At 41.1% G+C, this 60,948-nt stretch overlaps 1 protein-coding gene and 2 long non-coding RNA genes across 4 annotated transcripts; all 3 read left to right on the top strand.

The window, feature by feature from the left end:
• The first annotated feature begins 555 nt into the window (after positions 1–555).
• Positions 556–2,229, top strand: LOC311253949. Its single transcript, XR_014622083.1, has 3 exons — positions 556–726; positions 855–971; positions 2,058–2,229. It is a non-coding gene; the product is annotated as an uncharacterized lncRNA (long non-coding RNA).
• Positions 2,230–2,424: 195 nt separating this feature from the next.
• LOC311253952 (uncharacterized protein) lies at positions 2,425–8,332 on the top strand (the record flags this gene model as incomplete). Its single annotated transcript, XM_084384394.1, has 11 exons — positions 2,425–2,501; positions 2,589–3,225; positions 5,854–5,972; positions 6,108–6,266; positions 6,447–6,491; positions 6,601–6,693; positions 6,790–6,864; positions 7,589–7,653; positions 7,752–7,854; positions 7,977–8,093; positions 8,198–8,332. Exons 2-11 carry the CDS (start codon positions 2,829–2,831, stop codon positions 8,330–8,332), a joined length of 1,308 nt encoding a protein of 435 aa, XP_084240520.1. The 5' UTR covers positions 2,425–2,501; positions 2,589–2,828.
• Positions 8,330–13,603, top strand: LOC311253948. Of its 2 annotated transcripts, XR_014622081.1 has the most exons (9): positions 8,330–8,627; positions 8,755–8,882; positions 9,027–9,122; positions 9,249–9,346; positions 10,596–10,671; positions 10,882–11,036; positions 11,268–11,378; positions 11,516–11,630; positions 12,617–13,603. It is a non-coding gene; the product is annotated as an uncharacterized lncRNA (long non-coding RNA). The 2 variants fall into 2 exon arrangements; XR_014622082.1 differs by having other exon boundaries at positions 9,027–9,346.
• The last annotated feature ends 47,345 nt before the right edge of the window (positions 13,604–60,948 follow it).

The raw sequence follows: 60,948 nt of genomic DNA, 5'->3' as shown, positions 1-60,948 counted from the left end.
TCTGTCTGTCTGTCTGTCAGTCATTATGTTACACATACTGTACATATTAAGTCTTCATCTGTGTTTGTTTGTCATCTTGTTTTCATTTGACCCTAAATGATCTACAGGTATCTCCGTGGCCATCAAGCAGTGTCCCATATGCAAGAACCATGTGCGTTTTCAGGACTACAAGTCTGGGTTCCACAATTTCAATGACCGTGTCTTCCTGACCCTCCCGTTATGTGAACTTCTGCTTTCTGCAAAGTGTTAATGTTTAGAGTGAAAATCTTTATTGAACGTCATCTGTCATGCAAATAATGATGAACTACTGCCAGGGGCCTTTGGTCTTTATTTTAAGCTACTTTTCATTGAAATTAGACACTATATAATGCTTTACGTGTTATGACATCATTAAATGTACTTACTCTCTATTTTAAGTTGTCGTTGAGGTTATTGGTAACAGAAAAGTTATGTCTCAGGACTGTTGTGTGTGACAACAGCAATTGGATGTATTTTTTTGACTCAGGTTTTTATGCATTTCTCAGAACAAAACCGCTCCTGGTCGCATGCCGTCAACCCTGTCATTCTTCAATGACAACCGTTTCCACCACCAAACGGTTCGAAGAGCTTTACACCACTTTCTGTCATTGACAGACTTCAGATTCATGTTCAGTTGTTACCAGTGTGGGGACTGCCCTCCAGTTATTATCGCAGATGCAAACTGGAAGGTAGCCTTTGACATACCAGGTGAGCCTGCAGTGTATACATGAACATCTAACTAAACTTAGTGTTGTTTGCAATTATGCTAATTATCAAGAACAGCTATTGTTTATATCATTCTACACTGCTGTTGCTAATATGATGACTTTTTGCAGTCTCTACATTTAAGAGGCCTGATCCAGAGGTTCTCACAGAAGAAGACCTCAGCATCAACATCAACAGCGCATGGGAACAGCTAGACAAGGAAATGATCGCCGAGGGGTTTATATCAGGTTAGTTTATTGCATTAGACATTTAAAGTTCCTATCCTAGGCCCCATAACCACATTTACATGACAAGACAAAAATGGCTCAAGGAAAGGGGATGGGTTCGTCAAACAGAAACTGTTAACATTTGATTTACATTGTTCTTGTACGGAAAATTGAAAACACTTTTGGCATAACTTTGATTTGTTTTTATAAGCTCCAAGTGAACTTTTGTGAGGTAATTATTAGCTTATCTGTGTACCTTCATATCAATCAATTGCCTATTCTGAAACGAAAACTGGAAAAAAGAGTGTTCTTTTAATTATGGTTTGTCGTCTAATTTGAAAAAGGGAGATATCCTCGCGTTTTCACAAAATACAACATAGATTTTGTAGAATAAGACTCAATTTTTTTTATCACTCACAACCCTCATTTTTCTTCTAAGTATGCATCCAAAAGAATTGAATGGCCTGTACAGAAAATTCACACTGTCATCTCATCACTTGCCTGTGGCCAAAATTATAATCAAAGCTAGACAGGACTATACATACCTGTTATAAAAGTTTACCACATTGTTGCTCGCTTATGCCACAAGAGGGAGTATACCCTTAAGTGAGTTCTGTCCAGAGTAAACTGTTATTCACATAATTCATTTGATATAAAAAGTGCATACAGATCACAGCCATCAGTCCACAACAACGATCATGAATGCTTCCAGTACACTTTTTGCTAGAAATGCTCATTTAAAATCAGCCCAATTTCATATTTTGTAGTAATGAATATAGGACTTTTCTGTTGGCTTACTGCACATGTACTGATTTACATTTTATTTTTGGGACCAAGGTGCTGTCTTCTGTGTTGTTATTTCTTTGAGGGGATTTGTATGTTTTCCCTCATTTAAAGTCACTTATTGTGCATTTTAAGTTTTGTCAAGGTAGCCAGGACTGTGAGTGAGCTAAAGAAAAAACACGTTATTCAGAGTAACCGGAAAACAGTACAATTGGATTGATTTTACATATCACACGCAGTACACAGGCCTGCATATCTGTAAATTACATAGAGTATGTTGTTAATGTTAATGAAAGTTATTTTTATCATTTAAAAATATCCCAGGTACATCAACTAGAAACCCATATGAGACCAAGACATCATACTCAACATTGGCTCCTTGGATGGGGGAGGATGTTAGAAAGGGGGACATGCTGCCAAAAACAGAGGCAAAGAAAGGCATGAAAAAAAGAAAAGAAGATTCAAAAGTGCCAGCAAAGCAGTTGGATGAAGACACGATTCTGTCCCTGCTTGAATTGAAGAAGGTGTGTTATATTGAAAATGTCAGTAGTTATTTTCGTCATTTATATTGTCTAAACAATGTAATACAAAAAAACTACTACTGTCCAAAACACCCACAGCCTCTAAAGAAAGACCTGCAGGGGGCCTGTAATGCACTTGGTGTCAGTGATGAGGGATCTGTCACTGACCTCGTGAACAGGTTGGAGGAGCTCGTCAACTTCAAGGATGTGTACCCGAAGCTTTTCTTGAAGCTGCAAAAGACTGGAGGTTAGACTTCAAAATGAGATGTCTTTAAAATGATTATGTGTCGTTGGTCTTTTTTTCTATGTTTATGCTTTCTTTTATTATTTACAGGTGGAGTACTGCATTTCTCTTGCCCTCATGGACTGGTCTACTATTTGAACTTTTTGTTCTGGACTGAGTCCGCTAGGGACCATGTTGATGGTTTGCTTAGTTTTAAAGCATTCCCAACATGCTATATCTCAGATGTGTCTGGCCAAGTTGCCAGACACATGAACAATCGAAGCAGGGCAATTGTGTCCACCAACCACAGACAATTTGGCAAGTGCAGCAGAAAAGAAACTCCAAATTGAAATGGCCTGGGTAAAAAACCTCAGTACACATTCCCCCTTACAACCACCAACAAAAAACGATGACCGATGGATACTGCCCCATCCAGTTACCAAAACCACTGAGAGGTACGAATTGTACGACCGTTTCCACCAGAAGAGACCAGAGGAAAGTTTAAGGAGTTTGAACTTGTGCCCCAATTTACGCTCCAAATCTGTAGCAGAACAGCTGAATCGCGAGTTAGCAGCTACCAGGTACTCGCTCACCCAAATGAACGAGGTACATTTCAAGCAGACAGTGAGGATTTTGTTGGAGATGCACAACTGCTGCATTAACAACAAATTCCTTGATGACATCAGAAAACTGTCATCCGTGCCCCTGACATTGGGTCCGCTGGGCACACTGGTCTTCAGGTCTTCAGGTTTGTTTACATGTTTTCAACAGTGGTCAAATCAAATCAAATCAAATTTTATTTGTATAGCCCAAATTCACAAATCACAGTTTGCCTCAGAGGGCTTTACAATCTGTACAGAGACGACACCCTCTGTCCTTCGACCCTCGATTCGAGTGAGGAAAAACTTGCCCCCAAAAAAAGCCTTTTTAACAGGGGAAAAAAAAAATGCGGAAGAAACCTCAGGAAGAGCCACAGAGGAGGGATCCCTCTCCCAGGACGGACAGACGTGCAATAGATGTCGCATGTACAGAGCAGATCAACGAGATCACAATGTATACAATTATAATGGATGGTTGACAGGAATGAAAGCACATAAACAGGCATCACAGCAACAACAATGAAATGCACATGGAAATGTGATTACTAGTGATAACAGTAGTAGTGGTTAACGGTAAGGATAGTATGTAGTAATGCATTACAATAATAGTAGTGGAACGTATTAAATGCGGACTCCTAAATATCAGATCCCTGTCATCGAAAGCTGTATTAGTAAATGACTTAATTTCAGACTGTAATATTGATTTATTCTGTCTTACTGAAACTTGGCTGCATCCTGAAGAATATGTCAGCCTGAATGAATCGACTCCACCCAGTCATATTAATACTCACATTCCTCGAGGCTCCGGCCGAGGAGGTGGTGTTGCAGCTATTTATGACTTAAGTCTGTCAATCATTCCTAAACCTAAATTAAATTATAACTCATTTGAAAGCCTTGTTCTGAGTCTTTCACATCCAACGTGGAACACTTTACAGCCAGTTCTATTTGTTGTAGTGTATCGAGCACCTGGTCCTTACTCAGAATTTTTATCTGAATTCTCTGAGTTTTTATCAAGTCTAGTCCTCAAATCAGATAAAGTAATTATTGTAGGTGATTTTAATATTCATGTGGATGTCGTTAATGATAGCCTTAGTACTGCATTTATCTCATTATTAGACTCTATTGGCTTCTCTCAGTGTGTACATAAACCAACTCACTGTTTTGACCACACCCTTGATCTTGTTCTAGCTTATGGTATCGAGATTGAAAATCTAACAGTTTCTCCACAGAATCCTCTTTTATCAGACCATCACTTAATAACTTTTGAAGTTCTATTACTGGACTACACACCATTAGGCAAAAACTCCTTCACTAGATGTCTATCTGATAGTGCTGTAGCTAAATTTAAGGAAATTATACCGCTGGCACTAAATTCAATGCCATGTCTTAATATAATAGAGGCTGTAATACATCTTTATGTACTTTCACTCCTGTCAACCATCGCTTATAATTGAATACATTGTGATCTCGTTGATCTGCTCTGTACATGCGACATCTATTGCACGTCTGTCCGTCCTGGGAGAGGGATCCCTCCTCTGTGGCTCTCCCTGAGGTTTCTTCCGCATTTTTTTCCCTGTTAAAAGGGCCTTTTTTTTGGGGCAAGTTTTTCCTCACTCGAATCGAGGGTCGAAGGACAGAGGGTGTCGTCTCTGTACAGATTGTAAAGCCCTCTGAGGCAAACTGTGATTTGTGAATTTGGGCTATACAAATAAAATTTGATTTGATTTGATTTGATTTGATTTATGTAACAGAGATATGACTAATATTAGCGACAGTAGTGGTGGGTGTCAGGCAGGGCCATGGCAGTAGGCGCATCCATGATCAGGCAGGGCCATAGCAGTAGGCGCATCCACGATCCACGACCCAGGCGCGGCCAGGATCCATGGGAGCCTGTAGGACTAGAGAGCACAAGGACTCCGGGGAAGAAGTGAAGTCAGTGACATGCAGAGATGGGGCATGTATACAGGCATAATGTATACAGATGGAGAGGAGAGGAGGAGAGAGAAGCTCAGTGTGTCATTTGTCCCCCGGACTAGGCCTATAGCAGCATAACTAAGAGCTGGTCCAAGACAGGCCTGGGCCAGCCCTAACTTTAAGCTCTATCGAAAAGGAAGGTCTGAAGTCTACTCTTAAAGGTAGAGAGGGTGTCTGCCTCCCGGACCAAAACAGGAAGATGGTTCCACAGAAGAGGAGCTTGATAACTGAAGGCTCTGGCTCCCATTCTGCTTTTGGAGACTTTAGGAACTACAAGTAAGCCTGCGTTCTGGGAGCGTAATGCTCTAGTTGGGTAATAGGGTAGTATGAGCTCCTGGAGATATGATGGTGCCTGACCATTAACAGCTTTGTAAGTGAGGAGAAGGATTTTAAACTCTATTCTTGATTTTACAGGGAGCCAGTGCAGAGAGGCCAATACAGGAGTAATATGATCTCTTTTCTTAGTTCCTGTCAGTACACGTGCTGCAGCATTCTGGACCAGCTGGAGACTCAAGTGGTGTGTTTAGTATATGGGAGTAGAAATATAGGAGTTGTATTATAAAAAACATTGTGACACTATGAACCACCCGCACAACTATGACAGTGAAAAACTAAAAGTATCTGTATTTCTGTGATCACAGCACACAGGATGCAACCTATTGCATTGCTCTTCCATTATTTAACAACCGAGGACATGCAATACACCCTTACATTATAAATAACACCGCTGTTAAGGAATAGTGCCTTTATACATGTGTAAAGACCAAATAATAATATATGCCTTTCAATATGTATATTTTCAGTGAAAACATCTGGCAGTGGGACACTGCCACTTCCACCGCCACCTATTGCTGTTCCAGCAGACAAGGTCCAAGACATCACTTTTCAGGCCAGCAACTACTGCATATCTGAAGAGGACAAGGTTAGTAGCTGCATCTGATGTTTTTCACATAAAAACTGTTTGAAAATCGTACAATGTGAACATAACTTTTCTCATTTTGTACTTCCATAATGATGATGAATTGTATAAGCTAATAGAAAACACTGCTGTTTGTAGAGCACTTTGAAAAGTCTTCTAACTGGATCTCGGGACGAAAATCAAGTTTTGACTAAAATCGGGAGAAAGTTCCAGATTTCAATAAAAGACATTAAGAGTGTTTGCCCTCTGGATTTACTGGACGACACCTCATGGACGATGCCGTGGCTGACAGATGATGTGAGTATGACAGTACTGTTAACATTATTAAATCTATTAAGACGTATATGTTTACAGTCAGACATGCAGTCTGACTAAAGATAAATGCTGTGGCTCATGTCAGTGTGCACTCAAGTGTGTGGTGACAATTTTTATGTGCTAAATCCTGCAAAAACTGATATCACCATCTTTTTTATTCAGGCTGTCAATTTCAGAGTGGCACAGATTACACGGGCCTTCAGTAAGGTAATATGAAGTACTTGTGTGTATGCTTTTGTCAATTCTGAACAAACACAACATCCTCAGTAAAGGTAGGAGACAGTAACACTTATAAATCTTTATCCCCACTGCACAGTCTGTGAGTTTGGCTCACTTTGACAACATTCTGTGGAGTCGGGACTGGATAAGAAATGGCCATGTCCAGGACAAAACTGTCAAACACTTAAAGGTGGGTTTGCCATTCTTGAAAGATGTATGTCTTTACAATCTGTCTTTTTAACATGGACATTTAATACTGAAATCGCTATTGTCTCCACTGCACTAGACTGCAGACCGAATAATTCTGCCAAGGTTTGTGGGTCACAGCACTCCTGAGACTGGAAACCACTTCATCCTTTGGGTAGGCCAACATGACAGCACATCAACCATGTCATAAAAATGATGTTAAACACATGTATATCACTATAATTATTCAAAAGAGATGCTTGGACCATGTTTGCTGCAGCACAGTGTTAGCAACATGTTAAATTTGTGTGTAATTTTACTTCAAGAATTAAAGTGAACAGCAGGTAAACAGTAGCCAAAGTAGTATAAAAGTTATCACCCAAACATGCATTCAGAATGAAGAATGCAATAAACATATGATGCTATATTTGAAATACTATGCAAGAAATTTTGAACACTAATATTAATAAATAACACAAATAATAAGTGTAATGTGAGACATTTCATCAGTTACTAAAGGGGAGTTTTGCATTCCCCCATGGTAGTTGAGCTCATATTTGACATGTAAATATGCATTTTTATCTTTTAAGAAGACAATCATATTTACTCAAGTCCAGCATAGAAATATAGGTCTCACACAGTGGACATGCTGCAATAAAAAAGTCATAGAACATTAGGTTTAATTTGTAATGATGTACTGTATAATTGATATGTTATTTTGTATAGCCTTAATGGTGTGATAAGACAGAGACTGATGGACAATATATAAATGTATAAATGCACCGATAACTTGGTTAGAAGTTATCACTGTGGCTATCAAAAGCATTACTTTTTCTCTGTTAGACAAAACAAAAGATGTAACTGCAGATATATGTGCTTCTGGTATCTTTATGACTTAGGTACTAGACTTCTCAAACAAAGAATTGAGATTGTACGATTCTTTGAGGATTCAAACAACAATGAGGTGAGAAGTGAAGACACAAAATTCAGAGGGTGGTTCAAAAATTTAGGCAAGGGAATTACTGTCATAGAAATGTGACCCCTTATGTTTTGTTATCAAAGTAATGTCTTCAGAAACCACGGAGGGCTCAAGGGATGGAAGGTCACATTCCCAAAGCAGTGGAGGCAGAGAGACCATGATAACTGTGGGATCTTTGTGTGCTCGGTAAGTAAACTGTTTCAGCTTTGTTAGGAGCTGTCATCATTTGTAAAACACACAAACAGGATGACAACAAGAAATAACTGTCTTGTATGCCATTTGTGACTATGTTTTTATCCCAAAAAAAGGCAGCTGAGAATGAGGTCCAAAACAGAGATGTCAGCAATGACGATCTCTCCCTCAACCAGTGTCGAACTCTAAGAAGACACAATGCGGCTGAGATGATAAAAGGCCTGAGTGTTCAGGTCAGATATATTAAACTTTTCGCTTAAAGCCAATGTTTACTCAAAGAGAATTCAGAGTAATGTTATTTATGTTTTTATTTTTTTATTTTTTGTCATTCACACAGACTTTCCCACTCACCAAAGAAGACCTGGAAAAAATAAAATTTGAGGAGGACAGGATTCAGCAACATGTTCCATTAAATAACCTAAAAAAATTTTTTAAAAAAAACTTAGAAAATATCTCAAATAATTTGCTGTAATTTTATCGTTCTGTCATTACTGTATGAAATATGACCATAATTTGTTGAACAGTGATGTTTTTAAATTGTGCTAGTAGTACGGTACTTTAGCAAGCTGACTTTCAAAGAAATTACAATGTTTTTAAGTGTTGTCCTCCAGCTCAAAAGTCAATTAGGAACATTTTCTCAAATACATGTCTTTGCTATATGGCAATTACAAGCCGACCTCATAGTTCATGCTTTTACTTCTTGCAGGGATAAAGATATTGTGGAATCCACCCAGGCAGACAGCATTTTGACTGACAAAGAGATCAAGGTATTACTGACAGATTTCCCTTTTTGGGTTTGGGGTTTGGTTTGAAAGAATAATGACATCCTTTTTCAAACCTGACATGTTGCTTTTTAAAGGTATTTGGACTGATTAAACTATTTTGTATTCTCAGTGTTTGGAGATAGATCTTCTGTCAGGTCGCATTCTGTCAAACAGAATGTACCTGTTCAGGAACACAGGATACGACCCAACACTGAAAGCATTCTATGTGACCACCTGTCTGTTTTTGACGACATAAAGGTAAAGATTATACATGCATGTAATGCTAATATATTAATAAACACCTTACAAATGAAAAAAATTGTTCATGGTGTCTCTACGTATGAAACGCATACAATATGAAAATAAAGGCAAATATTAATGTTGTCATTATCAATATTTCAGACAGGAGAACTCATTGTCAGGTTAGAAGGGCTTGTTGCCAAACAAGTGGCTGTTGCTGAAAGAGATGCCTACTTAAATGAGGTCATTTTGCCAGAGGTAAGTACAACATATACTTTTGTGTCCAAGTTAGACAAATAAAAAGTTAATTATTTCTTGCCCGGGGGATTAAATGAATTGTGACAATAAAACCACAATGACAAATAAAAAAAAAAATTGTTCCAGGTAGTCATCGAGTGGCTGACACAGCGGTTCAGTATCTGCCGGTATGAAGCAGAATGTATTCTGCTAAGTACCACCTTTTTGTGGAACAAGATGGAATGGTAATGTATTAACATTAAGAAATAGTATTTGCAAGTAAGTGAAACAAAGATTGTAGTGAGTGGTAAAGCATAGGGCAATATTTCAAGTCTGTCTTCTATTTATATAGCGTTACCCATCCAAATTTGTCAAATCAAGTGGATATTTGATAACAGTAGTCCATTTTTGTATAAAAACATTTACTGTGTAAAAGTGTCAATATATTTTTTTAAAACAATAGAACGTCTAAAAATGGCACAAAAATACACATCTCAAAATAAAAAACATTTTGAATTTCTAACAGAAGCCCCCAGAGCAATTTTGAAGAAAATAAAGTCTATGTCATTTTCTAATACATTAAGCAATGACATTATTGCAGCATCACAAATGTCACAAATTAGTATAGTGATCAACAATCATCCCGTACCACGAGGTCTCGCGATATAAAATCGTTAAGCTATTTTTCGTGGAGGTTAAAAGCTGTCTTGCGATATGAGTAGCTACAGAACAAATGCAGAGCGGCAGCTCGTATAACAGAGTCTGACGTTCAACTGGCAACATTTAGAGTGCTTGGTGGAAGCAATAAGCGGCACACGGTGACAGACAAGACGGGAACAACATGTAAGCACTATTATAAGCACTAATACTACAAAATAGTGCCGTACACTGCGGCTAACATGAGCACTATGCAAAGACACCCACAGATAGCATAGCCGAAGTTTTACAAGCATCTGCGAGTGACTGCGAGCTTTAGATGCTAAACCATGGTGTTGCTACTGTGACCGACAATTTACGCGAATTGTCGTTGTAGTTGTAGCCAGCTGTCTTTATCACGCTTGAACAAAAAATTTGTCAGTCTATGTTTGCACTTTAAGTATTGAGAGACTATTATTATTATTATTATTATTATTATTATTATCTATTAATTTCTCATTTGAATTTATGGAAAGGAGTTCAGTAACAAGGTCACACGTTAGAACTGAAATGACGTTCATTACAAGATAAGAACTATTTAAAACATTTCACGATGGATCAGCATTGTTTTGCATTTTGTGCAAACACTATTTTTTAGTATTATTCAAAGTTGTCTTTGCAAATAGTGTTCAAAAAACGTCTCATTCTCGTGAACCCAAAATCATGTAGTGTCTCTGTCATGAGCTGGGTGTATCATCACACCACTGTTTTTCAACTAATCACGAAAGAGTTCAAGTGCTGCAGTTACATATTCAAGCTTCCACAAATAAACTTAATGCCTTTTCCATGACTTGGCAGGTTGGAAAGTGGAACTGCCCCAGGTGCCAAATGTGTGCAGACAACAGGAGGGCCTCACACAACGCACTTTGAGGAGGTACTTTATTATTCAATGATAACTACAATTTTTACTTGCATAGTAATTACCAGTCATAAGCGATCATCATCATTCACTGACATTTTGTGCAACCCAACACATCCACATATATGCCAAAAGGTACAAAGTACATCAGTGTTCTAATTTGGATAAATACTCAAGTAAAGTTTTGGTGCAGTAATTTTTAAAATTTTATTTTTGTCTGCACAGCTTTCTGATGAACTTCTTGTGGAGGTGTTTCTGGAAGTCGTCCTCATGGAAGGAGACATGGCCATCGCAAAGATTGCACTTGTATGCAAGAGGTTTAGGGACATTGTATCAAAGTAAATGGTTCCGGAAGAGAGCACATTACAGATGGCTACAAAGTAATTAACAATAACGTAAGCAAATGTATATACAGTGCCTATAAAAAGTATTCCCATAAGCTTTGGCTGGTCAAGAACCCGGGCAACAGTTGTTGTACACAGAGTCTCTCCCATTTCAGCTGCTGAAGCTTTTAACTCCTTCAGAGTAGTCATAGGTGTCTTGGTGGCCTCCCTCACTAGCCTCCTTCTGTGTTTTAATTATGTATTAATGTCTTGTTTTTTTCTCAATAGGTGTTGTGAATCTTCAAAAGTTTTCTTCTGCTTTTCAAGAAGAACTCAAAAGCATGTACACTATTGAACCTTGCACTGCCTGTGGATTGCTATACAAATCCTTCCCTGGAGGTATAAATGCCAGTTTTCTGATTCATAACAGTGCGCTCGGTTGCAGTTTTTTGGCTTTGTTGAGCTACATTTCATATCAGCAAACACTTGTGTTGTAATGTCAACCTAAACTGTTCATATCTCTCTTCTTCTTCAAGGATATATTGGGCAAGGGAGGAGAGGAGAGAGTCGTGGGTACTACAGTGAGCCACCTCACCCAGCGTTCTGTAGCCATACCTGCGCTCCGACAGAGGAACCAGGCGATTAAAACGGGTAGGAAACATTTGTGCACAACTGGACACAACCTGTTCAAACTCCTCCCCTCTGGTAAGCGCTATGAGCTCTGTACGAGAAACCCAGTGGTAGAAAGAGTACTGAAAATCTGTGTTAAAGTATGAATACAGTTACATTACTAAAATATTACTCAATTACAACTTCTGGTCTTAAAATCAGAATCAGAATGAGAAAGAAGTTTATTGCCAAGTAGGTTTTCACATACAAGGAATTTGTTTTGGTCTCGAAGCTACATGTGCCAAACAATAAACAATAAATAGACAACATGATAACGAGACAGACAGAACCATAAGTGATAACAAAGTGAAAGAGATATGGTGTCAGTGGGGGTCAAGCAAGAGGTAAGAGTCATTTTCAGTGTCAGCGTCAGTGGGGGACCCGGGCATTGTTTGTGAGGCCAACTGCAGTCTGCAGCCAACTGCAAAAAAATCATACTTAAGTAAAAATACTAAGCATTCTTCTCAAACGCTACTCAGTATGAGTTGCCTTTTTAGCGGTTGATGTTTCACACATTATCTATAGCATGCACGCTGTTCAGCCCAGTGGTCATGGTCACCTCTCCAAACCTGTGCCTGCAGCAGAATTTTTGTTTGTCCACATAGGGTTTTCATTGGCCCAAAACTTCCCACAGGCCATGACTGTGATTAATAGTTAGATCAGTCACAGTGTCAATAACCCTCTAACACCAAAACAACCATTTCTAGACTATATTTTTGTAGTTTGAAGTCACTGTTTTTAATATGCCTCACACCTGTTACCATTATCCTTTCAGTGTGTCATTGTCAGGCTTAATGAATCTCTCATCCCTAGTGTAGTACTAACGGTTCATTTGTGTTCTGCCAAGAAGAAAGCAACGAACTAGACTTTTTTGTAAATTTTCTTCAAGCTTTTCTGCAAGCTCTGTTTTTTTCTGCCCCACTCACTCTCTCTCATTTCTCTCCTCTTCCTCCTCCTACTTTCACCAGGTCTCTCTGCTGAACCATTCACCCTCCAGCAACTAATCGTTCCTGACCTGTTCAACAATGGTTATCTGTTTGTGTTATGGAGAGTTTTTGACAATAAAAAATGACTACACCCTCTAATGTTTGTTATGTATTTTACCCCCGTCCAATTAGCCTAAAATACTCATAGAAACACATTTCATATACTAGTAAGTCTATGTAACTAAATCTTCACTCTCAAGCAAATGTTTGAATTAACAGTAATATGTGGTGTAAACAATACATATGTGGATTGTCATTTCAGACTATCTGAAGGTGGATCATAGAAAATACCCCAATACATTAATTTCCAACAGTTGTTTGATACAATGATTCAGACTGAATTTTTTATACGAAGTAATGTATTGTTGTGTTCTCCTAGTAAAGGAAGCCTGTCAGTAAGTATTGTTTAGTTGGTTGGCTCAAAGTTTCTGCTATCGATTAGTCAGACTGGCTACGGTGGCTGGGCTAACAGTAGCCATGTTAGCTAAGGCTATCGCTTTCATTAGCTTTAAGTAGTGTATCGGCCCAAATTTAGACATATTACTTTGCTATCATATTGCAAGAATCCCACGTGTAATTACTGTCTATATGCCTACATCCCACCAACATAACATCCAAAAGAAACACATAGCCTACGTTCCTTTATTTACGGCAATGTGTTAAGTTAGCATTGTCAAAAAAGACTACAACAATGTATACATTTACGGCAGCACTTGTCGTAAAACCAGCCCAGTGGCATTACATTTGCATATCCATCAGGGGGCGGTACCCATCCAACAGTCTCTCAGGAGCATAACGCTCTCTAGCGGCACACACCGTCATGTGTCGGTGGAATATCAGCGGCATAACAGCGGCACACCACTCCGAGGAACGGTAAGAGTCTGGGGATCGGTATAAGCCGCTGAGCAGCAATCGACATAAATTTGGCCACCTCTCCGAGGAACGGCATAAGGCTAGGCATCGGTATAAGCCGCTGAGCAGCAATCGACATAAATTTGGCCACCTCTCCGAGGAACGGCATAAGGCTAGGCATCGGTATAAGCCGCTGAGCAGCAATTGACATAACTTTGGCCACCTCTCCGAGGAACGGCATAAGACTCTAGGCATCGGTATAATGCAAAAGTTTTGCGTCTACAAATTTTTATTGTTGACATAATCGATTACGTCGACTAATCGTTGCAGCCCTATCCAACACAGGTTTGTACAATCACGAGGGCCAGAGGACGTGGTTTCAAAGAAATATACTTTAACAAAATGGCTTAAAATGACCTTAAAATAAAGGAGGGTTGCAGGGTTAGCTGACCCAAGGGGGAATATGCAGATAGAGCCACCACACTGGCAAAAGAAACAATGGTGAGCTGGGGCTCACCATGGCGGCAGGGAACTCAAAAAGGGACAAAATCCAAACTATAAACCAACAGTGCACTGCAACCAAAAGACTGTGTCAAACACCACCACCAGGGGAGGACTGCCACTCGCTTGGGCCTCAGCACCTGTTGTAAAACAAGAAAAACACAAAATTAACACAAGGCACAGTGTGGGGACCTCTGGGGGAATCTACGGTTTAAAAAGCAAGAAAAGGAAACCAAATACACAATTAATAAATTAATTAATACCAAAGAAACCCAAAGAAAATATCAGAACAAAATAGAAATATTTTATATATCACAAAAAAAAAGGAAATAACAAATTCAGTTTACAACTAAGGAATTTAAGAAAATTAACACCACAATATAAACCAACTTAGGTTTGGATCAAATATTAAACAAAGAAAGAAAATAATATTTTAACCCAAAATCAGCTTAATGCAATAAAGACAATCTAAACCATTAGCAAACAAATAATAAACTAAGTGCAACCTAAATTAAATCCACAAAACAATCTTTGATATTTAAATCAATAAAGGAAAATAATGTGTTAAATCAAGAGAAGACAGGTGAGCCAACTCTGCTGGACTCGGACTGGATTTCGTGGTGTGGGCACAATAATGGCGTGACGCCTTCGAACTGGGCCTGAGGCTGTAACCACATACAGTGACCTGAGACAGTTTGACACATCTCAGTCCACCCGGAGCCGAGCCAGGACAGCAGCAACCCTTATCATGGTGGCCGATGACCGGAACGCACCAGGACGCCAAATGGATAGATGCAGAACTAGGAGAATGGGGGACCGCTGGTTACGGCAGCCTCGCTGCACAGCAAAAGAGAATGTGTCACAACTAGGGCAATAAGTGAAAAACTGCAGCAGCAGACAAATACGAGCAGCATACCTCTGAGCTCTACTGCACCCAACCTGCTCGCGCCCGCCGGCTCACTGTCGCTCCCAGCACTGCAGCGGGAGGATGAAGCCCAAGAGCCAAATAAATTTGCGATGAAACAGCAGATAATAAAGGGTACCTACCTTAATAACACGACAGGGAGACACGGACATGCACGCCGACCAACACGCCAGACTCACCGCACAGCAGAAGCAGATCGGGAGAGCGGCGACCAACACACCTGGTTTTAATCACCCGCAGCGCTGCCCCACATTAACCTGCACAGGCTGGCACAGCGCCATGCAGTGACCAGGGGAGAGATGGCTCACCCGGCCACATCACCCTGTTGCCGAACATGAGGGAGATGATGGACGAAATGCGCTCGGACATCCTCAGTAAGTATGATACCACCATCTCGGCAGCAGTTAAGAGAGATCGTGGCGGCTTTGGAGCCCTTTAAGAACAGACTTGCTTTATATGGCGAATCGATCACGGACCTCGAGCGCTCAGACAATGCTCACGACATGGAGCTATCCGACCTCCGAGCTAACGTTAGCAAGCCAACCGCCACTGTTGACTCCCTGTCAAAGAAATGCGAGGACCTGGAGGGTCTTTCAAGATGGAATAATGTTCGTTTAGTTGGCCTGCCTGAGGGCACAGAAGGTCCTCCTCCTACCGAGTTTGCTGCCCAGCTCCTACAAGACATACTTGGTCTTGATAACAAACCTATGCTGGACCGGGCCCATCGCACTCTACGCTTTACATCACAGCACTCCTGACGCTATTTAGCATGTTAACTTGCTATTGGGCTGCTACTGTTACTGGTCCTGAGGACTACACTTGCCATTCATCCTGGATGTCATGTTTTCTTAATGTGTTCAGTGAACTACAGTTCTGATATGACACCAATTTTTTTATTTATTTATTTTTCTTGTTTACTCCTGCCAGTCTTGATTTTCTTCAACAAGGCTCATGGTGACCACTAGGGCTGGGCGATGTGGACCAAAAGTCATATCCCGATATATTTAGGCTGAATATCGATATACAATATATATCCCGATATTTTTTCCGCAAAGTGAGAGCAAATGTTCAGTCAAAGCCAAATATGACATGTCACAAGTAGTTTTATTGAAACCGGCTATTTCAGTAAACAGTTGCAAAATCAAATGAAAAAATAATAAACGGGTTTCTTCACCTGGTTCATGAATAAATGCTCAGCTGTTCAAATACCAATAAAATGTAAACATACTGTATAACAACAGGAGTACCTTTTTTTAAATCAAAGCTCCGTAAGGTGCACATTTAAATAAAATATCTTAAATGAAAATAGCCTATAAAATAAAACAGGCCAATCTTTTTCTGAAATAAATATATTTATATGAGTAAAGTACAATATCAAAATTTTTTTAGTTTGACAACTATAAAAGGCTTATTAAAATCAAATTACAGATTTTCTTCTCTCTAACAAATCCACAGACGCAAATAACGAACATTACAAAAGAACAAAATATGACAAACACTAGTAAGGGCAGCATTTAAACTCACCGGCCACTTTATTAGGTACACCTTGCTAGTACCGGGCCTTCAGAACTGCTTTAATCCTACGTGGCATAGATTCAACAAGGTACTGGAAACATTCCTCAGAGAGTTTGGTCCATATTGACATGATAGCATCACGCAGTTGCTGCAGATTTGTCGGCTGCACATCCATGATGCGACTCTCCCGTTCCACCACATCCCAAAGGTGCTCTATTGGATTGAGATCTAGTGACTGTGGAGGCCATTTGAGTACAGTGAACTCATTGTCATGTTCAAGAAACCAGTCTGAGATGATTCGCGCTTTATGACATGGCGCGTTATCCTGCTGGAAGTAGCCATCAGAAGATGGGTACACTGTGGTCATAAAGGGATGGACATGGTCAGCAACAATACTCAGGCTGTGGCGTTGACACGATGCTCAATTGGTACTAATGGGCCAAAGTGTGCCAAGAAAATATCCCCCACACCATTACACCACCACCACCAGCCTGAACCGTTGATACAAGGCAGGATGGATCCATGCTGTCATGTTGTTGACGCCAAATTCTGACCCTACCATCCGAATGTCGCAGCAGAAATCGAGACTCATCAGACCAGGCAACGTTTTTCCAATCTTCTATTGTCCAATTTTGGTGAGCCTGTGCGAATTGTAGCCTCAGTTTCCTGTTCTTAGCTGACAGGAGTGGCACCCGGTGTGGTCTTCTGCTGCTGTAGCCCATCCGCCTCAAGGTTCGACGTGTTGAGCGTTCAGAGATGCTCTTCTGCATACCTCGGTTGTAACGAGTGGTTATTTGAGTTACTGTTGCCTTTCTATCAGCTCGAACCAGTCTGGCCATTCTCCTCTGACCTCTGGCATCAACAAGGCATTTGCGCCCACAGAACTGCCGCTCACTGGATATTTTCTCTTTTTCGGACCATTCTCTGTAAACCCTAGAGATGGTTGTGCGTGAAAATCCCAGTAGATCAGCAGTTTCTGAAATACTCAGACCAGCCCGTCTGGCACCAACAACCATGCCACGTTCAAAGTCACTTAAATCACCTTTCTTCCCCATTCTGATGCTCGGTTTGAACTGCAGCAGATCGTCTTGACCATGTCTACATGCCTAAATGCATTGAGTTGCTGCCATGTGATTGGCTGATTAGAAATTTGCATTAACGAGCAGTTGGACAGGTGTACCTAATAAAGTAGCCGGTGAGTGTATATATATTGGGCGCTGCTCTTGTGGCGACCGGCAGAAGGCGTTGGCGTGTGTGTTTTTAGTTGTTTATTAACTCAACAGTGTTTACTAACTTCCAAACCAGTGGCATCCTGTCTTTAACGCTCTTAGGCGCACTTTTCAGATAGTTTTGTAGCGCTTGAGTCGAAGATGGTAGATAGTATTTTTACTTTTCCTGACGGCCACGCTGAATCTCACACTGGGACTGGTTGTCAATCCTCCTCACACAAGTAGGATTCAATACAGTCGTGACATCCTTTTCGGATTTCAATCCCATGGTCTCCCAGTGGATCTAACTGTGGACTTTTCCCCTTCCAGTGACGAATATGTTTTTAACTGCAACAATGACTTTATGCGCACCTCTACAAACACTTGGAGTGAGACGAGGAGGAGGAAGAGGGGAAAGAAAGGCGGTGTCCGACAGCGGCTAAGGAAGTTGACCCGGGCTAATCGTCTCCCCTTACCGTCTATAGTCCTGTCAAATGTCCAGTCTTTAAAAACACAAGTCTGATGAACTACAAGTCTACGTGTCTTTCATACACAAGTTTAGGGATGTGTGTGCTCCGCAGACGTTGTTGCTTCCTCCATGTTTGTTGAAGAGTGCCGGAGTGTGTGTTCCTGCCCCTCCCCCCTCTGTGGTGAAAAAGGAGGGGCGGGGGGAGCAGTGCAGAGAGCTCCGGGTCAGCAGCTTGCCTGGAGCAAGGATCACAGCGCAAATTTGAACTATATCGATATATGCGATATGGTCTAATTCCATATCACATTTAAAAATATATCGATATATTTTTCATATCGATATATCGCCCAGCCCTAGTGACCACTTGAATGCAGGAATACCTCAGGCAAAAACTGTAGCACTATAGGTGCCTTACTGTTATGACACAATTGATTGTGAGATGCTGCAAGTGTTCTTTATTGCTTAATGTTCGTATTATTGTTCAATAGGATTGTTTAATGTATTGATTTATTAGTCAGCTTTAGTTACCTGGCTTGGTTATAAGTACATTTATTACAGTGTAATTTCATTGACTTTACCCCATGTTACAGTTCCAATGCCTAATTAGTTGTAGTTCTTCAGTTGTTTATTATAGGCTCTCTTCAAGAGGTGTGACGGATTGGGGGGATGCTTCTGCTAAAGTCCATGTGGGTGGAGGGACGGGTGGGAGGGGAAAGGTACGGAAAGGTTTATTCTTTTTCTGTTTCTGTCTCTTTTTGTTTTGTTTCTTCTTGTCTTACATCAGTCAAGTTTTCACTTCCAGCTTTGCCTCAGATCATCATAATATCTCTTACATAATACTCCTGTTAGCTGGCTATGACCCCATCTAATGCAACTTCAGCCAGTGAGTGTGCCATTAGATTCACTAGTTTCAACTGTAAAGGGCTCAATAATCCTATAAAACTAAGTAAGATACTGCACCATCTTTACCATCTTGGTGCCGTTGTAATTTTTTTGCAAGAGACCCACCTCAGAGACTCGGACCATTCTAAATTGAAGAGGGGATGGGTAGGTCAGACTTATCATTTCTCATTTCAAGGCAAATCTCGGGGTGCAGCCATCTTGTTACATAAATCTGTTCCCTTTGTGCGTTCCATTACCATCTCTGACCCTAATAGGCAGATTTATCATAGTTGCTGGCAAGATTCCACAACACCCGGGTGGTTTTGGCTTACATTTATGCTCCCAATTGTGACAACGATGCTTTCTGTAAAAGCCTTTTTCTAAATCGCTCTGATTTGTCGTCACATCACTTAATATTTAGGGGTGTTCCAACAAGGGTACCTCACGATTCGTTTCGATTTCGATTATGGGAGCTTCGATTCGATTATTGGCCACGATTCTTCGATTATTGCAATTTTTTATGCTTTTTTCCATACAAGATTGATTTTGTCTTCATCTGTGGCTATATTTGTAAATAAATAGCCTATCAATTAACTCAGTCTCCTAAAACTACACTCATAAAGTAAATAACAAGGTTTTTTGAACATTTGACTTGTATTTTTCAAAGACACAAAATATTTTATTTTATGACTATGTAAACATTTGCACTTTGACCTACTTAACTTTGACCAGGGAAAGCTCCACTTGCAGGAGAGCCCCCTCTATTGGCGGAAAACACTGAAAACAGTCAAGCCCTGGATTTAATGAGGCGTAAACATGTGACGTGACGTGGCGTGAAGCACAAAGTTGGGCAGTGATCAGTGACAACAAAGTTGTCTTCAAAATAAGAGCTTTACATTGCACCCCATTGGATTTTAGAACTGGGTTCTTAGCGGGGGGCTTTTAATTTGAAAGTAGCGACCGTTCGTAACTTGCCGCTACACAACAGCTGACAGTCAGCAGCTACTAGCTGTTTGGTTGTGTCCGCTAGCTGTCAGCTACAGAGACCGAGGAGACGGTAGCATCTCCCGGATCTCAGCGGCTTTCCAGTTGCTCATCTTGACATCCGCGGATGAAGTGATGAACTGACTGCTGTGATCAGCTGTTTCCTGGTTTTAAAACTCCCGGCTGCGGGTCGCACAACAGTGCACGTTATCGACACCACGGCATCAGCTTCCATAGTTACGCTGATGATACACAACTGTACATTGTTGTCTCCTGATGACACAGGGCAAATTGATGCCCTTTTTAACTGCATTGTAGACATCAAGTCATGGATGGCAGTGAATTTCCTACAGCTCAACCAGGACAAAACTGAGGTTTTAGTTATAGGTCCTGAAGGCCAGAGCGAGAAACTTTTTTACCAAAACTACAAGATCTTAATCCAACACAGTCAGTAAAAAGTCTGGGTGTGATTTTTGATTCTGAGCTGAATTTTATTCCACATATAAAAAATATGACGAGAATAGGTTTTTATCATCTAAAGAACATAGCCAGAGTCCGCCCGTTTCTCTCCCAGGCCAGTACGGAGGTGCTAATGCATGCTTTTATTTCCTGTCGCTTAGATTACTGTAATGCCCTGTTCTCTGGTCTTCCCAAAAAGAGTATTTTAAATCTCCAACTATTACAAAACTCAGCCGCACGCGTGCTGACGAGGACCAGAGGGCGGAAGCACATTACACCGATTTTAGAGTCGCTGCATTGGCTCCCCGTCCACTTCAGGATTGATTTTAAGGTTCTTTTACTGTTTTTTAAATGTCTTAATGGCCTTGCGCCCTGCTACTTATCTGACCTGCTTTTACCATATCAACCCTTGCGGAAACTGAGGTCCTCTGGCACCGGCCTTTTATCCATACCAAAACCAAGAACTAAAACCCATGGTAAGGTGGCATTTAGCCACTATGGCCCCCACCTGTGGAACAGCCAAAAAATTGTATTTGTTTTATTTATCTGCGGTATTACTTTATTTTATTCATTATCTTATGTATTTTTATCCTTTAACTGTTCACTCTATTTACTTATCTTTTGTCTGGGTTTTTATCCTATCTTATGTTTTTAGTCTTTAAGGTTTAACTCCAGTGTTTCCCCAGGGGGTCCTCCACAGGGTTAGGGTTAGGGTTAGTTGTGTCTGGGCTGCTGCTGGGGGTGCTGTCCTTGGGTCCCTTCGGCCCAGCCTCGGGTCTGTTGGGGTCGGGGGGCCTGAGCACTGGTGCCCCCTGTGGCACAGCCTGTGACTCCTCCCAATATGGACGACCCCAAAGGTGGCGCTTCCTCAATCCTCAGTGCCTTGCCATGTCTCCCAATTGTCAGTTGTGTGTGTGTGTGTGTGTGTGTGTGTGTGTGTGTGTGCAGTATGGAGGGTGGGAGGGAGGCGCTTTCTTTATTATTGTTTTATCTTTCATGTGTAAAGCACTTTGTGCTGCACGCCCGTGTATGAAAAGTGCTATATAAATAGTTTGATTTGATATGAATATATGCTTTAAGAACTTTAATTCTACGCATGCACCATGGCGTCTCAATACACGCTTATTTTCAAATGATAATTTTGTTAACTTAGGGTTAGTTTGTTGTCTCACAACAAATTGATTTTTTTGTGAGTTTTAATAAAACACCCGATGTATCTGCCTCGGTACTATGGGAGGCCTTAAAGGCATACATCGGGGGAGATAATCTCCTACACAGGTTATGAGAAGAAACTTAGAAAGAAAAAATTAACTAAGCTGACACAACTTATATCTAAACTTGACAGGTTGTATGCTACTTGCAAACCTCCAGAGCTATATAAATAGCGCCTCTGTTTACAGGCAGAATTCGATGTTCTGACGACACGACGTACTACTGAACTTCTCCTACAAACAAAGTCCCAGTTCTATGAGCATGGAGATAAGGCCAGCAAATGGTTAGAGCACCAATTACGTCAGGCATCAGCATCTCACCTTATCCCACAAATTCAGACTAACTCATGTAACACCACTGAACGCATGGAAATTAACAATGTGTTTAAGGAATTTTACACGTCTCTCTATTCATCTGATCAAGATGTCACTCCTGATTTTGACATTTAAAAAAAAAAAAATTTGGTCGTACCCTCGCTTGAGCAAGCAGCTGCGGAAGAGTTAGAGAGGCCAATCACTATTACTGAACTTAATACAGCTGCTTCATCTCTGCAAAATGGGAAGAGTCCTGGGCCAGATGGCTTTCCCTCCAAATTTTTCAAAAAGTTTTGGCAAAAGTTTTTGCCCCTTTGTTATTTGATATGTTCAATGAATCATCTGAATCGGGCCGCCTTCCTCAAACTCTCAATCAAGCCTCCATTTCCCTTCTCCTTAAAAAAGGCAAGGACCCGTTAGACTGCACCTCTTATCGTCCATTAAGTTTATCGAATGCTGATTTTAAATTGTTATCCAAACTATTAGCCCTACGCCTGGAATCCTTCCTCCCTTCCTCCCTTCTATCATTTCCTTGGACCAAACGGGGTTCATTCGAAATAGGCACTCTTTCTCAAACCTTAGACGTTTGTGTACTTTACAACGTCCTGAAGCCATAATTTCGTTAAATGCCGAAAAGGTATTCGATAGGGTTCAGTGGGATTACCTCTTCTATGCCTTGGAGAACTATTTCATGGATTAAGTTGCTCTATTCAGCCCCACAAGCTTCAGTCAGGACAAATAATATCCAATCAGAATATTTTCGCCTTTATCGCTCTACTAGACAGGACTGTCCTTTGAACCCCTTATTATTCGCAATCGCCAATGAACCTCTCTCGATAGCCCTTGGTCTAATCCCCTTATTACAGGCATATTTAGCAACCATACTCAGCTGAGAGTTTCCCTTTATGCAGATGACCTACTTTTATATGTTTCTGACCTGCCTGTCTCAGTTCCCGTTGCTCTTGCCACCCTTCATTCATTTGGTCAAATATCTGGTTACGAGTTAAATCTGAACAAAAGTGAGATATTTCCCATTAACCCCGCTGCTAAGATGTATCCCCTGGAAAATTTCCCCTTTAAAGTTGCCCATTATAGTTTTGTATATCTTGTAGTCCATGTTACACATACATTTGAAGACCTCTACAAAGCTAACTTTGCCCCCCTATTGACCCGAATCCAGAAAGACTTTGAATGATGGTCTCTGCTTAATCTTTCTTTGATTGCATGTGTCAACTCCGTTAAAATGAATATACTCCCTATACTCCCAAGACTCTCCTACCTGTTCCAGTGCTTACCAATCTTCCTCCCTCAGTCTTTTTTTCCATAAACTAGATAGCCTGATTTCAGAATTTATCTGGAATAAAAAGATTCCTAGGCTGCGCAAACAATATTTACAAAGACCAAAGCCACTGGGAGGGCTGGCCCTGCCAAATCTTAGATTCTATTATTGGGCTACCAATATCAGGATTCTTAAATACTGGCTTCAATATGAGGCTTTTGATCCTCCCCCAGCATGGCTGGTTATGGAGGCAAGTTCAGCAAAGCCAGTCTCCCTGAAAGCCTTAGTGCACTCCCCTATCCACTCCTCCACTTTTCCCTACACCAAAAATGTGATTAAGACCTCACTCAGGATCTGGGTTCAGTTTAAGCGCTACTTTGGCCTACAGACTTTCTTTATGTATGCACCACTTGCAGCTAACCATGCATTTCCTCCTTCCCTTATAGACAGGGTTTTCTTAAGGTGGACACATTTTGGCATTCATAACTTTAAAGACCTGTATATCAATAATGTCTTTGCTTCATTTCAGCAACTTCCAGACAAATTCTCACTTTCTAAGCAACATTTCTTTAGATATTTACAAGTCCGAAGCATTGTCATGACACTTTTCCTAGCTTTCCTAATTTACCCTCTGACTCAGCTTTGGAGGATTTTCTTGATACCAATCACCACTCTTAAAGGCTCCATCTCATATCTATAACCAAATGATTCTTTTACGTTCAGAGCCCTTAGGCTTAATAAAGTCTCTCTGGGAGGAGGACCTGGGGGTAGCGATATCAGAGGAAGTCTGGACAGAGATTTTGAGACGGGTACATAAATCTTCTATTTGTGCAATACAGTCTTAGCCAGTCAAACCAGGTATTATAGGTACGGTATACTAATTTGCACTGAATAACATTTATGAGGGTGTGATAGGTAACTCCAACTTGTGATAGGTGTCAGCAATCTCCTGCAAATGCTCTGGCATTGTCCATCTCTACACAGACCCTTTCCAAAAAATTAGAATATCATGGAAAAGTTTATTTATTTCCATAATTCCATTCAAAAAGTTAAACTTTCATAGATTATAGATTCAGGGCCCACAATTTAAACGATTTCAAGTATGTATTTGTTTATTTGTACATAATTTGTGCTTCTGGCTCCCACGGAAACAGGAATTCAAAAAATTAGAATACTGTGAAGAAATCACCATTTACTTCTCAGTTTTTGCAGGAAAAAAAAGAAATAAATTAGGATCACATCAAATCAACCAAAATATGGTACTTTCAAAACGATATGTCAATCTTCAATACTTGGTTGGGAATCCCTTTGCCTTAATCACTGCCTCGATGCGCCGTGGCATTGAGGCAATCAGCCTGTGGCATTGCCTGGGAGTTATGGAAGCCCAGATTTCCTTGATGCTTGCTGTCAGCTCTTCTTTGTTTTTGGGTCTGGTGCCCCTAATTTTCCTCTTGATAATACCCCATAGATTCTCAATGGGGTTTAGGTCCTCACACGTCTTCCTCCAAACCCTTGGACCTTGGTTCCCGAATGAAAGGCACACTTTACTTTCATCTGAAAAGAGGACCTTGGACCACTGGCCAACAGTACAGTCCTTCTTCTCCTTGGCCCAGTTGAGACGCTTCCTACGTTGGCTCAGGCTCAGCAGTGGCTTGACCCGAGGAACCCGACAGTTGTAGCCCATCTCCCGGATGTGTCTGAATGTGGTGGTTTTTGAAGCTGTGACTCCCGCCTCATTCCACTCTTTCTGGATTTCTGCCAGATTCTTGAATCTTCTCTGTTTGATAATCCGCTGAAGCCCACGGTCATCTCTTCTGCTGGTGCATCTTCTCCTGCCACATTTCGCCCTTCCACTAGACTTTCCATTGATATGCTTGGACACCGCACTCTGTGAACAGCCAGCCTCCTTAGCTATGAACTTTTGTGGCTTACCCATCCTATGGAGGGTATCAATGATGATTGAACCAAAGTGAAGCAATTTAATGACACCTGGGGAAACCTGTGCAGGTGCTTTGAGTTTAGTAGATGATTAGTGTGTGACACTAAGTTTAAAACATTCGTGCCCTGCAAAATTTGGGCTGATTTCTTCACAGTATTCTAATTTTTTGAATTCCTGTTTTCGTGGGTTTTATGAGCTGGAAGTCCAAATTATGTACAAATAAATACTTGAAATCGTTTAAATTGTGGGCCCTGAATCTATAATCTATGAAAGTTTAACTTTTTGAATGGAATTATGGAAATAAATAAACTTCTCCGTGATATTCTAATTTTTTGGAAAGGGTCTGTATAATTACTGGACTGAGATTTTTAGAGAGAGGTGGATATGTTATTTCTGCTGTGATGAGGGTTATATATCGCTACTTTGACTTGGGATTTCTGTTGCTTTCTGTATTGCAGTTTACTGTTACCTGATTGATGTGCCTGTATTTCTTATTTGTTTCTTTTTCTTTTCTTTTTTTTTTTTTCCTTTTTCTTTCTAATTGTCTATTTCTGTCCTAGTCCTACTTTTGAACTTTTTGTATTTAATTTTCTTCATTGTGGTTGTTCTAGTTTTATACAAGTTGTTCGGGCATGCAGCAATGCCTCAGTGACCACTTTTTCTTTCTGTTGTTTTTCTAAAAAGAAAAAATGTATACTTAACTCCTTGTAAATGTTTTGATACAAATGTATACGTCTGCAAAACCCAATAAAAAAAAAGTTTAAAAAAAAAAAATTCTGCTGCTGCCATTTGTATAAAGGGAAATGGTGTTTGAAATGGAATGTCTATCAGGTTTATCAAATCAACTGACAGAATTTAAGGACATGTGGTCACTTTTCTGTAGTTTTGTTTTTTTCCCCCGTATATCAAATGACCACAAAACTATATTATGATATTTAAGGACCTTGTCCACCAAAATGGCGGACACTGACAAAGTCTAATGCAACCTCTGCCCCTCAAATTACCAGCTTACCATTACCATGCACCATTGTATTGACGGTGAACATGTCAAATATTAAAAATACAGTAAACAGTAACCAATGTAGGCTTCTTGTTTTTTTCACCCATGGAGAAAGTCCCCAAACTCCCTGAAAAAAAAGCTCAATTTTGTGAGTTGTTGAATTGGGAGAAACTTTGTGAAACACTGTCTCTGACAAATTCTCTATTATTTGTGATTTGGTGATGTACGTGTTAATCTGTATAGTGCAGTAAAGTGAGATGTGATCACAAGTGGTCACTCGGACGCATGTTAATGTCAGTTGTGAACTGACAGACAGAGCTGTTTATATCAGATCACTTAGGACATATGGTAATACCAGGTCTGACCAGCCTCATAATTTCACTTTTACTATAGATGTAGGTATACATATACTCATACAAGACTTGCAACTTATAGGAACTGTAGCTCCTTCCATTTACTTTTATTTAAACATTTGTTTTTGTCCTCACTTACAGGTAAAGGAACACCCTGGCAGCAAGCAGAAGTAGAGGCAGTAGAGAGACGAATGAATCGATTCATCCATTTTTGTATTGTACCATCAAAGAGTGAATGCGAGAAATGTTTAAGGGCTGAACCACAAGCTCTGAAGAGTCGGAATTGACAGAAGTTGAAATGTTGTGTTTATAACCGCATTACAGCCCTCAAAAGGAAAATTCAGCTTAAATAGTATGGAGAATACAATGAAAAGGCTGGTACTGAAGCATTGTTTTTTTTCCTAAAGTCTGATTTCTCAGCAAAACACTGTTCCTGAAATTGTTGAATGTCAAATTAATTTCCCATGTTTAAAAATAGAATTGTAAGGAGATCACCTTATTTGAAACTAACTTGCCATGTACTCCATCACAGTCTAGGGTGTCTTTTGAGAAAGTCTAAATTATTAATTTGTGGTAATGTATTTGTGAACAGGAGAACTTGGTGTGTCATGCATGCCCTAATTTGGCACTAAAAGTAAGCCTGTCCTTGTAACAACATGCATGTTTCTTGTTGTTTGTTTCTGGTATAAAGTGTTCTGATGCAGTTTGTAAATGCAATGGCTTTTGAATAGCTGATCAGCGTGAGTGTTCAGCGTCAGGCTTTCAAAACATTCCATGGTCTCAGCAGTATTGCTAAAACCTGACTAAATCACAGATGGATTACTTGGCTCAGATAGAGATTCAAGTCTGATTTATTCTTCTTTGTGTGAAATGGCTATCTTTAGGGAAATGTAAACTAGGTCTGTCTTTTCTAATCAGTGGCCATAAACCTGTAAATTTTATCCTTCAACATGGACACGAGAATGTTCTTAAGGTATTTTGGTTTTACACGTTGAATAGGGACTAACCATACCAGAGTAAAAAAAAAGTCCTTTTACAAATGTAGGAAAACATGTCCCTTGCCTCTGCTTTTAATTGCGGTTTTGTTTTCTGAAAGGCAAACATTCCTTTACAGATATGAGCTATCCTCTTCACCTGGCAAGGAGGACAAGTAGAGGTTCATCATCAAATTAATCCACTCTCCAGACATCAAGAGGAACAGAAGAACTGTGACAATCATGTGTTATTTTATGTCTTAGCCATTATTCATCTCATTTACAATTGCATATTTGCTATGTTCTCTCCTGATCCAAATTAACATACACACACGCACACATTCCCAGAGTGAAGGTCTGGTAAAACCCCCCTCTTCGTTACTGATCTGGGTCAACAGCTCAGAAATTTACAATCTTGTTTTTCTCATCGGTTGCATTCCACTGTGAAGTTCCCCACACTTCTCCAGATTTCAACAAGATTCTAAATAGCTATTAAGCCAGAACCTCATCTTCCTAATTTAAAAAAAAATTATTAAACAGAAAAGTTTAATCTGATTTTCTTACATTTCTCTACGATTAAGATTGACTGAGATCAAATTCAACGTGTAAAATGTCCTGTGTTCCATGGAACCACAGTACCCTCTAAGGATGAGTCCTGGTATGAATGGGAAGAACTTTTTAATCATCTTGTTAATACATTTTTGGATTATTACCAGTGAATTGATATGCCCTGTTTAATAAGTAAGAAATATATGAGTGGTTAGTTCTTCTGTATAATCAAGTGTGTTTAGATGTTTTGATCCAGTTTTAATTCCTTTTTGAATGTTAAAGTGGTTTTAATAATGACATGATTTTGTGTAAGACAAAGTCCACATATTAGGCCATGGTGACATTCTGTGGATGCATGGTTTTGAAACATTTAAAACTATAGTTTAGTTTTAGTAAGTTCCTGTGAATTTTCACACTTTCTACTATCTACTTGGAGACAATAAAGCCGGCAGCCCTGCCCCCAGGCACGCCTGCCATTTGGAGACAACAAAACAGAGACATCACTTCTCTCTACTCTTACTCTTAACGCTCTCTCTTGAAATCTCTTACTCTTAAAAACCCTCTTCTTTTAATTTTTCCGCTCTTTATTTTTTACTTTGAAACACGCTTCAAGACAGCGATCTCAGCAGAAGTGCTCACTCGTTGATTTTTCTCACTATATTTTTCACCACATTAACTTCTTTTTATTTAGGGTTTAAAGTTCTGTTTTAATTTGTTTTATACAGTTAAGTATTGTAACCTGATTTAGAGGAAGTGAACTTAATTTAAATGATCTTGTATTGAGTAATAACGGAATGTATCATCCTCAGTTATTTTATTCAAGAAGTTAAATTTAGTTTACAAAGTCACAGCCTGAGAGCCACTCGAAGGAACAAAGAAGTACATCTTTATTAAAATCATCATCACGACACTACAGCAACTTGCTGTCCTAAACCGTGCAAGCGGTTTCCAGCGAAAGAAACTCTTTGACAAGCCATACCGGCTCTGACCCCAACGCTCACTAGCAGTACCATCCCGCTGGGCATTGAGCCAAGATTGTCACCGGCTCGGTAATGGACGAGCTGCGCTCTTCCTACGACATCGGACCGAGGTCGCCAACCGGCGGATACCGGACGAGCTGCGACACTTGGCCATTGGACCGGGACTGCCAGCTAGAGTCGCAAATCACTGGAGAGAAACCTGCCGCTGCTGACTCCACAACTCTGCAAAGAAAGTAGGTTCTCCATCGCTCATAACAGCTTGATTCACACATGAAACACGAGTTGGTGTCTTTTGGCTTCTGATTCATATCTGTTTATCTTAAGAGAAATTCGGTTAGGGTTTTGTTAGTACCAAAATTATTCTTGTAGTATTTGAAGGCTTCACCCGACCCGCGATCTTACCATCCGCACATGTTCATATAATCCCATTACCTTTATCATTACAGACTCCAAATTTACTGTTATCTTTTGTTGTTTAAATTACCATTTCATTTATTCACCCTGATTTATCTAGTTAAACATATTTAGCCGTATGTCGTTGTCTGTGCAGGTTTGTTTTTAATGTGAAGAACCGATGGATACTGTAGAAATCACTACTTCAGCTATGAGATTGAATAAATTGATCTGAAATTGATTAGAATTGTTACAAGTTAACCTTGTCCAGTCGGATTTGATTAATTCCCCCCGGATTATTCAAACAGACAAACCATGGAGGTGGTGCCCCGTCACATAAAGCGAGTGCTTTATTGATCGCCAGTGATTAATAAATAACATTTATTATTAGTGTATCTGTCACCGAGTGGAGTGACTGGGACAGGGTGCAAGACCACAATTATTTCTGTTAGGGGAGCAACCACCCCAAACAGCAGAGACCAGAGGGGAATGTTCTTCTACAAATATATTATTTTATTACAAGGTCAATAATATGAATTAAAAGATACTTTTAAGAGTCCATTAAAAGAGTCCACAGTCAGTTTTGCTTCCAGATCAGGGACGTGCTGAGCTCCTGGGCAACAGGTCTCAATCCCACTGGTTGTAGATAGCTTTAAAGGAATAGTTCACTCTAAAACAAAATTCAGTCATTATCGACTCACCCTCATGCTGATGAGAAGTCCGGTGTAGTTTCTTTTTCCTCAAAGTGCAGCTGGAGACCCGAGGGGGGTACTCTCCAGCAGGAATAATCCATATAACGAGTAGGGCTGAGTATCAATCAAAAATGTTCGATACCGGCACCAATACCGATTCCTTCATTTCTATACCGGTTCCTGAACGATACTTTTTTCGATACCAATTTTATAATATTAGTTCTAACACAAATAATATTACATAACACATTACAGTACAAATCTTGAGTTTTATTTTTCAGCTGTTTTTCAACAGATTTACAGTATTTGATTTAATTTTTTTCATTGCAGGCAACACAAAACTTTTTTTTTTTGCAAAACAATGATTTTTGTGTTCACTGTCTGATAACTGAACAGGTCCATCACTCAACAAAATATAGAGAAATGTCCCACAAAGCAACATCACATGACCATACAACTGTAAGGTAGTAACTGGTCGTGTCTTCGGCAACTTATATGAGGAAAAGCCTCTGGCCCCCTGTCTGTCCGACCGACTCTTCGTCACATTTCTGGCCGAAAAACAGCATCTGTCCCTGTCAAAAAACTTAAACTCACCAACTGTATGTCAACCCTCACAGGCGCCGACTTTCTGTGTGAATTATGCTCTGGTTCGTCTTTTACGCTGGAGCTGCTCGGCTCTGTGTGAACAACCAATGGTGGAGAATTGGCGAACCGCCGCTACGGCGATAATGCGGCGTCTGTGTGAAAAGGGCTGGTAACTTGTGGTTGTGATGGTAACTTGTGACCTTTGCTCGCACACTGTACTCCAAAATCATTTTCCCGGTTCGCACATACATTTTTCAAGGGGCAAATGCGAGTGAAATACTCGCAGTATAGAGCCCTGCACAGGCGGACTTAAGTGCTGAGAGGAGGATGGTCGGTCCGCTTGTCTTGCAGTCAAACACTTCCGGCATGCCGTAACGTTACAGCCAATCATCGGCAGCATTATCAGATCTTGATCCCGTGATTAACCTCTGGGAACCGAAACTTGGCATCGAAAGACAAGGCATATTTTGATACTCGGTACTACAGAAGCATTTCGGTCGGTGCCATTAAAGACCCGAAGTTCGGTACTCAGCCCTAATAACGAGCGTCAATTGTGCCCGAGAGGAAAAGGTCCATAAAACTACACAAAAACTTTGTAAAATTCCTCCATACTGCTCGTCCACTGGAGGCACACTCCGCGTTAACGCGAGTCTCCCTCACAGCCGATTGCACAACGGAAGCCGCGCCGGACAAGATGAACAAGACTCGCGATAGTTCAGATCGACTTAGACTTTGCCCCAAAGTGAGGTTTAAAATGGCCAATGACATTTTACTTTAGGGTGCATTATTCCAGTTTCACACCACCATCTTTTTTTACAGTGCCATGACATGTCATCAGCTCATCCAACTAGAGCATTTGACCAAATGAGTTTAATGTCTGAATTACCTCACCCGTCTTGCTCATCTTGTGTATTGATGTGATATCTTCCTCTTTCATGCTTATTAGAAGTGGTTCTGCAGCCACATCAATTGACTTGACACCGTTGTGAATCTCACATGTGCATCCCCCATTAAAGTAACAGCACAGTTGACTGATAACTTTTCTCCTGTTTTTTTCCCCCTTTATTTTTATAGTTTATATGAAATGTGTGTCTGGCTAAGCTGCTATGTTGCTGGCGAATGTCAGTTCAAACATTTTGCTCTCCTAGCCCTGTCTGTAGGACTTTTAGATGGTGATCATAGTCCATGAGGCCTACTAGAGGTTCCCGGGAGTTGGTTTTGTTATCTGTGTTTATTTATCTGATGTTTTTTCTTCTTCTGTGAAGGACTTTGTAAGCTTGTTTTGTGCTATATAAATATGTGCACATGTAGTAAATTAATTTGTTAAGCAGTGTAAAAGTAAGTCTGGATTCAGTAACGATGTTATCAGTAGTGTACAAGCTGTTTTATTTTTCTGATCATGATTATCTATCATCATCAGTCTAATGACACCTGCCAGTGAAACAGGCAAAGATGAAGACGCATAAATCCAAAGGAAGATGCAAAATTTTATGTGACTACTGGAAAGGACAAAGTGGGACTTGACATCAAATACATCAATGCCTTCAAAGGTAAGTTGAATCTTCTGACTTTTTAGTCATGATTAAACTTTAAATTATGATTTTACTATATGTCACTACTTTGTTTTTTGTGTCTCAAATAGGTCTTGGCATCTTCACATCTGCTCCATTTGACAGAGGAGACTTTCTGTTGGAGTACATCATTGTTCATGCTGCATGTTGTAAAGGCTATTCTACCAATAATGCACAGCATAGCAGGCTATGGGAGGTGGTTTAGTCGAAAACATGCTTAATGCTTCCTGCAGTTGGGTCGGATCGAGGTTGGATCATGTTCTCACCACAAACGAATCGTACCAGAGTTTGTTTGAAATCTGACCGAGACCACCTCTTCAACAAGGTCTCGGTCCAGTTGTTTTGGTCCGCACCCGAGTGCGATTGATGTGTTCACACCTTCCCAAACGAACTGCACCAATAGGGTAAACGCTCCAGGGTTCGCCCTAAATCTTTCGTCCTCTACATCAACAGCACTGAAGGTTTTCCACTTCACCATACTCTGACACTTGTTTCATTACATCAACTGTCTTTAGCCAGTCAACATCAAGCAACCAAGTCCTGGCTAAGACAAGACCCCTGACATAATCACTGACTGTTAAAAATACAAGATGAAAAAATAAAATGTTCTGTGGCCTTGAAGACCTGGATTCAGAACCACTACACTACACTGAATGACACTGATGGTACTCTCACCTCATCCGTCTTACTGCCCTCCTCATCAAGGCTGCAAGGATCAATTTCTGACACACCCTCCCTCATGGGCTTCTGCTTAAAAAGATACATCACAGAAATTGCACAATTTTGTATTAAAAGTGTTCATACTGATAAAATAAGTAATTTTTTCCTGTTCAAATGTAAAAAGGGGTCAAACCTTCATCAACACATTTTTCAGAATAATCAGATAACCTTTGCCTGGTAATCCAGACCCTGATTAGACAACCTAGATACGTGAGCTCTGCATGATTTTACCCTAGACTTGTGTGCAAGTTAACTTATAACTGTAACCACATCTTGAGAATCCAGTCAACTTCTCTTTTAATGGGGATAGCACTTTTCTAACTAGAGGGACACATGGAGAGGACAGGAATTGGGTTCAAGTACAAATGTAATAATGGGTTTCTGCTTTAAAAGATACATCATGGAATTTGTACAATTTTGTGTTAAAGTTCTCATACAGAGTGTGCTCATACCGAGAAATATGGAGAGAATTTTGTTCCTTTTTTTATTCAATCAAATAGAATAGAATTGAAACCAAAAGAGAGATGTGAGAGAAAGTGGCAATCAATTTATTATTATTTTTTAGATCGAAACAGAACAGGTTGCAATTTAAAGACAAATGTTAGAGAGCAAATTTCTTTAACTGCAATCAAAACTAATGTTTGTAAGTAAAAACATACAACCATTTTGGGTCTGGGTATGAAAGTATAATCCGTTTTTCTGTCAAAACCAAAAAAACGAATAAACGGAAACAGCGCCACTTTTTCCTTTTTTCGTTTTGAATCAAAAACGGTAAAACGGTTTTTGCTGTCAGCATCAAAAAACGAGAAAACCAAAAAACCAAAACCAAATAACGGCTGAAATTTGGTTTTTGCAAATTCATTTTTTTCGTTTTTCGTTTCTTTATTTTTATGAATATGACGGCAAATATGACGGAGGACAGACCGGAAGCGGAAGTGAAGTGTAAAACCGTCAAAATAATAGTTTAGCGTGCTGGCGCTAACTTCTTAGCATATTATAGACTACCGTCCTCTCTCTACACCATATGGTTCACATTTATTTTACTTCTGTGAAACTATAACAGCTGGTTGTTTGGAAGAACGTGTTAGGCCTATAATTATAATTTTAGCCGAGTGTGTGAATGCACTTTGTGGAAAAACTTTACTATTAGCTAGGCTTTACGTTCCCTGCCTAAATTAAGAACATCTATCAAGTCACCCACAGTCAAGACTAGGTGTCCTGACCGTGCAGGTCTGCAGCCAGACTGTCTTGAATGATTTTGAAAATGAGAATTTAAGTGCAGTTGTTTAGCCACAGGGTGGCGCAGTTTTTACATGAATAGTAGACCTCAGGGCTACCACGGCGGATAATGGCCAACACAGCCAGGCTCTGTGTTCATGATGCGGCTCAACAAAAACTAAATCCCCTGACAGACCCAACTGGTGTCACGGCGGTGATGAGCTGCGCCTGTGATCACTTCATTTCAGTCGGGAGGAGCAGGTTGATTTAATGGAGAGCTGTGAGGAATAGCCTACAAAAAAGTGATCACAGCCAAATATGACAATGAGGCAAGCTTTTAATTTCTGACAGCTGAGCATTGCAGATCAACCTTCGCCCATTTAAACAAAATAAACGATAGCAACAGCTATCTGTTTTCTTCCTTTTGTCTTTACCCTTGCTGCCGCGACACAGTGACCAGTTCCACGATAGCCTCCTGGAAGGGGCGTGGTTGTTGGTTTACAGCATTGTCGAATAAACTGCATAAAATTATAATTATAGGCCTAACACGTTCTTCCAAACAACCAGCTGTTATAGTTTCATAGAAGTAAAATAAATGTGAACCATATGGTGTAGAAAGAGGATGGTAGTCTATAATATGCTAAGAAGTTAGCGCCAGCACGCTAAACTATTATTTTGACAGTTTTACACTTCACTTCCGCTTCCGGTCTGTCTGCCGTCATATTCGCCATCATATTCATGAAAAAAAGAAACGAAAAACGAAAAAATGAATTTGCAAAAACCAAATTTCGGCCGTTATTTGGTTTTGGTTTTTTCGTTTTTGATTCAAAACGAAAGAAGGAAAAAGGGGCGCTGTTTCAGTTTATTGGTTTTTTGGTTTTGACAGAAAAACGGATTATACTTTCATACCCGGACCATTTTGCTTATAAATCAGTCCTCTTTGCTTTAAAGTCAAAAACCTTTGCTTGCTAATCAGTCCACTTTGCTTGCGAGTTATAAAGTTTTGTTTGCAAATCAGTCCTCTTTGCTTGCAAGTTCTAAAGTTTTGCTTGCAAATCAACTGCACTTGATGCGCCCACTGCTATGGCCCTGCCTGACCGTGGATGCGCCCACTGCCATGGCCCTGCCTGATCGTGGATGCGCCTACTGCTATGACCCTGCCGGATCGTGGATGCGCCTACTGCCATGACCCTGCCTGACACCCACCACTACTGTCGCTAATATTAGTCACATCTGTTACATACGTTCCACTACTATTATTGTAATGCATTACTACATACTATCCTTACCATTAATCACTACTACTGTTATCACTAGTAATCACATTTCCATGTGCATTTCATTATTATTGCTGTAATACATCTTTATGTACTTTCACTCCTGTCAACCATCGCTTATAATTGAATACATTGTGATCTCGTTGATCTGCTCTGTACATGCGACATCTATTGCACGTCTGTCCGTCCTGGGAGAGGGATCCCTCCTCTGTGGCTCTCCCTGAGGTTTCTTCCGCATTTTTTTCCCTGTTAAAAGGGCCTTTTTTTTAATTTGATTTGATTTGATGGGCGAGGCCTACGCTGGTGGATAAGAGAAGAATTTCTATTGGTTGGTTTGACCTGGCTCCAGCGCCAGCTACGCTTTTCGCATTACACCTACTTCTCCCTTGTGCTGTGCTGCTTGGAGGTAGAGTTTAGATTCTCTGGCCAAGCCCGAGCCCAGACTATCCTCAGGCCGGGCCGGGCCCTTGATCAGGCATTTGTGTATGTTTTTTTTTTTTTAAATCATTACTTTATTCATTTGTGATCCATTACGTTCTGAATGAACAAACAACGCAGTGTACATGCTTCGTCCTTGTTGCATTATTCATTAAGATGATTGTAAACAGATTTCTGTAGTTCAAACAACTCGGAGTTGTAGTTGAGAACATCAGTTATAACAGCCCACTGTAATGTGGGCTGGTGAAGGGGAAGGTGATGGTCCACTTTAGTGCGGGTGCCTCCGTTTACTCAAGAGACAGCAGGCAACATGTGGGGGTTTCTGCACGGCACTTTTATTCATAATACTGACCATACCATGCCAGGTCTCTACGGCACTAGATTTTACAGGCATACATGCAAATAATCCAGGCAGAGGTTCTTGCACCAACACTTAACAAAATAAAATGGGGAGTCTTTGCTCTGTCGGCAGTATCCTTTCTCTAGGGGAGCGGAAGTACACCTGCTCTTCTTCATCGTACAGGTTACATTACCCACTAAACAAAAGGAGGTGCCACCTAGTGGCGCTACATTGAATAACTCTGACTGTTGCACCACGTATTAAAAAAATTGGCGCGTTTAAATCGGGCTCATAATTACAGTTAATGTGACGGGCCGGGCCGGGCCAGGCCGGGCTTGGACACAACGTAAACAGGCTCGGGTAGGATCGGGTTTGATTTTTTGGGCCTGATCTAAGCTCTACTTGGAGGTAAGTTGATAGCCCGTTGCTTTTGAAACGTTTCCCATAAGTAATGAATTGCGCTATATATCGTTGGCTACAGCCTGCCGTACAGTCACAACAACAACAACAACAACAACAACAACACAAGTTATGAATTATAATGCCCTGCTGCTGCAAGCACACTGATTGGCAGCAACATGGTTGTCTCTGCTAGTTACGGCCTGAGCAGAGTAGCCTAAGTGAGTGAATTACAGGGAGGCGTATACAACGTAGGGCTGTGATTTAAACATTTAGTGTTGCATGGTACTCGCGGTGCCAAAACGTCACGGTTCCCACACAACAATACTACTGTGGATTACTAAACTACAGCTGAACGCGGTGCCAGTTTCCACTGTGTAGTGGGCTGCCGCTACTCCTCCTGGATCCGGTTCTCACTACAGCTGTTCTAATGTCAACAAACACACATGATGAATAATTTAACAATGTCCTTTGGTCTGATTATACAGATCAGTGGTGCTGATATTTGCGTTTCTCTTCTATAGCCTACACATTCTACATCTCGGAGGTCAAAAGCATCATTCAGTGTCATTTAAGTCGGACCGTCTGACACAGCTACTCCTGTATAGACCAGTAATGCTGGCTGGTTAGAAATATGGGTGTGAATTTGTTAAATTGTTGTTGTTGTTGTTGTGAATGTACGACAGGCTGTAGCCTGTACATATGCCAATGACATATAGCACAATTCATTACTTATGGGAAACGTTTCAAGAGCAACAGGCTATCAACTTACCTCCAAGCAGCACAGCACAAGGGAGAAGTAGGTGTAATGCGGAAGGCGTAGCTGGCGCAGGAGCCAGGTCAAACCAATCAATAGAAACTCTTCTCTCATCCACCAGCGTAGGCCCCGCCCATCAAGTGCAGTTAAATTCGCAAGCAAAACTTTAGAACTTGCAAGCAAAGAGGACTGATTTGCAAACAAAACTTTATAACCCGCAAGCAAAGAGGACTGATTAGCAAGCAAAGGTTTGAAGTTGAAGAAATATGCTCTCTCATATTTTTTACTACTTATTCTCTTTTGCTCTCAAATCAAATCAAATCAAATAAAAGTTTTTCGTTTCAAATCTATTCTATTTGATTAGATAATGAAGGAACACAATTCTCTCCATAGAGAAATGGGTAATTTTCTCCTGTTCAAATGTCAAAAGGGGTCAAACCTTCATCAACACATTTTTCAGAATAAACACGCCTAGTAATCCAGACCCTGATCAGACAACACATGGCGCATGACCTCTACATGAGTTTAAGTTAGACTTGTGTGCAAGTTGATGTATACCTGTAATTTATGTACACATCAAGCCCATTTTTATACCACTCACTTTAGTTTCATCACCAGCTCGTGTACCATGTTTCAGGGATCCAGCTGACTTCCATTTTAATGGTGAAAACAGCAACAGCGACTGAAGAATATTCAATACATTATTTAACTCAGAGGACACAGAGATGGAATTTGAGTTCTTAATTTCATTATAAGTGCCAAAGTTCCACGTTTTCATCATCAGTATATTGAAAAACTTCAGTTCACCACATTAACTGAACTGTATATCCAATCACTGGTTTTGGTCCTGAAAGGACCAGAGGACTGAGGAGATTACAGTTGTTTACTGTTTCCGTCACAGCATCAGACAAATCAATAGACAGAGACATGCACTCAATGTGTTTTACATATATATCAGAGTATTACTCACAAAGTCCTCTTGCTGCATCTCTTTGTCCATAGTCTTGAGCCCTCCTTCCATATTCTCATACATGATACATGTTTATTAGAGCAACACACTGTTGTGTTCACTTAGATTCCTGAGTTCACGTTCTGCCACAAGGGGGCACTGTGAGATAGTGAAGGAAGAAGAAAGAAAGGGGAAGTAACTATCTGTTAGGGATGTGCAATACCACTGTTTTTCCTTTCGATCTGATACCAAGTAATACCAAGGCTAGTATCCCGATATTGATATTGATACTTAGACGTCCACTTGTGTATATGTAAATTATGACTTTTACAATGAACACTTGTGAATGTGATTATGAAAAATGTATTTTATACATATGTATAAGAATTGAACAAGCTGCCAAAAATCAGATTTTGTTTTCTCTTTAATCAGAGCAATTAAAGACAATCTGTGCAAATCCACATGTCAACTGAAAATCAACAGGTCAACTGAAAATCTGAGCAAATCACATTTTTAAAAAAATCTCTCTCAAAAAAAAAAAAAAAATGAAAATAAGAACAGTTACTTTGACTTCAATATAATTCTTTTTGGACCAGACGGAATGGTCTTCAGGTTAGAACTTGACAGAACTTGAACTTGAACTTTGACAACAAAGGTCACATTTTACATTCTCTATCATTTCCTATTTACATGTTTTTGTTAAGAAACAACAGCATGTTGACATGATCCCTCTTCAGTCTGTTTCTTCTCTGGCTCACTAACTCTCCTGCCTTGGAAAATATCCCCTCTGAGGGTACAGATGAAGCAGTGATTCTGAGGTACTTGGTTGCAAGTCTGCTTAGGGATGGGAAGGCTTGCTCGTGACTTTGCCACCAAAGTAATGGGTCCTGGTCCCTTGGAACTGGCTTTTCCTCCGCGTAGCGACGTATTTCAATAAGTGCATCAGTACCCGTTGTGCGGTGTCAAAATCGGCCCATATCCCTTTTTTCACTGGGGCAGAGCTGGAAGAAGGTGCAGCACTCCCTGGTGAGGCAGAGCTCGGCCCAGGTGCTGAGGCAGCTGCTGGTGGGGCTGCAGAAGACGACTCTGAGGTTAGCTGATAAGTTTCCTGCATTTCAGCGAGGAGTCGCTTTTTCATGTTTTCTACATTGTCTTTGTCACGGAATGCAAGGTTTAAAAACCTGACATCCAAGAAAGTGCTGGCAGCAAGACTGTGGTAGGTTTCAATCCCATGGAATCTGCGTTGAGATTGCAGTGCCAGCTCTGCTGAAAGAGACCTTGACGCTCAGTGGCTGCATTTGCTCTGTGAAGAAGTGATACAAGGGGGATAACTTTTGACACACAGACATATTTTTCTGCTGAAACCTCTCTTGTCACCTCCTCAAAGGGTCTCAAGGCCTCAACAATTAGGTGGATCATGGAGAGCTCTTCATCATTTAAGCAAAAAGAGTTCTTCCCAAGTAGACAAAGGACTGTGATCACGGTTTCCCTCTGTTCATGGAGCCTCTCTAACATGTAGAAAACTGAATTCCACCTAGTTTCCACTGATTGGATCAGTTTATGCTCTGCAACCTTCAGTTGTTTTTGGATCTGCTTCAGCTTCTCTGTAGCCTTTGTGCTATGGTGGAAAAAGGAGACTATGCTGCTGCATTTTGTCAAGAGCTGAGCAACTTCAGGGACCGCTTTTATTGCATCTTTTATGACAAGGTTTAAGGTGTGAGCGATGCAAGGGTAGTGCTTCCACCCAGCCTTGTGAACTGCAGAAACCATATTAGCACCGTTGTCTGTGACAACTGCTATCACCTTCTGAGTTATGGCCCATTCATCTGTGATTCTTTTCAGCTCTAGACTGATGTTGTCTGCTGTGTGCTGACCAAGGAAACAACGAGTTTCCAAAACAAACTCTTGCATTTGCCAGTTGTCAATGAAATGACAGGACACAGTCAAATATGCTTCTGTGGACCACGAAGTCCACATATCTGTTGTGAGAACCACACTGTGTGCACGTTGTAGAGCTGCCTTTACTTTCTCTTTACAGTCGTTGTACAAGTCTGTAATTGTGCATTCCATCATATGTTTGCGGCTTGGGATTTTGCAGCGGGGATCAAGAGTCTTAACAAATGCCTTAAAACCTCTGTCTTCTACTATTGATATTGGCTGTAGGTCCTTTACGATAATTTCTCCCAGACTTCTTGTAATCTCTGCAGCTCTTTGGGAGTCATCTATAAAAAATTAAAATATTTTTGATGTATAAGGAAGTCTTTTTATGGGAAGTATAACTCAAACACAACCAACAATAGACTTAATAGCTACAGGTTCACTTGAATGTGCCATTTAAGTAGTACAAGTTTAATTATACAATGCATTATCCAACTTTTGATAAAAGTGACACTGAATTGTGTTAAGATGATGGCAGGAATACGAGTTAAATTTACTACATATTGTTCTGGAAGGCAACGTTGTTTTTCTAACTAAACACTAAAATAATAATAAAAAAAATAAAGATTATGTTTTAATGCAAAATTGACAAAATACATTCTGGTATTTTATGTAAATTATCTAATCTACGTCTATAGGCCTGTGATGGGCACTGTGACGTATTTTCACTATATACCTGGATATTGCCTGCCTCTCTGAAGGGCTTTCCATCATAGAGGTCTGTCTCATTCGGGCGGCAGGTGTGGGGTCATTTCCCTGCGCTCCCTCTCTCTCACGCTCCTCCAATCGCCTCCGCTGTAACTCGTCATGCTTTTCTATGTGGTTCATCTTCAAGTGTTTGTTTAGATTTAGGTTGCCACAATACCTCACAGACTTTCGACACATGTCACAAGTTGCTTCATTTGCTTTCACTGGAGTGAAATAACGCGAAACTATGTTTCTTTTTCTGTCTGCCATACTGCAGAGCTTCACTTATTCTCCCCTGTGATGATGTGACTGACAGGGCTGCTGGCGTGTGCGCGCGTATCAGTGCGCGGGCGCCAAGCATGAGGAGAGAGCGGAGGAAAAGCAGTTCCTATATCCTACACAAATACTGACTACAGATTTCACTTTTTACTTTTTTAGAATTGATTACAGATTCGGTGTCACAAAAGTATTAAGTATTATTAAGTATTATCTTGTAAAAGCGGACTTGGGATCTGTGGTGTAGGTGAGTAAAGTAGAGGAGCCAGACGAACAGTTTAGTTACTTTACTGAACTCTTAGTAGCAGGGTACATGTATATCTCGTAGCATCGCTTTCTGAACTCTCCTTCGTGCTTCTCTATCCAGTCTTAATCCACTATCACCATCTTACAGCGCCACTCACTGGCCATACAGTGTAGTGTCTCAATATTACCGTTCTTATCTGTGTCTGTAAACACAACAACTCCCCTGTTACTCATAGAAATACTACTTCTCCATATGAACAACTTTTAGCAGCAGTAGTAAACATTTTCTTCTTCTGTAAGGTAACATTACCACGTAACTTAATGTTCAACATTTCCCAGCTTGTTCTATTCAGTCTGTTAATGTAATATTACAACTGTAACAGTGTTATTGTAACCTGAAATCATATCTTTCTATATACCATACTTAGAAAAGTGACTGTACCGTACGTCAGGTATTTCCAAACATAAACAAATGCTGTATACATATAAAGTAGACCAAAATAAATTCTTCAGGCATTTCACTTGACCTTACTTCATAAGAATAACTGAAAATGTGACCTATATCAATTCAAAATGTAGCAACTGAAATTCACATTACTGTCACTTAATCAACTTCACATTTGTTTTGCTTTAGGCTTGGAGCTATTTCAACACATAGTCCATACTTGCCAACATTGGGTTGTGAAAAATAGGGAGATTTTTTTCATCGGTGTATCGGCCCAAGGAACAAGGTTCCTTCGCCAGGTGTGCGTATAAATTGTCATAATTTCTTGCCTTGTATTTTAAACCTGATGAAGGAACCTTGTTCTGAAAATGTTGTTTCTTTGATATTCAATACATGATTCTGTTTACCATTGAGGACAATGAAAAAATGAGCAGTTTTAATTGTTGAAATGAGTACCAGAAGGCTAAATAATAAGGCGGTTACACTGCAATGCATTTAGAACGCAGTATTTATTGCACATCAAATTAAAAATAGATACACCTTCCCTCCTCAAAATCTCAAAAGTACTGAAAAAGAATGTGTACAGAAATACAATATTGTACACAATGTGCAAAAGAGTTGCCTTACAAACAACACTAACTGGACACTGAATTGTGTGCATCTTAGTGAGTGTGTGAATGTCCAAGCCTTAATCCTTGTTCCCTTTGTCACTCAAGGACTTGTTGTACTCGTAGGTGGCATGCTTGGCAGCGGCGAGAACCTTCTTCGAGGGATCATACTTGTAGCCAGGGGTGGTATGGTTGATCTTGCAGGACATGAGGGCACAAAGAGTAGAGTTATCCATGTTCATTCTATTTTCAGTCAGAATTTTTCTGACCATACTGAAGGACCTCTCATAGAAGGCTCTCACTGCCCTAAAAGTTGAAATAAGATGTGCAATACTGATGATTTTTTTAGGGGACACCTACAGCTTTCATTAATAGTATATTACTATTAAAAATAATTTGAGTTCATAATATCAAATGAGAAGCAGTAGTGTACTCACTGAAAGAATCTCCTCTCCGTTGTGGGTGTAAGGTCTTCATTTCTGATGAATTCCTTTGTCGCTGTTCCGATGAAAAGGTCTTCATCAGCAAGCTGGTTTTCCTTTCCATACTGGATTTCCTTCAGTGGGATGTCCATGATTGCCCTTGCTGGAACAAGGTATCCGAGGAATCGCTTGACCAGCTTGCACATCTCTCTTTCTAGTTTGTGAATCATGACCTGGTCTGACTGTGGGGAAATAGAAGAAAAATCATGTAAATAAAAGGCATAGGAAATACATACTGTATATCATGTTTTCATTATTATAACATATCCATAAGCTACCCACCTGAAAGGATGTGTTGAAGTCTGCTAAGGGCTTTAGAGCCACACTCAGGAAAAAGAAGTACGCTTTCATCTCAGGGTCACGGAGATGTCCTGCCAGGGCACGGATTTTGGCGTTCCTCTCCACCTCATCATGGCTCTCAAAGTAGGCTTGTAGAGCTGCCCACTGGTTGAGCACTCGCTGAATGCAGGTGAGGAGGCTGAGCCACCTGGTGGAGCAGTACCTCAGGAGCTTGAGGGAGTCAGAGTCGGTGAAGTGCACAAATTCTTTATACAACTCACACCTCTTTGCGCTGAAGGAAAGAGATAGTAAAATATTAAATTGGTAAGGTTTGTAATATTCATAGCAAGGAACAAAATGGTATAAGGTCAGTGGTGGGAGAAGTATTGAAATCATTTACTTAAGTAAAAGTACCCAATACAATGTGTGGAAATAAATAATACTCAATATATTTACCTCTTGTCAAAGTGGTAGTATATACCGACTAAGAAGTCCTCCACTGGAAGAGGTATGGCCTTGACGCCACAACCCGTGGCAAGCTGCACCAGGTGGCATATGCAGCCCAAGTCTTGGACATGTGGTTGGCTGCTCCGAAGTCTGGTGATCACTGAATTGTGTCTGCCCTTCATTACGCTGGCATTGTCGGAGTTAAAGGCTATGAGCCCCTCCCAAGGAATGTTCCTTTCCCTAACAAAAACATTTCATGAAAGAATTGAAATATACATACATGATAAATGAAATGCATTAATATAGTGCTTTTCTACTCTGAAGAGTAATCCTACCGGTAATTAAAGCATGGTAATGTTATGCTTTCACACAAAGCTCACCTCAAAGTGGATGCTAGCTTCTCATACAGGTTCTCAGCATTCCCCATGTTGCAAACTGGCATGTCTAAGAACCTGGTGGCCACCTGCATTTTTGGAATTGGAATATTTTTTTAAGTGTCATCATGCACCACAAATAGGATGTCCAGCCCTTATGGGCTTACAAGACACAATAATCATGAACATAAACTAAAAATATAATCAAAATCAGACATTCAACTCAACAGACATTCCAGTACCTGCATCTCAGCCTCACAGTAGACCCTGGCCAGTATCACGAATCCCTTGTCTTGCTTTATGTTGTTGGACTCATCACAAAGAAGAGCAAATGGTTTAGTCTGGCATGTCTTGGTGACTTGGTCATCCAGCTCCAAGGTGATGGCTCCTGCAAAGTTACAAAATGATTTTTCAATTCACTATTAATTGAGATGATATGGTTCAAATTGCCTCAATTTGGCATGTATATTCTCCATCCAGCAATATAGTAAGCCTACCCCACAAATAAGCGTAATTAAAAAGAAATAGTTACTATTATGGAGAGAGTAATGAGAAGGGAAAGAGCACAGCTTTATTTCGTTGGTTGCTCACCTTATTGCTTTTGTTTACATATAATATAACTTGCTGGTAGCTTATCCAGCAAGTTATATTCCACTACGCAAGTTAAATTCCACTACGCCGAGATTCCGCATCTCCATCTGATGACCTGTACCACTCATCGCCACAGAGAAGGGTAAGGTCTGAACGTAAATCAGAAGCTAACAGGCCACAGGCAAAGCTAACGACTGGGCCCCAAACTCTGATTGTGGGAGATGCCACTGTTAAAGATGTGAGATTCATGTGCGGTGAAAACATGAAGGTTCTCTGTTTTCCAAAGGATATGGTTCCTGACATGACAGCGAGAATCCCTGGTATTGTTGCAGCAAATCCAACTGTCAAAAAGATAATTTTGCATACGGGGATGAATGACATTGTGAAGCAGCAGTCTGAAATGCTCAAACAAGATTTTACTGATCTGTTGAACACAGTCAGCTCCCTGGATGTTGAGGTTTTAATCAGTGGCCCCCTTCCACCAGTCAGAAGAGGTGCTGAGAGATTCAGCAGATTGATGGCACTGAACACATGGCTTTCCAAAGCATGTAATGTCCATTCTATGTATTTTTTGGACAACTTCAATTTCTTTTGGGACCGCAGACATCTTTTTAAGCAAGATGGACTCTTCCTAAATAGGTCAGGAGTCAAACTGTTTATGTCCAACATATCTTTCTGCCTGCGTCACCAATCTGTTCCCTCCACCAAGGACAAGAGGCAAGACAGGCCGAAACAAACAGGAGATAATCACAAAGGAAACCGAGCACAACCCCCAGCTGAAGTGAGCTCCACTCATGACAGATGTCAGGACAAACAGGAAGAGGATTCTCTCTGTGAGGTTCAACTGTCTACACCACCCCAAACCCCACCCAGTTCACCATCTACTGTGGGCATGTTGTCGCCTTCGTCCCCCCTCATGGAGTTCACCGACCAAATGAACAAGCTGGTCATCGCTGGGACACAGTTTACCCCCCGCCCTACTGCAATTTTCTCTCCTCTCATTCCCCTGAAACACCCTCAGCCTTCGGTGAAGCTAAGACACACACCACCCCCACCCCTTTCACACAGGCATCATCCTCCCCAAGCTGATAAGAGCTCAGCACACTTAGATCTTTCTGTCTCTTACTGCTGATGTTTTATGGGTCCAGGCTCTAAAGATGTCACTCCTGACTATTCCCAGCGAAAGTCGGGGCCCAGTGTACTGGAAGCTTCTTCAGTTCATGTTATGATCGGTAATAGAAAAAGAATGTTTAAATTGCCAAGAAAGAGTGTAATGTCAAATTTAACATTCATTCCGGGTCCAGGCTACGAAGTTGATATCTTTAATGTCTTCCCCCCAGAAAAGCCGGGGCCCCTTGGAGTTCAGGTAGTCTCCTCGATTCCTGTGTTTACAGGTAATAGAAAAATGGTAAATTTGCTGAGACACAGGAAGTGCCTTAATAAATCTGCCAATCTATTAAATTTAGCTCCCATTCCTCGTCAGCCACAAACTGTCACAAAAGATTGCACAGCTGGTTTTGACTCTTTTAATTTAGCTTTATTAAACATCAGGTCTCTGGCAGGAAAATCTTTTTTAATACATGATTTTATCATCAAACACAATCTTAATTTTATGTTTTTAACTGAAACCTGGTTAGACCAAGACAACAGTGCAGCTGTTCACATTGAATCAAGCCCTCCAAACTTCTCTTTCATAAGTGAGACTAGAAAGCATAAAAAAGGAGGAGGTGTTAGTATTCTGTTTAATGAGTTACTCAAATGCAAGCAAATGTTTTATGGAAATTTTACTTCTTTTGAATATGTGGCTCTTCAGTTAAACTCATCTTCTCGGGCTATATTTCTAAACATCTACAGGCCACCTAAATACTGTACAGATTTTTTTGATGACCTTGTTGAGTTACTGTCTCTTATCTGCACTGACTTTGATTGTGTGTTAATTGTTGGTGACTTTAACATCCATGTCGACAAACCTGAGGACAGATGGACTAAAGAACTGTGTCGTGTCCTTGATAACTTTGGACTCACTCAGCATGTGATGCAGCCCACACACAACAGGGGCCACATCCTAGACTTGGTTATCTCCAAGGGTCTGAACATTCCTAAGGTTCTGGTATCTGATGTTGCTCTCTCTGATCATTACTGTGTTCTCTTTGAGAGTGATATATGTGTGTACACAAATGTTCAAACTGAGGTCGTCTCAAAGCGTTACATCACTGAAAACACCAGTGACATATTCATTGAGGCTTTCTCCTCCACACCTCCCCTCTCCAGGTTCTCCGTCAATGACCTTGTAGATCACTTCAGTTCTAAAGTTACAAATGTTATTGATGCCATTGCACCCACTAAAGTGAAGGTGGTCTCTGGTAAGAAAAAATCTCCTTGGAGAAATGCCACGCTTGTCAAAATGGAAAAAAAGGAATGCCGAAAGGCAGAGCGCAGGTGGCGCAAAACTAAGCTCCAAGTTCATTTTGACATTTATAAAGAGAGACTTTACATTTTTAATTTAGAACTGAAAAAGTCAAGGCAGTCCTTCTTTTCAGACATTATCACCAAAAACAATAATAATGCACGTGCCCTGTTTGCTACTGTCGACAGGCTAACAAACCCTCCTGTGCCAGTAGCCTCTGAACATCTATCTACCAGGGCCTGTAATGAATTTGCATCCTTCTTCACTGACAAAATTCAGAAAATTAGACAAGCGGTCTGTGCCACCGTACCTAGTACAGGAGGCGTGTTATCCATGTGTCCACCGAAAACCAACTCTAACACCATGACACAATTTGACCAAATCAATGACAAAAACCTACAAGAGATAATACAACATTTGAAATCTTCCTCATGCTGCCTTGATATTTTACCAGCAGGGTTCTTCAAAAAAGTTTCAGACTGCATGACTCCAGATCTGCTACAGATTGTCAACATGTCTCTACTTTCAGGCGTCTTCCCCCAAGCCATGAAAACTGCAGTTATTAAACCACTCCTGAAGAAGAACAATCTAGACACATCAGTAATAAATAATTACAGGCCCATATCGAACCTCCCAATTTTAAGTAAAATCATTGAAAAAGCTGTTTTTCAACAGCTGAACAATTACTTAATAGTAAATGGCTGTTTTGGTGTCTTCCAATCAGGATTTCGACCACATCATAGCACTGAGACTGCTCTAGTCAAGGTCCTCAATGACATTCATTTAAACACAGACAATGGCAAAATTTCAGTCTTAGTATTACTGGATCTCAGTGCTGCGTTTGACACAGTCGACCACAACATACTACTGGACCGACTGGAAAACTGGGTGGGACTCTCTGGTACAGCACTAAACTGGTTTAAATCCTATCTAAATGATAGAGACTACTTTGTGTCTATTGGTAATTACACATCTGAAAGGATGAAAATGACAAGCGGAGTACCCCAGGGCTCCATTCTGGGGCCTCTACTATTCAACATTTACATGCTTCCTCTAGCTCAGATAATGGAAAACAACAAAATATGTTACCATAGTTATGCAGATGACACACAAATTTACATAACCATCTCACCAGGGGACTACAATCCCATACAAACGCTAAGTAGATGCATTGAACAAATCAATGATTGGATGTGTCAGAGTTTTCTTCAGTTAAACAAAGATAAGACTGAAATAATTGTTTTTGGAGCCAAGGAAGAACGACTCACAGTCTCTGCTCAGCTTCAATCTATAATGTTGAAAACTGCAAACCAAGCCAGAAACCTCGGTGTAATAATGGACTCAGACCTGAACTTCAGCAACCACATTAAGTCAATTACAAAGTCGGCCTACTATCATCTTAAAAATATATCCAGGATAAAAGGACTTATGTCTCAGCAGGATTTAGAAAAACTTATCCATGCATTTATCTTCAGCAGACTCGACTACTGTAACGGTGTCTTTACAGGACTCTCTAAAAAATCCATCAGACAGCTGCAGCTGATTCAGAACGCTGCTGCTCGAGTCCTAACAAGAACCAAAAAAGTAGATCACATCACTCCAGTTCTCAGATCTTTACACTGGCTTCCTGTCAGTCAAAGAATAGATTTCAAAATCCTGTTGTTGGTTTATAAAGCACTGAATGGTTTCGGGCCAAAATACATTTCTGATCTGCTACCACGTTATGAACCATCCAGACCTCTGAGGTCATCAGGCTCAGGTCTGCTTTCAGTCCCTAGAGTCAAAACTAGACATGGAGAAGCAGCGTTCAGTTACTATGCGCCACACATCTGGAACAAACTCCCAGAAAACTGCAGGTCTGCTCCGACTCTCACCTCTTTTAAATCAAGGCTGAAGACCTTTCTGTTTGCCACAGCCTTTCACTGAAGCAATTTTAAGTCTTTGAACTGCACTGTGACTTTTATTTTTCTCTATTTTAGCCTACTTTCCTATTTCTTAACTTGTTTTAATGTTTTGTTTTAATGTCTATTTCTTAACTTGTTTTAATGTTTTGTTTAAATGTCTATTTCTCAACTTGTTTTAATGTTTTGTTTTAATGTATCTTAAATGTTTTACTGTAATTGTATGCGCCTGTAAAGCACTTTGAGTTGCCCTGTGTCTGAATTGTGCTATACAAATAAACTTGCCTTGCCTTGCCTTGCCTTATCACTAAGCCAGCTAGCCATGTTGCTGGTAGCTAGCCAGCCAGCAATAGAATATTAGCAAAACTACACCAGCATCTCAAGTCAAGGTAAAACGTTTTTCCTTTGCCTTGTTTCAAAAACCGCTTTGTGAAACATACATTAAAAGAAATAGCTAATCATGTTTCTTACCTTTGATAATCTGTGTTGTTTTTGTTCTCCCAGAGGAGTACTTCTTGGCGATGACTGAATCAGGAAACATGGCAGCAACACTTTTGCTGAACTCATCGCTGAATGCCATTGGCAAGTTGTTTTTTGCAATCAGCCTGGCCATTTTACATTCTGCCTTGGTCACTAGATCAGCCTCCGTCTGTCCTCTAATGAAGAATGAGTCCATCTTTGGCATTCCCCTCTGTCCTTCTATGGCTACTTTATGTTTAGCAGTGCTAGCATGCTTCATCAAATCATTTTCCCCGCCGTGCTCCACATTAAAATCAACATGACAAGCCTTACAAAACGCATGGTGGGTACTACACCGGCTGGCTCTAACCCAGGGGAAGGTCTCGGTCCACGCTGTGTTAAATCTGGACGCATATTTCTTTTTTTCTTTTTCAGTTTTTCGTTTCTTTGGCGGAGTGTCAGGTGTCAGTCTTTCTCTGACTCTATCCATCTCTGTCAACTACCAGCCAGTGACTTCTTCTTCTTCTTATTTTCCGGCAGTATCAACGCTACTTGGCGTATCACTGCCTCCAGCGAGTGACTGAGTCACGTCACCGGCTTGCCTCATACGCGCATGCAGGCCAGGGTTGCCAGATACTGCGACAAATCCCCCACAATGTTACTTGTTTCCTTCACTGTAAAATCGGGAGATTAACGGGAGAAATTACTGACCGGGAGCATCACGGGAGATAGGGTTAAAAATCGGGAGTCTCCCGCGTGAATCGGGAGAGTTGGCAAGTATGATCGTCTTTGGTCCAGGCTGGTTTCTGTCTCTCTCTCTGAGCAGTTTGTCTTGTTATGGTCTCAGCTGGACTGGTGGTCTGTACTGTACCAGCTCTCTGTTCCTCCTCTTTGCTCTTTGGGCAGAGAGAAAGGCGTGCTGCATTCCACCTTTTCCCGTTGCTCAGGATGAAGGTGCTCAATCCTGTCTGTTGCTCCACAGACATGGGATCAGTGTACTGTCTCTCTCCTTTTCCAACATGAAAAGGCTTGCGTACCCGGACGTTATCACCGACTGTGACCTTGGGAGGTTTCGCACCTCGTTTCATGTCCGTGTAGCGTTTGCTCTTTTCCTGCTGTAGGGCAACTCTGGCTGCAATGTGACCATATTTTTCTCTGTGTTCAGGGTTTAGCAGAACATTTAATTTTGTCCACATCGGTCGTCCTCTCAGAAGCTGGAAAGGGGATTCACCAGTTGTCGCATGAGCTGTTGCTCTGTAGCTGTGTAGCATTTCAGTGACTGCTGGTTTCCATGGGCGTTGGGCTGCTTGAGCTTCTGAATACAGTCCTTGAGCACTCTGTTAAAGCGCTCGACACCTCCGTTAGCTTGAGGATGGTAAACACTTGTTCTGATGTGTTTGATGCCCCTCTCTGTGAGAAACTCAGCAAAGGCAGAGGACGTAAACTGTGGGCCATTATCAGTTGTAATGGCACAGGGATTTCCCTCACGTGCAAAGATGGAAGACAGGAATGTTATGATTGTGTCTGTAGTTGCAGATGAAGTAAAGGCAACTTCCGGCCATTTACTGAAATAGTCAATGAGAGTAATGGCAAATCTGCAGTCATAAGTCCCACGTTCAAACGGGCCGACAATGTCCACAGCCACATGCTGAAAAGGGCCCCCTGGAAATTCAACAGGCTGCATTGGGGCAGGAGGAGTTTTGGCTGTTTTGTCACATGACTGACAGATCGTACAGGATGACAGAACTGTGTGAACTAGGTCGTCCATGTGTGGCCACCAGTAAAGGTCTCTGAGGCGTTGTTTCGTGCGGACCACGCCCTGGTGCCCTTCGTGTGCCAGTTGTACTATCCTCTGTCGAAGAGACTTACGCACTACCAGGCGAGTTCCACGGAAGATCAGTGGTGCCTCAACAGCAAGTTCATATCGCATTAGGAAGTACAGCTGCACATCACTTGGAAGAGACTTTTTCGTCTTAGGCCATCCTGACTGAATGACCTGTCTCAGCTTTGTAAGTTCAGGGCAGTCCTCACATTCAGCTTTGAAATCTGCAAGTGGCAGGGCTGACAGGAGAGGAGAAATCTCAGCAATCTCCGCGAATAACTCTTGCTCAGCTTCCGCAGCAATGTTGGAGTTGGCGAGGGGAACACGTGAAAGAAAGTCTGCCATAACATTCTGTGAACCTGGGCGGTACTGCACATCGTACTGAAAACACATCAGTCTCGCTGACCATCTGGCGATCCTCATGCCAGCTCTGTTCATGCCTTTGGTGTTGAGAAGGGTGGTAAGAGCTTGATGGTCGGTTCTAAGTGTGAATCTGTGCCCCCACACATATGTACGCCAACGTTCCACAGCCCATACACAGGCTAGGGCCTCTTTTTCTGTTGTGGAGTACTTCCTCTCGGCAGCTGAAAGTGTACGGGAAGCAAAGGCAACAATGTGTTCAGCATTGTCTGAATGCAGCTGCGTCAGGACAGCTCCTAACCCGTAGTCTGAGGCATCTGTCGTAATGAAGGTCGGAAGCTTTGGGTTATAGATGGCAAGCGCTGGACTCTCAAGTTTTCAGCTTAGCGAAGCTTTCATCTGCTGCCGTGTCCCATTGAAGTTCAGCCTGAGCATTTGGTCTGAGCAGCTGTCGTAGTGGCTCAACCAGTGTTGCATAGTTCGAAAGAAACTTGCTGAACCAGGAAGTCAAGCCGAGGAAAGAGCGTAGTGCTGCCATGTCTTTTGGAGCAGGAGCTTCAGCGATGGCAGTCAGATGATCTGGGCTCGGGCGCAGACCCTCCTTTGAAATGACATGTCCAAGGAATGGAATGCAGGTCTGACCAAACGAGCTTTTGTTGAAGTTGATCTGAAGGCCAGTATCTCTCAGTCGCTGCAGAACAGCTTGTAGATGTTGATCATGCATCTCTTTTGAGTCACCATAAATTATGATGTCATCCAAGTAGTTCTGAACTCCTGGCAAATCCTTCAGGATGGTCTGCATCATTTTCTGAAATGCAGACGGTGCTGAAGCCAGGCCAAAAGATACTCGTGTAAATCTGAAGACACCATCATGTGTTATGAATGCCGTGAGATTTTGGCTGTCAGGGTGCAAAGGCAGTTGCTGGTAAGCAGAACTCAGGTCGATTTGGCTGTAGTGTGTAGCACCTGCCAGTTCTGTAAATATGTCCTCCATATGAGGGAGAGGATAACAGTCCATGATGACACTCTTATTGGGCTCACACAGGTCAACACACAGTCGCAGCCCTCCCCCACGTTTCCGTGCCACGACCAGGGGACTCACCCACTCAGACGCATCCACACGTTCTATGAAGCCAGCTTGAAGTAGGCGGTTGAGCTCTGCTGACACCTCCTTACGTATTCTCAGTGGTAGGCGTCTCAACTTTTGACGTACTGGATGCACTGTGTTGTTAACTTGTACTTTATGAATGAACCCTTTGACACATCCAAGCTGATGCGGTGGAGCTAACTCAACCATCTGCACTGTGGATTTTTGGATGTCATTAGCAGGTAAGTTTGAATCAGTTTCCTTGCTGTAGTTCACCTTGCCTCCAACAATGTTGACATTGAGCGCTTTAATCAGGTCCAGGCCCAGCAGAGGTGATCCAGCTTTAACAATGTGGAAGGAGGCTGGGACCCTGCTGCCTTGCTCTGCTATGGCTGCTTTTGCTGGCAGGCAACCAATAACAGGTACCTCACGTCTAGCATAAGTGACCAGTTTGACTTGAGGTTCTGTCAGTGAGCAATCTGCAAAACATTGTCTGTACATTGTCTCTGGCAGAATAGACACAGATGCTCCCGTATCAACAATCAACTCCAGGACATGAGAATTTCCCTCTGGTGCTTCAACATTGACATTGCAGGTGATTTTATCATAAGTTGCTGCAGTAAGTTTAACGTTATCCATCCACAGTACAGCTAGCTCAGGGACTACAACTTCTCTTACTTCACTTACAGTAGATTTACATATTTTGGCGAAATGCCCCTTTTTGCCACATTTATTGCAGTTTACTGAAGCAGCTGGACAGTTTTTATCATTAGCCAAGAGCTTGTTGGAGTCACATCTGAAGCACTTACGTTGCTGTTGGTTTGTGTTCCTCTTTTTATCACGGTCTGGAGCTGGGGCTTTGGCATGGCGAGCTCCTCTTTGCCCTCGGAAATGCTCCTTGGCTGCACCGACAGCTTGCACTAGCGCGGTCGGGACCGTTTTAGTTGAAGAAAGCAGTGTGGCGTTTTTAACCGCTGCCTCCACCTGGCATGCGATTGTGTGAGCTTTCTCCAGAGTGAGGTCGTCCTCTAGCAGTAATTTGTCTCTCACAGCAGCGAGGTAAACATTTGAAATCAGCTGATCACGGATCATCTTGTTTTCCATCTGTCCAAAACTACACGATGAAGCTAATGCTCTCAAAGCTGCCACATACTGTGATGCCGTCTCATCCGCTCGTTGAGTGCGTTGTCTGAATGTGTGTCTGCAGGCCACAACATTAACTTTCGGTACAAAGTGTTTCTCGAGGGTGGACATGGCATCCTCATCGTACCTTGGTCTGGCAAAGTGTAGAAAAGTAGTTGTCCTTCCGGACCCAGGCAATGAAGTAACACTGCACGTTGCCTTGCATCCGGCCATGCGTCTCCTCTTGCATGAATGACGAGCATGTAGTTGTCGAAAATCTTCCGCCACGTCTCGAACAGTATTTGCGGCTCACCCACATGAGGAAGGAAGGGCGGTGGACTCGGTACAGAAGCGCTCATCCTCGTCGCCAATTTGTCGTGTAGGTGAGTAAAGTAGAGGAGCCAGACGAACAGTTTAGTTACTTTACTGAACTCTTAGTAGCAGGGTACATGTACATCTCGTAGCATCTCTTTTCTGAACACTCCGTACTTCTCTATCCAGTCTTAATCCACTATCACCATCTTACAGCGCCACTCACTGGCCATACAGTGTAGTGTCTCAATATTACCGTTCTTATCTGTGTCTGCAAACACAACAGGATCGATATTTTGATGGGAAGATCGATTCTAAAAAACACACGTCTAGATCGGAAGTATCGATATTTCTGGATTGATACGCACATCCCTACTATCTGTGGGAGTTGTTGATCCTGAAAGTTAAAAAGAAAGGTGATTTGTACTCGTGCTACCATGCAGCAATAAAACCAGTTCCTACCACACTATTCATCCACACTACACACACCACAGTAACCCCATGGTAACTTCTAACTTCTACCATGTGAAGAACAGGATGTTTGGTCACACCTATTATCTCAGTATCAAACCCGACATTTTCGTACTGTCAGGTCATGTGACCCTACATCTCCTTAGGGTTAGGGTTACGACCTTGCAGTTGTTTACAGTGGTGCTTTTCATTCATATTCAACTGCTACTCACAAGGTCCTTCTTCTCAATCGTCTCGTAGTCTGTATCTTTGTCTGTACTCTTGAGGTCTCCTTCCATGCTTTCGTAACTCATCACAGATGTCTTTTTGAGCAATAGGAGCTCATATCTTCAAGTCCCCTACTACCGCACCAGAGCACTGCACTCCCAGAGTGCATTCATGGTTCCTAGAGTCTCAGAGAGTAGAAAAGGAGGCATACTCTCCCCTCTCTCTCCTTGTTCAAGAGCAGACTCAAGACCTTCCTTTTTGATAAAGCTTATAGTTAGGCAAGGTTAAGCCTTGAACAATCCCATAGTTATGTTGCCATAGGCCTAGACTGCTGGGGGGATTTCCCATGATGCACCAAACCCCTCTCCCTTCCTGTCCCTCTCAATCTCTATTCATATTCATCCCCATTTATCAATGCCTGTTACTAACTGAGCCTTTCCCTCTTCTGTAGTGCTGTTCTTCCTCTTCTCTCTCCTGTCTCCTCCTGTCACTGTCTACAGGTGTTTCTGCCTCCAGCGCTGCAGAGTCTGGATCTAAGGCTGTCTTCAACTGACCCGTGATCAATCATCATTACTCGTCTCATCATCATTGTTATTTATTACTGTTACTATTATTACCACTGTAAGTACTGTAATTACTTTTTCTGTTATGTTTATTAATTTGATTACTGTCCTATTACTGTTATCAGTAGGTGATTTGTTAATTTTTAACAGGGGGGATGGCCCAATGGGAGCACCTCCCTGACACACCTATGTACACCTCCCAAAGGACAATGTTGCAGGACGCTTTAACCATAACTGACATTTCTAAGTCTACAATTTCATTTTATCCAGGTATCTTCCTTCTCTCCCTACTACAATCTTTTTAAAACTGTATTAAAGTCATGAGTAAATACACCTTTAAATTGTATGCAGTGGACTGAGTTTATTCAGGCAGGGTTTTCTCATGTTTCTCCCAATACACTACAAGCAGGGTAATTTTAAGTTACATGACCCCTTGGAATTTTTTACCATCTAAATTCCTTGAAGGACACACAGTGAACATTGTGCAAAATAGTAGAGCCCGACTGATTTATTGGTAGGCCGATTTTTCGGCCGATATTAGCCTATCGCAGATATATCGGTATCGGTGTAATATTGTCCGATATGCACCAATATGAAAACCTTATATTTAAAAACTGTAATGGAGAAAAACATGTTTGGGGTAATTTAAAATTTGTGTAATGATATAGTTTGTCTAGCAGAGTGCGCTTCAACAGGGATAAAACAGCTGGTGTCAGGAAATGTAACAGCTACCTCACTAAAAAATGACAATTACCAACATAACATAAACCACCATGTTCTGAACAGGCACACTAAAAACACTTATAAAAAGTAACTTTTAGTTTTAGAACATAAATGGCAAAGTTACTATTGATATTAAACTGTCAGAAAAAACTAATCTCTGAAAAAACTTGAACATTACTGAAGGGTCGAAGGACAGAGGGTGTCGTCTCTGTACAGATTGTAAAGCCCTCTGAGGCAAACTGTGATTTGTGAATTTGGGCTATACAAATAAAATTTGATTTGATTTGATTTGATTTGAAAATAAACATGAAATATTTGCACCCCTGATATAACCAGCAAAGGGAATGGAGTCTATGAATAAAGAACAAGTCTGTGAAAATCATTTGAGAGAACCCCAGTGGGAGCGTTTCAGAAGCTGAGCCTTTTGTCTGCCCAAATTTGTTGACTTGCTCAGATTTTGTTGATCCAGTCATTTTTCATTTTTATACAATCAGGAGTCTGCACAGGGTGTTTTATTTTGAAAATTGACCAGATGCTCTATGCCATTCCTGTGTCTCTGCCATTCCTGCCGGCGTGATCTGCTCTTTGCAGCTTGTTGCGGCTTCCGTCAAAATAGTCAAAATGCAAAGCAGCCGTGCACGGCTCGACTCCACTGTGCGCCGGAGCTGATCGCGGCCACTTGTGATTTGTAACACACTATCTGCTACTAGGGGATGGAGAGTAATGGCAGGTTAACAAGGGGGATGCTTTTTGGTAATTTTGCTAACAAGGGGGACAGCAACCCCCCTCATATCGCCTATTGACTGTTATCACTACTGTATTAGTATGATCAGTTCTGTTGTTTGTTTCTGTGTGTTCTCTCTCTCCTTCTCTTTCTCTCAAGTGAACCAGTCGAGGCAGGTAACCCTAGACCTGCTCTCTATGGAAAGTGCCCTGAGATAACTTGTGTTATGATATGGCCTTACACAAATAAAATTGAACTGAATTGAACTGAAATCACAAAATTATTTTTGGATCGATGTATTTGATATTAAGAATTGTTTTTCAACATATGAACAAACTTGAATTTAAGGGACTGGTACAGAAAACTGTACTGTTTATTCTGGTACTCACCTCTGTGTCCACAATGTTGCTGGCCATCTGGTCCCACAGCTTCCACACCTCAATCACTCAATCTTCCTGCTCTCCAAACAGGAAAACGAAACTATCTTATGGACTTACTTGATATCATGGATTTATTTCCTACAAATAACTCAACTTCACCATGTCAAGGAGTCATATACTCCAATATGTGTGTATGGTAGCCTACATCTAAAGTGCATAACCATTAACACTTTTAAAACAGAAGAGAATGGGCTATAATACATGTACTATTACATCTAGGTTCTTCTATTGCTCCAGTACAATATCTTAATCACCTTTGCAATGTTCTGGGCTTTCCTGTCTCCAGACTTCGATTCATGGGAAGGAAGTTCAACTGTGAAGATTTCATTGCCAGATTCTGTTCTGCAGCAGTTGGAAATCTTAATTCTACTGATGGTGAGGACCCAAATTCCCACTGCTATTACTATTGCTACTTGATATTTAAAAAAATATTGGCACTACATCCTTATACAATTATGAGTAATTCAGCAGTTGTTGCAATGCCATTATTGCAATATGTGCATATGTGCTTATTTTGTGCATTATTTCGATCTACTCATAACTGATATCAACCCTATAAATTATAAGGCAATAATAGTTACTTTGCGGTTACATTAAAGTTAATGTGTGCATTAGTTTTTGGTATCAGTTAGAATAACTTCTTCATAAGCAGGGGCGTAGCAAGCTTTTCAAAAGTGTGGGGGATGGATGTGGTCTTTCCAGTTCAGAGAACTTGTTCCAGATGCCTTAACATTTGCATTCCCTCCTGCTCAAATCTTTCTCCAAGCTGCATGTCAATAACATCCATAACTTTGTAGAATTCAGTCCTGTAGTAGTCAGAAGGGGACGCATATACATGTGCAGGAGCACTACCTGTGAAGCACTGAGGTGGGATACGGACAGGAGGAGAGGCAATAGGAGTGAGATGGAGTGTCTCACACATCCTTGTTGCCTCTCATTGACCCATTCACACACGTATGAATATATCTGGGAAACAGACAGGTACCAAAAACAACGTCTGTAACGTTGTCTGATGATTATAAACATTAACTACTCCTTATATGTTCAGTAAACAGGTAGGCACCAAACCCACATATGTGTTTTTCTAATGTTTTTATGAGTGTTTACAGCCATAGACATATATACATATGTTCTTCAATGTGTCTCCTTGTACATACAGCTGTATAGATATAAGTATGTATATATGTTCTTCAGTGACCTGCTCTATGTAAAAGCCAGACAGCCAATTGCAGTGTCTTATTTTTTTATTTTTGATTTGCAGGCTTTTTTAAAAAAAAAATTGTCTCCATGATTGTCATTTTTAGTAGTTAAAATCACTGGATATAAAAACGATTCATCAAAATAAGTTAAATGTAAAATGTAATGTAAACATCAGTGCTTCTTATTCCCACAGACATCACATTTACATGTCAGGATCTGGTTATTATAGACACAGATTCAATATCATCACAGTAACAGAGTTACATACATTGGCAGCTGTAAACTAATAAAAACATTAGAAAAATGCATACGTGGGTCTGGTGCCTACCTGTTTACTAAACATATCAGGAGTAGGCTATGTAACGTTTATAATCATCAGAGAACGTTACAGACGGTGTTTTTTGTGCCTGTCTGTTTCCCAGGTATATTCGTACGTGTGTGAATGGGTCAATGAGAGGCATGAACTTATAGCGCTTTGTAGAAGGAGCTTTATAAAGTTCACTCCACTGACTTCGACATACGATTCAGCGCTCAGTGAAGCGTCTATGTATATGTATATCTATGGCTAGTTCCCGCCTCCTCAGCATGAGCTGAACGATAAATCTAACACAGCAGAGGCGGGACTTAAGGCAGAACAGCCAATCATCAGCCGGTCACACTGAAAGCCGTTGTCATGTTTGAAGCAACAAAAAAAGAAAAAGTGTGGCTGTTGAATCCTCTGACAGGGAAAAGTGTGGGTGTTAAAACACCCCCTGCCCCACTCTATCGCTGTACGTTACTGCTTATCAGTACGAGATCGGTATTCAGAGTATGTTCTTATGCACTTTTAGCATAACAGTATGAATGAAATCTGTAAAGTATTCACTTTTGTTGTCACAAAAGTCTTGAATAATGCGGTTGAGGGGACAAATGTCACTGTTTGGAGGTGCACAGAGCTGTAACTGTGGTTTCTATGCAAAGAAGGTATCAGAAGTCTCTCATACAATTATGACGTGCTGGTGTTGAATTCTGTAATATTACAATTTTTTTTCTTGTCTGTGAACCTGTAGCCTTCCAGTTCGCTCCCTGAGACGCTACAGCCAGGACCCTCGCCTGCAGGTTCACCACCACCACCACCAAAGGATGTCTCCTTAGCTGGTGGTGAACCTAGAAGGCCCATTTTGACTTTGGCATCAGTAAGTAATGAGGATTTACTTTTGCTGATATTTATATTAATATTATTAATATACTCAGTATATAAAATGTACAAAGCCCTTGTCAGTTTACAAAGCCGCGGTTTGGTGGCTCTCATGGTGCCGTGTTAAAACCAAATTTAAGTTTGGCTAGGAAGCATTCATCTAAGGTAATGTAAAGAGAATGATACATAGATTGACTTTGATTTAAAAATATATATATACACTGTTATTGTTTTCATGTAGCAGTAACTATAGTGGGACTTTCATGCATTCATTTCATGTTGAAATGGTCTGGTTTTATTGACTGCTATAGAATCAGAATTCCTTTATTGCTTTATTTATCCCGCAAATGATAGATTCATTCATTTATTCATTCATTATCATCTATGGTTATCCTATATTGTGAACTGTGCCTTTATTCCCCCAGACCTCTGATGTATCCAGCCCCATCACAAGCCCCACCAAAAGAAAGGTGGCACCACCTGGCCGCAGTCCCAAGAAGTTTCTGCAGACCGTTTCTCCTCTGTCTCTTCCTCCCTCTCCTGTTCCTGTATCAAGCCCAGCTTCTTCCATTCTGCCCTCCACTGCTACAGTTGTAAGAAGATATCATACTACACTTGAAACAGGAACTGCTCTTGAGTAGATTGTTATCATATCTATTTACCTTATTTTATTTTATTTTATTTTTCATAAAATAGGAAGTGTCATCTGCCACCTCCTCCTGTATCTCCTCTGGAACTCCCTCTGCTCCTCTCACCTCACCATTGCCTGAAAATGTGGAGATTCCACCTGTTTCAGACGCTGCTTGGCTGCCCACAAAGCTGCTGAAGACCATACCACCTCAAGATCAGAAGTGGATTTCAGCGGCCCTGTGGAAAAAACAGCGTCTGCGCACAGACCGGAAGCTGTGGTATGATCCACCAGAGCCATCTCTCATATACCATCAGGTCCCCACTCTGGAGCGCTTTTTCCACCACCGGCTTCTCTTGTGGATGCCATACCACCTGTGGAAGGTCAGGCTGTCCTGTCCTGCTTATGGCACACAGCTCACAAGCTATGGAGCTCACAAGAGAGCCCGCCACATTCTGGATGTGGACAGGTATCACCTGATGATCACAGAGACTCTCAGCTGGTTGCAAAACAACATATCTTTCCTCCAGCAAGACAATCTTGGACCAGCTGGACTTGGAGATGTTGCCTTGCTGCATCAGGCCAAGCGGGAGCAGCTGAGACA

This window comes from Pagrus pagrus (genome assembly GCF_965226575.1).
Source record: "Pagrus pagrus genome assembly, contig: HAP1_SCAFFOLD_85, whole genome shotgun sequence".
Lineage (NCBI taxonomy): Eukaryota > Metazoa > Chordata > Actinopteri > Spariformes > Sparidae > Pagrus > Pagrus pagrus.
Note: the sequence above shows the minus strand (reverse complement) of the source record. Positions and strands in the feature narration are given on the sequence as shown.